The 71739-nt window shown below is 49.7% G+C and overlaps 1 protein-coding gene across 1 annotated transcript; it reads left to right on the top strand.

The window, feature by feature from the left end:
• Positions 1-23125: 23125 nt before the first annotated feature.
• LOC134433359 (zinc finger protein 239-like) lies at positions 23126-60239 on the top strand (the record flags this gene model as incomplete). Its single annotated transcript, XM_063182216.1, has 3 exons — positions 23126-23233; positions 32992-33550; positions 60007-60239. Coding segments are annotated over exons 1-3 (900 nt in total), but the record flags the coding sequence as incomplete, so codon positions are not given.
• Between the last annotated feature and the right edge of the window lie 11500 nt (positions 60240-71739).

The following is a 71739-nucleotide window of genomic DNA, read 5'->3' as shown; positions in this document are numbered from 1 at the left end:
GAAAACAATTCTGAGAGAATTAACTTGTCCTGGTTACTTTTCCTGTTCATAGATTGATATCAGCAATGTCCAATTGATATTGATCCCCAGACCCTTCTAATGCAGCCAGAACAGATATGAAAGTCAAGACCCTTAATGGCTGACAATAACACTTTGTCCCCACACTCTCCCCACCATTTCTCTCATCCAAGCTGTGGCACTCCTATGGATCAGGAATGGTGTGGCCAGCAGGAGCAGGACAAAGATTCTTCCCATTTGCTCAGCACTGGTTGGGCAGCAGCTCAAGTGGTGTGTCAAGGTCTTGGAGCCCTGGAGTGGCCAATAGGAAGAAATTTGTACAAGGAAAGAGTAAAGAAAGCAGAGGTGAAGCAAAGGAAATGCTCAGGGCAGTTTGGGGGTGGCTGCCAGGCAGCCCTAGCTCTGAGCAACAGCGTCTGCAGTGGGACAGGAAACTCCCAGCTGATGGGAACAAACTTTCTGGCTGACTGCAGAGGCCAGGACAAAGCTGAGTGCTTTCCCTGCTGTCCCCCAGCCCTTGCTGGCCCCAGGGCCTGATGGCATTTGTGCTCCCTCAGGTTCCTGTCCCCACAGCATGAGAAGGGGGTGCTCCCCCAGCTCTGTGCAATGCAAACAGGGGCTGCTGAGCCAGTACTGCCGTGGCTGTGCCTGCAAGGATGGGGCACCTGTGAGAGCCAGGGGAGAGGCCAGGGCTGTAGAGGGGGGATGTTGTTGGCAGCTCGATGAGGATGCTCTGGGACGCTGCCCTGGGCTGTCCAGTGCACTGGGGATGGATCAGCCCCTGCTCTGCTGCTCCTTCCCATCTGCCCCAGGGCCCTTGCAGAGCCCCAGCCATGCTGTTTGCTGTCAGCCTGCCCACAGCCAGCCTGGGGCTGCTCATGGGCGTTGGCCTAGGTGTGTTCTTGAGAGAGCCTGGGCAAGGAGCCTGGAGCCCCCAGGGCCTGGGCTGAGGCATCAGCGCTGCCCCAGCAGTGCCCATGGGCTGTCCCTGCTGCAGCCCCGGCACTGCCACTCCCAGGGCTGTGCCCGGCCCCGAGAGCACTCAGGCCCTACAGCAACACCATGGCCACCAGGGCAGCGTGACAGGGCCACGGCAGCAGCACTGGCAACACCAAGTGCTGCTGCTGCTGGGCACAGCTGCTGGGCCAGCACTGATCTGCCCCCAGCTCTGCACACAGACATTGCTGCTGCAGGTCCAAAGAAGGCAACAAAAGGGCATCTCTGCAGAAAACTCTGCTGGGAGATCCTTGAGTTCATTTAAAGCCACCAAGATTACAGCCACTCTTTGAAACAATCTGTGGCCAAAGGGAAGATGGAGAGAAACAAAATGAGAACTGGCACAAACAATGACATTTCTTTTTGGACAACATGAAAAAACTAAAGCAAAGAAAAAGAATTTCCCAAATGAAACAAACCAGGAGTGTCAAAGGTTTCTTTTATTACAAATGTTTAATTTTAACTGGCCAGCAATTTAATGTTTCTGATACCAACCAAACATCATTCTCCTCACTACAGCCTTGAGCTCCTGGTTCCTCAGGCTGTAGAAGACGGGGTGCAGGGCTGGAGGCACCACCGAGCACAGAACTGACAGGGCCAGATCCAGGGATGGGGACAAGATTGAGATGGGCTTCAAGTAGGCGACCAATGCAGTGCTTACAAACAGGGAGACGACTGCCATGTGAGGGAGGCAGGTGGAAAAGGCTTTGTGCCGTCCCTGCTCTGAGGTGATCCTCAGCACAGCCCTGAAGATCTGCACATAGGAGAAAACCATGAACACAAAAGAACCAAACACCAAAAAGGCACTAACACCAAGAAGCCCAAGTTCCCTGAGGTGGGATGTGGAGCAAGAGAGCTTGAGGATCTGTGGGATTTCACAGAAGAACTGGCCCAGGACATTGCCATGGCACAGGGGCAAGGAAAATGTATTGGCTGTGTGCAGCACTGAATAGAGAAGGCCACTGACCCAGGTAGCTGCTGCTATCTGGGCACAAGCTCTGCTGACCAAGAGGGTTTCGTAGTGCAGGGGTTTGCAGATGGACATGTAGCGGTCGTAGCACATGATAGTCAGGAGGGAAAATTCTGCTCCCATAAAGAAGATAAGCAGAAATACTTAGGTAGCGCATCCAGTGTAGGAGATGATCCTGGTGTCCCAGAGGGAATTGTACATGGCTTTGGGGACAGTGGTGCAGATGGAGGCCAGGTCGCTGAGGGCCAGGTTGAGCAGGAATAAGAACATGGGCTATGCAGGTGGTGGCTGCAGGCTACGGTGCTGATGATGAGGCCGTTGCACAGGAGGGCAGCCAGGGAGATGCCCAGCAAGAGGCAGAAGTGCAGGAGCTGCAGCTGCCATGTGTCTGCCTGTGCCAGCAGGAGGAAGTGGCTGATGGAGCTGCTGTTGGACATTTGTGCTGCCTTGGCATGGGGATCTGTAAAAAAAGTAATCATGGAATAGTTGGGTTTTGAGAGGACTTGAAATATCCCAACACAGCTTGGGGCAATTTCCCCCCACTGCCTGCCCAGAGCTCTGCTGCCAGCAGATTCCCTCTGCCCAGAAATGGGCCCTGCCAGTGCTGCCAGAGTCCAGCCCAGCCCTGGGGGCTCAGCTCTGCCGTGCAGACCCCTCCCAGCTCAGGCACTGCCCAGGGGCAGCTCTGGCTCTGCAGGCTCTGATGGCAACATAAGAGCACCCCTGAAGAGGCTGGAAAAGAGACATTGATGCTGCCTCTAAGGGGCCTTGTGCTGATTTCCGTCTCTGCTGGGTTTATTCATATCTGAGAGAAATTTGGGTTTTTTCCACCTGAACTGAGAGATGAATATCTATGTGCAGTTTTCCATCCAGGCAACCCAGAGCAGGAGATTAAAAAAGCAGGGTTTTCCCTTTTATGCAGCCCCTGCCTTGCTGTGCTCCCTGTATAATCTACTTGGAAATTATCTACAGTTAAATGTCATGCTGGCAGCAGTCCTGAACAATGCAGCATTCTCCCCACAAAAGGATAACACTTCCAAGCCTTACCAGCTGTCTCCTCACACCCAGATCTTGTCCCCCAGTGCTGGGAGCAGCTGCCAGGGCTGGCTGAGAGCTGTCCCTGGCAGGCAGCAGAGTCCCTGCCCCAGCACAGTGCCCTGGGCTGCAGGACCCTGCTCTGCAGGACAGCCATGGGCACCCCGGCTGCTCTGCACAAGAGACAAGCAGAGAATGTCAGACTGACAGGATCTGTAGGCAATGGGGTGTTCCAGCTTTAGGAGATCACTGCAGGAGCTGCAGCTGCATTGTCCTGCAGCCAGAGGTTCCTGTGCCCAGGGCTGGCAGTGATTCTGCCCCAGACACTTCTCAGCACCGTCCCAGCCCTGACTGATTGAACCTCTCTGTGCCTGTGTGCTGTGCCCGGGGCAGCTCCAGGCAGTGCCCCAGCCCTGCTGGCCTGGCAGAAGAGCTGCTCATCAAGAGAAATGTGCTTTTGAAGCTCTTCTTGGTTACCAGGAGCTGCCTCTGGGCCAGGAGCACAGCCCAGCTCAGCAGCACAGACACAGCACAAGGACTTCAATGAGCCTCTGGGGCTTTCTGCTCAGGTCCTGAACATCGGTCCCTGACAGGGAGCTGAAGAAACCTCTCCAGAACTCCAAGTCAGAATTCAACTCCAAAGTTTCTTGGACTTTTAATGGGTCCCACTGAGGGACACCACTGAGAAAGTGTCTCCAGGCCCCAGGCAGAGCAGAAAACTGGAGGCAGTGATGACAGGAGAGGACAAAGAGAAGCCAAGTCTTGGTGCCCTGGGGCACAGCAGGGTCTGTGCCGCCAAGGGCTATGAGGAGACACCTTGTCCTGAGGAACTGGGGCCTCCTGGCACAGCCCCAGCCAGGCTGGGCACTGTCAGCCCCTTGTCCTGCCCCCTAGCCCACATCCCAGTGGCCTCAAGGATCTGCTGGAAGGAGTCCCTGGGAAGCCTTGGTCAGAAATGGCCCTGGGGCCTTCTTAATGCTCCCAGGGACTGCAGGTTTTTCAAAGGACTTTGGGTTTGGCTTTTGCCTTGGAGTCTCTGAGACATTTGTGCAATCATGGCCTCCAATTGTCTGCTGTAATTAGTCCCTGGAGAGGCTTTGTCAGTAACAACACTCAGTGGGGCTCAATAATGCTTCAAGGTACTTCAGTTATTTTAAGGTACTTGGTATTTTCCTTTTGATACAGATTCTGTGAGAGATTTGTGCAATCATGGCCCCAATTATCTGCTTTAATGAGTCCCTGGAGAGGTTTGTACTGACACTCAGTGGGGCTCATTAACACTTTGAGATACTAAAGGGTTTTAAGGTGCTTTATGGATTTAAGAATACTTTTAGGTACTTTTAAGGATTTTCCTTCTCACACTGAGTCTCTGAAAGGATTTTGTGCCATCCTGGCCTCCAAGTCTCTCCTCCAAGGAGTCCATGAGGAGCCTGTGTTCGATATCTTCCCCCTTTTTGTTTTACAGCGAAGATGGAACTGAAAGAATTTTTTAAGTCTTCCAAAAAGCATCCAAACAAACATGGAAAAATTAACATTACAACAACAACAACTAAGAGAGTTAAATATCCTGTTTTAGCTAGACATCGTCCAACCCTTTAGTCCCTTGCATTGGAAGAGCTTATTGAACCAGGCTTTGTTTTCCACTTGAAGCTTCTTGAACCCTTCCTTCAGTACCTGAATGCTCTTGTGGATTGACTCGCTGTGGCTGGAGAGGTTCATGTAACACATGCCTTCAGAGTCTAAACAACCTTGCCCATGTGCCCAGAGTAAAAACTCTATCGCTGTTCTGCAGGGTGGCATGCCTGATGGTCTCTATGTCTGAGAGCAGGCCACTCAATGTGAGGGAGGTAGCATTGGTTTGCTTACTTAACAGGCACCCAAGATGGTCTGCTTTATCTGCAGCCACACATGGTAGTCCAAATTGGGCGTGCTACCATCCGATACCTGGATTAAAGCTTTCAAAGCCATCTCTTTGATACTATCCAATACTTCTCTGGGGATACCTGCTACTCGATCATCTGGTAGGCTGTGTTGTCCTTCTCCAGCTAGATGGTTGATTGTCAATTCCACCCTTGCCTCATTATTAGCATAGTTTGCTATTAATTGATTTAGTAAACACTTCCATCCTCCTTCCCACAGGGTATATTCTGCAGGTGACAACAACATGGTCATAATACATTTTAAATCATAGGGGGTTAAGACGTGCTGTAAACATGGCCCTCATTAGGCCATTAAAACAAGGTAAGTCCCTCCTATGGTCTTTAGCTGTCCTACACAGATCCTTGATTTCCTCATAAACCAATGGATGATACCTGGGATTCTGCCCCCTTCTTTCAAAACCTACCAGGACAAGGAGGGGTTTTGAGGCTATTTGCCATTTTCCTTCCTTAACTGCTTCCTTCCAGATCCTTTCCTAGGGGTCTACTGGTGTTGAGGGGCGAGGTGGCTCTGGGGAATCCAAACTGTCTTCTGGGGAGGAAGAATAACTTGTAGCAGAAACATTCAGATTAGAAATAGTATGACAGTTGGGGTTAGTATCTTTGACCATGGGGGTTATATTGTTGCCAGATGGTGAGGCAAAGGGCACTGCATTTTGTCAGGTTTTGAGGAGAAAGGGTCTTGATTTAGGATGGTGGAGTTCCAGGGTGGAGTTCTGGAGGCAAGGCCCAGGGTGAAGGTGGAATGATTGATAGTGGGGCATGACCCGCACTTGTGGGGGTGGAGTCTGGAGGTTCATTCAGGGAAGAAGAGAAGGTGGAAGTAGCAGGAGGTGGAGGAGCCAAGATAGAGGGAGGATGGTCAGGCCATATTCAGGCTCCTTCCATCTTGAGTCTCCAGGGTGGAATGCTCCAAGAGGGCATGGCAATTGCCATCTCGGAGGATTGTGGAAGGTCCAAAAAAGGCAAGTTTGAGGGGAGGTACTGAGTTAGGAGTGACCAATAGATTCAGTTTTCGACACACTGCTTGCTGATGAAGGGTCTCAAGGATGGTGTGGAAGATAGGGAGCATGAGGGGCATGATGGTGTCTCTTTTGATCCAAATGTTTTACAATTTAACTCCCACTGAGTCCCAAAATTCGGTAGTATGGATTTCATTAGCAGGGGCATCTGGAAAATTTTTAATGATCCACCTTACAATTTTAATTTATTCTTTGAAAATATTTTGTCATGATCAGTGAGAATAAACTTAAAGCATCCATATATGCTCCTTTCTACTTTGGACATTTGGTGTCCACCTTAGGGGGAACAGCCACCGAACACCCCAAATCAATTATGGAACTTGGGTGCATATTGTAAAAACACAGTGGCAAAATGGGCAATAAATATCTTCCATTTCCCCAAACCCACCTGCAATCCTACGTAGGTGAAACCGTCTTTGTTCCTGCTGATCCTGGCCAATGTCCCTCAAAGCAATGATGGATCCGCCGGGCCTGGCACAATCCAAAATCCCGGGGAGCGCTTGCCTATCCATCAGCTCACCCCAGCTAATGTAATTGACAGGGAGCCCTGAATGTCATGGTTCCTGTTTGGGCACCAAATGTCACAGTGAGGATGGCTGCGACAAACCTCTCTGGTTCCCTGACTTCAGGGCGAGGGAGGCAAAAATGAAAACAAGCGGGTTTGATGGAATTGCCCTTTAGTAATAGGGTGAGAAACAATAAACATGGAGAAGCCCAGCACAGTACAAGGGGCAGGATCCAAAGACCTGAGACAAAGGGGAAGCAACAACATAGACACTTGGGGTTAGAAAACTAGAACAATAACCATATAGGGGAAACAAGTAACCAATAGGGAAATAGAACTTGGACAACATAGCATAATGACACTAAAGGCTTATGGAGGAACTCTTAAGCTCGCCCTAAGTGAAACAAATAATTCCCAGGGCTTGAAACTCATGCCCAGTTCTTTCGGACTAAAATCAGGCTGACTCTGAGTTACAGCCAGGCTAACTCTCAAACCGCTGCTCTGCTCTGGTCCCTTGGAACCATGTGACCCAACAGAGCCACAATGATGTCCTTGGTTCCACAAGGCTCCACAGTGTCACAATGGTCCCTTGGATCCATGGTGCTCTGCAGTGTCACAATTGCCCCTTCATTTCACAAGGCTCCCAAATGTCACATTGGTCTCCATAGGAAGGAAATCATGGAGCCCCATGTTTCAGGAGCTTATGAACGGCACCCACCAGAGGTCAAGGCAAGCCTGACCTGTCTGTCCTGGCAGATTTGCTTGGAACAACCCTTGGATACTTGAAATTATGAATGCAGAGTCCTAATTTAAAACATTTGTACCAGGAGAAAAGGGATTTTTTTTTCATAGAAAGAAAAGCACAGAGGCCTTTACAGTGTTTGGAAAATAGGTGAGTGCTGCCCCTCAGGAGTCAAAGACCAGCAAAACTTGTCTGTCCTGGCAACTTTAGTCTGGGAACAATCCTTTAATACAAAAAAATTGGAGGTAGAATCCAAATTTTGTCCATGGATGCCTGGAAAAGATGGACAGTTCTTTTCCATGAAAAGAAGAGCCCAGAGCCCCAGTGTTTCAGGGGCAGATGGGAGAGGCCTTCCATATTCCAAGGTCAGCCAGACCTGTCAGGTGACCCCTGGGAGGCCAAGGCAGCCACACCTATTTCATGTTCCCTTGCTTCCACAGGGAACATGAAGTTTGTGTGCAGTGTCACAATGGCTCCTTGCTTTCATGAGGCCTTCCAGTGCCACAATGGTTCTCTTGCTTCCATGATGCCCTCAGGTGTCATAATGGCCCCTTGATGACACAAATCCTTAAGGATCTTATTGGTTTCCATGGTTCCACAAGGGCCCACAGTGTCCTAATGGTCTGTTGGTTCTACAAAGCCTCGCTGTGTCCAGTGGCCCCTTGGTTCCATTGGGGCCCAGTAGTGCAACAATGATCCTCTTGCTTCCACAAATTCCCATATTGTCACAATGGCCCCTTCCTTCCATGAGGCCCTGCAGGGTCACAATGGTCTCCATGATTCCATGGGGCCTTGCAATGCCATAATACTCTCCATGGATCCATGGTGCCTCGCAGGATTACAATGGCTCTTTGGCTCCACAAGGATCTTAAATGCAGCAATAGCCTGTTGGCTCCACAAAGCCCCGCTGCTTCACACTGGGCCCTTGGGACCATGCGGCCCAACAGAGCCACAAAGATGTCCTTGGTTCCATGAGGCCCCACAGTGTCACACTGGTCCCTTGGATCCATGGTACCCTGCAGTTTCACTATGATGACCTGCATTTCACAAGGCTCCAAAGTGTCCAAATGGTCTCCATGGTTCTTCAAGACTCCACAGTGTCACGATGATCCTCTTGGTTCCACAAGTTCTTACAGCGTAACCATGCCCTTTGGTTCCACATTGCCCCGCAGTGTTGCAGTGGTCTCCATAGGAAGGAAACAAGTGAGGTCCAGTAGTTCAGGATCAGATGAGAGGCAGTCACCAGAGGCCAAGTCTAGCCAGGTTTGACTGTACGGGCAGATTTGTTCTGGGAGTAACCCTTAGATATAGAGAATTTTAGACACGGAATCCCAATTTTGGCCATGGGTGCCTAGACAAGAAAGACAGTTCTTTCCCACAGGAATAAAAGCACAGAGCCCCAGTGCTTCACAGTCAGATGGGAAGTGGCCCTTGACATGTCAAATTCAGTGGGACCTGTCAGACAGACTCCAGGAGGCTAAACCAGGCAGACCTGTTCCATGTTCCTTTGATTTCATGAAGCCCATATACTGTCACAATGGTCTCATTATTCCATGAGGTCTCGCAATGTCACAATGGCTTCTTGGTTTCATGAGCCCCAACAGAGTCACACAGGTCCATTGTCTCCATGTGGCCTCGCTGGCTTCTTTTATACATGGGTCCCACAGTTTCATCATTGACCCTTACTTCCATGGGACCCCTGAGTTGCACAACAGTACCCTTGATTCTTTGAGGTTCTGTAGTGTCACCGTGGTGTCCTTAGACTTGCATTGTCACAACTGACCCACGGCTTCATGAGGTTCCGTAGTGTCACTATGGTCACTGTCAGAGGCTGGATGAGATCGATGTCCCGAGACATCTTGGGATGCTCAGAATGCCTGAGTGGGGCCAGGGCTGGGTCAGGCCTTGGTTTGTGGTGGAACAAAGCCCTGCCCCCCTGGCCTGGCAGAGCTGTCAATCACACAGCTTCACTGTGTGGGACAGTGCTAATCTAGCTCTGATTGGCTAAGCAGTGAATCAATCACACACTAGCAGCTGCTGCTACCCTGACTCTGATTGGACAAGCAACTGGCAGTCCCAACCCAGGAGCGAGGCCATGAAGGCCCAGGGGGGTAAAAGCTGGAGCACGAGGCCAGCCCATGGCCTGGATGCTGCCTTCTCCTGGGGTTCCTCTGTTAGCAATGCTGGAACTTGAGTAGTTGGTACCTATGTGCGTGTCTTTCTATAGATCTTCTGTATTTCTGTTGTTCTCTATTTCTTCTTCTTCTAATACTACTTACCTGGAAAATTTTTGGGTAACTTAGCATCTTAAGGGATAAAGGCTTTTAGATTAAATTTGCTAAGTAATTGAAGTTCATGCTATGATAACGGTTTCATATTGAAGGCGATGTTCTATTAAACCCTTTGCCAAAGTTCCTTGACTTTGTCCATATTTTGCTAGTAAAATTTTGTGTCATTTTGACCTTTTAGCTCAGTTGTTTAGAGCATGGTGCTGGTATCACTGAGGCTGCGGGTTCACTCCCTATGTGGGCCATTCACTTAAGAGCTGGACTTGAATATCCTTGTGGGTCCCCTCCTACCAAGAATATTTTTCGCATCTGGCCATGTTGAGAATATCTGGTTGGTGTTTCTCCTGTGCACCAAACTCAAGTCAAGGAACCTTTGGTTACCCCCAGCATTTCAGTGTTCTGGGGTGTTCCAGCCCTGCAGGCTCACAATGGTCTCTTGTTCCCATGAGGCCCCACAGTGTCACCATGGCCACTTGGTTCCATGGGCCCCAACAGTGCCACAATGATCCCCTTGGTTCCACAACTTCCCACAGTGTCCCACTGGCCCCTTGGTTTCCATGAGGATATGCAGTGTTACATAGGTTTATGACAATGGTCCATGATGACACTGCCCATCCACGGAGGCCATTGTGACATTGTGGAAGCTCATGGAGCGAGGGAGGCCATTGTGACACTGAAGAACTTCATGACACCAAATATCCATGGTGACACAGCAGGGCATCATGGGAACCAAGGAACCGCTGTTGGCAGTAGGGAAACTCATGGAACCAGGGGCCCTTGTGGCACTGCAGAACCAACAGAGCTGCTGGACCTTGTCCCCTGGCCCTGCACAGTTCCTTGGGAGGCATGGCAGGAGCAGCACCCTGGGAGCCTTGGGAATGCCCCTCTGGGATCCATGGCACACACTCCCAGGGGCTGGAATTCCAGTTCCCAGCCAGGAAAAGATGTTCCTGCCCTGGGAGGCAAAGACCTTAAGAAGGAGCCAAAAGCCAAGTGGAGCAAGATCTTACAGTGACATTTCACTGCCAGCCTTCATAACTTCACCCATGGTTGTTGTAGCTCGTGGATTGGGAATTTAATCAGGGCAGGGTCTCCAGTGGGAGCTGCCCTGGGTCAAGAGAGACACTGAGAGAGAAACAGAGCAGGCAAAGAGAGGCAGGAGAGAAAGGAGACGCAAACACAATCAGCTGAGAAGGTGACACTGAAAAACAGAACTGGAACTGATGGAAAATGAATGGGACAGAAACCAATAGTTCTGAAAGTTTTATTTGCTATCAAAATACATCCCACACACCCAGCCCCCCACAATCCCGATCCCATACCCTCAAATTTGGGCCCCACTACTCCCTGTCTGTATCCAATCCTATCTCACCCTGGAGGCTGTGGAATTGAGTAGTTTTAGCATGGGACTATGTTTTTTTGAGGTGGGAACAAGGCAATTTGTAATGGGATTGAGTCCCTTGAGTGTAAGATTGGAATTTTTTCAGTGGGACTGTGTCATTTTGAGATGACAGATCAATCCATCTTGACTTTTGCAGTGCAAAGATAGGGAGAACACTTCCTGAAATCCCCCAAGAACCTACAAATCTTCCAGAATATGTCCCAAAACCAGAAATTCCTGCTCAAGTAAATGTTAACCGATGGAACTTTCAACATCTTTGATAAATTTCTACCTTTTTATTCTTATTTCATATGTTTTTAAATGATAAAGAAAAATCAAGAGGAAATTGGGGCCAAACCAAAAGGATAACCAGTCAGGTGTCCTCCCAGCATGGATCACTGAATGTGGGACACCAGGGCTCTGCCCAACGTGGATCCTCCAATGGGGGATGGAGCTGGAGTGGTGCATGAAGCTCTTCCAGCAGTTGGAGTGTTTGCAGGGCTTCCCTTACCAGTGCCTCCATTGGTGTTTGGTCAAGTGAGAGCTGTGGGTGAAGCTCTTCCCACATTGGGGACACTCGTAGGGCCTCTCCCAGGTGTGGATGTGCTGGTGGGTCACGTTTAGGTGGGTGAGTTGTGCTTGAAGCCCTTCCCACAGTCAGGGCAGTGGAAGGGACTCTCCTCTGTGTGAATCCGCTGGTGGCGGAGCAAATAGGACTTGGTCTGAAACCTCTTCTGACACTCGGGACACTCGTAGGGCCTCTCCCCAGTGTGGATGCATTGGTGCCTGAAAAGGTAGGAGCTGTAGCTGAAGCTCTTCCCACACTCCTCACACTCACAATGTTGCCCGATTGATAGATGACACAAAACTCGGATAAGTTTTGTGGGTGCTTATTAAGGGCCCGGGGAACTGGGGGACTCACGTCCCAAAATCCCAGCCCCCAAATTCACGTATGGGTGCTTCCCTCTTATACATGCGATTCACAACAAAGTCTCCAAGAAACAGTTTCCCGTTCCCCTTGCCTAGTCTCTAAGAAACAGTTCCCCGTTCCCCTTGCCTGGTTACAGACCCCTTATGATACATTCCTTGGTTCACAAACAAGATCATTAATCCTCTGCTTATCTTATTCTAAGAGCATTGTATGCTGCCTCCAGACAGGTTAGCATTCTTACTTTCCTGCACTAGTTTAATTATTTATTAAATCCCTAAGACTACCTGCTAGGTAATACACAAAACCCAACACACACTTTCAACGGCTACAAAACTACTTTTTAACAAACCAGTTCACACACGACTCACTATAATTAAATATTTTGCTAAATTTCATTTCTTTTCCAACATTTCCCCCCTTTTGAGCATCCTTCAGTCCTGCTGCAAGGATGCTCAATCAACAGTATTGACAGTGACATCTTCATAACGAGGTGGGGAGTGTTTTTCATTCTGCCGCCCGCGGGTCATCGCCTTCAGCAACCGGAGAGATCGCTTCTTTTCCTTTTCGATCACACCTAAGAGGCATCTATATACAATCCATATAGTCACTAGAAATACTAAAAACATTAGTACATATTGTATAGCAGACGTAAGCCAGCCAGACAGGTGAAGCCCCAAAGAACCAAATACTGCTCCTATCCAATTATGCTGTGCTTCCTTTTCAATTTCCTTGGTTTTTGTTTCCACTTCTGCCAGTTGAGAAATATCTTTCTCAACTTCAAGTGTAACATTTGGAATGTGTACACAGCAATGATCTATTCTCCTACTCAGGTAACCACAAACTCCATGTTCCTTTAACAGTAGCAAATCCAATGCCATTCTGTTTTGTAGGGTCATTCTTGATGTAGCTTGCAATTGCAAATTTAGATCTTTAAATCCCTTCTTAGTAGCTGCTGCCAACATTTCTGTCTATCCTAACAAATTGTTGAGCATTTCCCTGTTTCGATATGTCGCTACCGGAGGGAATAATGACTCCAATATCCATCCAAATTGCACTCCTGAGCCAGGTTCATGCCACTGCTCCTCTAGGGATTCTTCCCTCTTTCTGAGTCCTTTCCTTTGGATCAATCTATTCTGTTTCCAGTATGGACACAATGTGGGAACCCCTAGGGTGATTTGTGTTACTGATCCATCTAGAGGTAAATGTGTGGTCCACTGTCCGTGTCCCAACACCCAGACTAGATTTCCAGGGCTATGCACAGTAGTATATCTGCAATCTATAGGCCCATCCATGGACTCTGCTAACCGTGTGATCATACCCCCTACACTCGCATCCCCACTTTAATGCCATTTTCACCGGTACCAATCCAATTCGGTCTTCTGGTGTATCACATGTAAAAACCTCCAAGTACAATTCCAATCCTCTTTCTGCGGTCTGAACTCTCAGGAAGATGTAGACGTGATAAGGGCCCTATAATGTGACTGATTCTTTACTCCTGACCATTGGATGCACCATTGTACTTCCCCAAAGTAATTATAGTGTTCCAAAACACTAGGTCCCCATAATGTCTTCCAACTATTCCAGGTGTCAAAGTTCTGTGTGACATTCTGACAACTCATCTCATTTCGTTGGGATTTCGTTCTTATTCGTACTGTATTGCATGGCTCATCTATTGGGCTTGCAATTAAACACCTCCTGGTATTTTGAATCCAACCATAATGATTGGATTTCTTTTCACATTCCTCTCTAGTCATAGCCCGAATGGTCATAAACAAATCCCTCCATACATCTACTGGTTTGGGAACTGACTGGCAGGACCATGAAACATTCTTGAATGTTTCAGGCATTTTGGTTACCGGTATTATTCCCCAGGGAATTGGTTCACCTGCAGCCTGTGGCAATGGCAGGCAAGCTGTTATTTTAGTCACATTCTGCATGATCCCAAAATCTCTGATTAATCCTGCCACTAAATTTTCCTGCTCAGTATTTCGTTCTATTGTATCATTAACCTCCCGTCTACTCCTACCGTGTCTCTGTAAGGATAACATCATTCTGTCATGCCTCCACCATGCATTTCCTATTCTAGGATTAGTGACACTCGAAAACCCACAACCTTTGTCTTCCTTTCCCCCACCAATTGGTCCCGTCCTCTATTCTGTCCCAGGTCAGTTCCCTATTTTGCTTCCACCATTTGATCCAAAGGTTCCTTTGATATCTTGATCTTACTAGGAAGGAACAATTTATTCTGAGAGGTGGCCCGTCCCACATGTCCACTGCCATTGATACTGGATTAACCTTTATGTTTTCAGCACGATCCCCTGTCCATGGCAAAACCCTCATACTCACTCTTTTGTAATCAAAACTATCCCGTATTTTGACCAAACATGTATATTCTCCCGTATCGTTTGTGGTTACCTTGGTAAGATTCAGTACCGTGTTTCCTTGTTGTTTATCCTGATCCCAACCGACTCCTATCTTGCCTCGGCTTCTTTCAGCCCCCCGTTGCCATATTGCAATAACTTCACCGGCCTCAACTTTCTGGCTGTCAAAGATAACACAAGTTAATTGAACATCCATCCCTTCCATGACTGTAACCTTTGTTTCTTCAACCTGTACAAGAGTAGACCCTTGAACGGGTAATAGTCTCATGATCACTAGCAGTAATATAATTAAGAAGGCGGCTTTGCGCGGAAGATCATCCGGGTTGGAGACACTATCTGGGTTTCCCACTGGAACGGTGCCTTCTTTACCCTGGTGTAATGGATCCAAGCATCCATCCCCTGGACCTTCACCACCGTGTAGGTCGTCATCATCACCTGGTGGGGTCCGCTCCATGATTCCTGTAGCGGATCCGTGATCCACTTCTTGACGTACACCTGGTCCCCAGGCTGGATGTCGTGGACAGAATTCTCCAGCGTGAGCGGTCTATTCCACTGTAACGTATTTCTTAAAGAACTCAAGATCTTATTAAGTGACATAACATACTCTGCAATCGCCTGGTCCCCACTCACATGTACCTCCCCTTTTAATACAGTTGCATGATATGGTTTGCCATATAATATCTCATATGGACTTATGCCTACTTTTTCCCTTGGTTTAATTTGAATCCTGAGTAGGGCCAAAGGCAAAGCTTGAGGCCAGTGCAGTTTAGCTTCCTGGCAAATCTTTTTGATTTGTCCTTTCAGGATTTGATTCATCCTTTCCACCTGCCCACTAGACTGAGGTCTCCAGGGGGTATGCAAATTCCAGGTTATATCTAACATTCGTGCTAATTCCTGCACTATCCCGGCTATAAAATGTGGACCCCTATCTGATGACAATCCTAAAGGTACTCTAAATCTTGGTATTATTTCTTTTAGCAAGGTTTTTACCATCTCCTTAGCCTGATTAGTTCTACATGGAAAAGCTTCCGGCCACCCTTAGAATGTACATACGTACACTAACAAGTATCTGTATCCCTGTGCCCTAGGCAGTTCAGAAAAATCAACTTGCCAGTAATCTCCTGGTTGTGGCCCAACTTGCAACTTTCCCATTTGTATTTGTCTCCTAACTACTGGATTATTTTTCAAACATACCGGGCACATTGCATTAACTCTTTTTGCCATTGTTAACATCTGATTAGAGATTATCTCATTCTTCAAAAATTTTACCAATACTTCTGCCCCCCAATGACATTTATTATGTTCAGATTCCAAAATAAATTTCATTATGTGGGTAGGTACCACTATTTGTCCCATTGGTGTAACGTACCACCCAAGTTGATTCTTCTGTGCCCCTAGGAAGTTTATTAGTTTTCCATCTTCTATTGAATATTTGGGCTCCTGATTCAAGTATGGGGTAGCCGGATTTGTTCTTACCGGTACCAATGCCCTTTGAGTCCATACTTCCCGTGCCACTTGCCGTGCTGTAACATCAGCAAATCGATTTCCTCTGTAAACGTCTCCTTCCGCAGTCTGATGTCCTCTAACATGCATTACTGCAACTGCTTTGGGACTGTGTACCGCATCCAGTAGCTGTAGCACTTCTTCCCGGTGCTTGATGTTGGTTCCCTGTGAATTCAAAAGCCCCCTTTCCTTCCATAACGCCCCATGTACATGAACCACACCAAAGGCATATTTAGAATCTGTCCAGATATTAACCCTTTTGTCCTTGCTCAAATACAGGGCTCTGGTGAGTCCAATCACCTCTGCCTTCTGGGCCCAAGTTCCAGGTAACAAAGCCATTGCCTCTATTACCTGATCCAATGTTACCACTGCATACCCGGCATAGCGAGTCCCATTCTCGACAAAATTGGATCCATCAGTGTATAGTTCCCATTCAGGTTCTTCCAATGGTTCATCCTTTTGGTCGGGTCTGCTGGCATATACTTGTTCAATTACCTCTACACAATCATGCACCAGTCCCCCAGCTTCCTGGTCACTGCGTAAAAACTCTGCTGGATTAACATGATTAGTAGTCCTTATTTCAATATCATCCTGTTCTCTCAGGATAGCCTGGTATTGCAACATTCGACTGGATGATAGCCAGTGACCCCCCTTTTGCTCCAAAACGGCCATGACCATATGGGGAACAAACACTTTCATTTTTGCCCCCAAAGTCAATTTCCGGGCCTCTTGAATAAGAATTATTGTTGCCGCCACGGCTCGTAAACACGAGGCCCACCCGGAACTTACCAAATCCAGTTGTTTAGAGAAGTATCCCACTGGCCTCTTCCAGGATCCCACCTTCTGGGTGAGGACCCCCAATGCCAGTTTTTGCCTCTCATTCATGTATAACTGGAATTCCTTGGTCACGTCAGGGAGTCCTAGGACTGGGGCCTCCTTTAGTGCCTGCTTCAATTCCTGGAAGGCCTTCTTTTGCTGTGTCGTCCACTCCAACCGATGCTGCTTCAAGGCCTCATATAATGGCTTGGCTAGGAGACCGAAATTCATGATCCACAGTTGACACCATCCCACCATTCCTAGAAAAGATCTCAATTCCTGATGGTTACGAGGCAAAGGAATAGTACATATTGCCTCTATTCGGTTTACTCCCAAACGTCTCTGCCCTTGTGTGATCTCACAACCGAGGTAAATAACGCTATTTTTGACCAATTGAGCTTTTTCCTTCGAAATCCGATACCCTGCTTGGCCAAGCATGTTGAGTAATTTAATTGTTAATTCCACGCACATTTCCCTTTCCTTAGTAGCCAGAAAAATGTCGTCCACGTACTGCAGGACTACATACAAGGATGGGGATATTGTTACCTGGGTTATCTTCCATTCCTCCAGCTCCTTGGCCAGTTGGTTTCCAAAAATAGTAGGGGAGCATTTAAATCCCTGTGGGAGTCTCGTCCACATAAGCTGCTTCTTTCTCCCAAAATCAGGACTCTCCCACTCAAAGGCAAAATATTTCCTACTCTCTACTGCCAGTGGGATGCAAAAGAAGGCATCTTTAAGGTCAATCACTGAGAACCATTTAAACTCCTCCGATACAGATGTTAACAAGGTATAAGGATTAGCAACAACTGGATGTATGTCTTTCACTATTTCATTAATAGCCCAAACGGTACTTACCATTAGGTTTCTTTACTGGAAAAATTGGAGTATTATACTCCAATTCACATTCCTGTAATATTCCTTGAACCAAAAATTGTTTAATTAACGGGGCTACTCCCCTCCTTGCCTCAAGCTTCAAGGGGTATTGCTTTATCCTCACTGGTCGGGCCCCTTCCTTTAGTTCCACCTTTACTGGCTGCACAGCTTTAGATTTTCCGGGGACCCCTGACTCCCATATCCAGGGTACTACAGCCTGCTCAATTTCTTCTGGAATAGGAGAGGCATCCACTTCCTTGATCACAAAAATGCCTGCTATTTGTTCCTCAGGTATTTCCAATTTCACCCTTCCCCCTTCAAATATTATTTTCACATTAAGTCGGGACAACAGGTCTCTGCCAAGAAGGGGTGTGGGGCAGTTTGGCATATACAAAAATTGGTGATCTAATTCCTTCCCCCCAAACCTAAGATTTAAAGGTTGTAAAAATGGTTGTTCCTCTAGCTTCCCTGTTACCCCCACCACCTGTACCGTTGTGTCACTCAAAGGTCCCAATCGTCTATTGAGTACAGAATAAGTAGCTCCAGTGTCTACCATAAATTCTTGATCCTTTCCATCTATTTCTAAAACTACCCTTAAATCTTTTTCTAGTCAGCTTTGATTCTGATAGTTTCCCAACAAAACTAGTGCTTGAGCGACTTCTTCTGGTCCTCCCGTGAATCCTCCCACAGGAGCATTCCCCATTGGAACTGTCCTTAATCCCATGTTTCCCATGCCCATACCTCCTCTAACCAGGCATTCATTTTTCCAGTGTCCCAATTGTCGGCAAAACGCACACTGGTTTGGATCCAACCTCCCCATGTTAGGTGCAAACCCAAATCCTCCCCGACCTCTTGCCAACCCCCTTTGTCCGCGATTAGCTCCTCCCCGACCTCGACCCCTAATGGGTCTTCCTCCTGCCCCTGTCTGTTGCATTACAGCCAGAATACTAGCTTGTTGTCTTTTTGCAGTTTCTTTCTCCCTGTTCTTGTATACCTTCCACGCTACCTCCAGCCTTTTCTCTAGTGGCTCTAATAACCATTTCCTTTTTCGTGGAATCCATTATAGTATCTAATAATATCTGTAAATCATTCCAGTCCGGATCCTGAGTCTTTACTACCATTTTAACCACCCTTGCCACCCTTTCAGGATCCTCCCGATAACTCCCCGCTGATTGCTTCCATATTACCAAATCTCCGGGGGAGAAAGGCACCTTTATAAGTATCCTTTCTCCCTGTGGTCCCACAGCTTCCCTCAACGGCGCACTTAACTGTGGCCCCTTCTGCCCCTTCCTTCCCTTGCGAGTCCGCCCTGCTAACGGAGTTCTTTTAACACTCTCATTCTTTTCACCATCACCACCATCACTATCACTCTCACTAGATCCTGTTTTTATGGCTATATCCGCAGGGGGAGCAGGGGGCACATTAGGAGCAACCGGAACCCTCAGAGGTGCTATACAATAAGACAAATCTTCCGCGACTGAAGGATACAAATTACGCTCCTTTCTTTCTTTACATCCCACACACTCCCTTTCATCATTCACTTCTAAAACCAAGATACCACATTCCTTTTGCCATTCCTCTTTCCGATATAAAATGAAAAACAAATCCAAATATGGTATTTCATCCCATTTCTCATTTCTCCTTAAAAATTGCATCAAAGATTCCATTATCCCCAATTCCAGTGTACCATTCACCGGCCATCCCGCTTCCACAATCTCATATTCAGGCCACCAATGATTACAATAATCTATCATTTTGCTTTTATCCAATTCTTGATAATACCCCTCACTTTTCCACCGTTTCAATATACAACCTAATGGTGTATTTCCAGGTATTTTACCATTGGCTTGCACTAAGGTTTTAAAAGTTTTAAAAGACATCATATTACAACCTTTAATTCCACCCTTAATCCCAATAAACCAATATACCTTAAACCAATATACCTTCTCGCCGTCCTTCCCTAAAACAAATACGAGGCGAGTTCCGGTCCTGCGTCCTTAGACGTCTTATGGCCGGAGCCTAGGCTTTTTTTACCAACCACCCAATCCAAATCCAATTATCACCTTTTTCCAATATAAAGCACCTTCGGGCTTACCTTGGCAGTTTTCCAACAGGCGCGGGGGGTCGGGCATGACCGATTACTCCCCGAGAAGTGCTCGGTGCCGGCTTGGAGTGGATCGGGACGCGAACCGCCCCAGCAGCCCTTGGAGTCCTGCCGCGGTCGCCAGAAAACTGTTGCCCGATTGATAGATGACACAAAACTCGGATAAGTTTTGTGGGTGCTTTATTAAGGGCCCGGGGAACTGGGGGACTCACGTCCCAAAATCCCAGCCCCCAAATTCACGTATGGATGCTTCCCTCTTATACATGCGATTCACAACAAAGTCTCCAAGAAACAGTTTCCCATTCCCCTTGCCTAGTCTCTAAGAAACAGTTCCCCGTTCCCCTTGCCTGGTTACAGACCCCTTATGATACATTCCTTGGTTCACAAACAAGATCATTAATCCTCTGCTTATCTTATTCTAAGAGCATTGTATGCTGCCTCCAGACAGGTTAGCATTCTTACTTTCCTGCACTAGTTTAATTATTTATTAAATCCCTAAGACTACCTGCTAGGTAACACACAAAACCCAACACACACTTTCAACGGCTACAAAACTACTTTTTAACAAACCAGTTCACACACGACTCACTATAATTAAATATTTTGCTAAATTTCATTTCTTTTCCAACAACAAGCCCATTCCCCAGTGTGGATCATCTGGTGCTGGATCAGGGTGCTGCTCTGCCTGAAGCTCTTCCCACACTCCAAGCACTTGTGGGCCTTCTCCCCATCAAGAAGCTGCTCATGAGCCACCAGCTCTGACCTCTGGCTGAAGCTTTGTCCATCTTCCTGGCTCAGAGTGGGTCTTTCCTTCTCAGAGCATCCTGGGCTGGTTTTGGAGCCCCTGCTTCTCTGGGATCTCCAGGGATTTACCTCCATGTGTGATTCCTGCACTGTGGAGCCGCTCAAAACAGCCTCTTCCATGAGGTTCTGCTGTGGGGATTTTTCCTCCTTGGTCTCCATCCTCAGCTCCATCCCTGGGGGAGGAAGGACAAGGAGTGGATGGGATTTGTCTCCATGCCAGAGGGAAGGGGAAGGAGATCCCCCCAGTGCATCTCCGGCAGGATGGCGTTGGCAGCAGGGTTGTCCTGCAGCCAGGGGCCATGCTGAGCTGGGAGATGGAGCAGGAGAGAGGGGGAAAGCTGCACTGAGTTTCTCCTCACCTGCCTAAGTTTCCCAGGGCATTGTGTCAGTTTGAAAAGACAGGCGTCCACTAAGGAAGGCAGGAGCCTCCCTTGAAATGGAAAATAGAAAAACCTCCTCCAAATTATTATAGTTTTGAAATTTAGGTGCTCTCATGCAAAGATATGAGAATTGGAATAACAGTTCTTAACTAGGAAAATTAAAAATAGAAGTGCAATAGTACAAAAAATCCTGCTGACAGGGTTCAAAATATGACCTGACACCCTGTTGGTCAGGGTGTTGGTACCACTTCCATTAAATTGTGGCTGCAGTGCTCCTGGAGTGACAGATGTGCTTTTGTTTGAGCAGTGATCTTGTAGAAGGGTGTAGTCTTCCTCTGCAGGTCCAGTGGTGGTGTAGATGGGCTTGATCTTCCTCTTGGAATCCAGTGGAGAAGAAAGCTGGTCCTCTGGGAATCCAGTAGGAAAAGAGTTACTGTGGTGTTTGAAATCTCAGATTATATCCAGTCAGGAATGCTTGGCTCCTCACTCTGGGTGGTTCTTCTCACAGTGGGATAATGTAATTTTATCAGTCATGCAATGAGACTCAATGGCCCATTAACAGAAGATATTGCCCTGGTGGGAGGATTAGTTGTGGAAGAGATAATGTAAACTGCCCAATTAAGAGATGATAACTGCTCCACAGATAGGAATAGAATACATACACCCAATTCCAACCTAACACAGTGGCTCAAGTGTTGGTGTCATGGACAGAATTTTGCATTCTTTGATCACGGGGCAACTTTTATAGTGCCTGGCCTGCTGGAACCTGATGGGCTCCATCTCTCAGTTAAGGACAGAAGGTTTTTAGCTCGTGAACTGGCAGAATTTGAAAGAACTTTAAACTAGGTTTGAAGGGGAAAGGGGATGCGGCTGGGCTGTCTGGAAGCAGGCCCAAGAGTGGTAAGCCTGAGTTAGGGGTGAAATCAGCAGCCCAGCTGGGGTGGATGTATACCAGTGCAGGCAGCATGAGTAACAAACAAGAAGAGCTGGGAAGCCATGGTCCAACATCAGAGCTGTGATGTAATTGCCATCAGGGAAATCTGGTGGGATGACTCACAGGTCTGGAGTGCTGCACTGGATGGCTACAAGCTCTTCAGGAGAGACAAGAAAGGGAGAAGAGGTAGAAGAGTGGCCCTTTATATTAGGGGGGCTTTGGACGCCATAGGCAGTGAAACTAATGATGATGAAGTTGAATACCTATGGGTGACAATTAGAGGGAGGGCTGACATCCTACTGGGAGTCTGTTATTGTCCACCCAACCAGGAAGAAGAGCTGGACAACTCATTCTATAAACAGCTATAGAATGTTTCTGTATCATCAGCCCTTGTTCTTGAAGGCAACTTCAACTTGCTGGACATCTGCTGGGAACTCAATACAGCTGAAAAAAGGCAGTCCAGGAAATTTTTAGAGGGTTTGGAGGACAAATTTTTGTCGCAGCTGATGGGTAAGCCCAGCAGGGGAGGGACTATGTTAGATCTGTTGTTTGCAAGCAGAGATGGTCTAGGGGGAGATGTGGTGGTTGGATGTCTCTTGGGGAACAGTGATAGTGAAATTATAGAGTTCTCAATATTTCTTGAAATCAGGATGAACATCAATAACACTGGACTTCCATAGGGCAGACTTTGGTCTATTCAGGAGACTTATTCAGAGAGTTCCTTGGGGAGCAGCTCTTAAAAACAAAGGAGTTCAGGAAGGGTGGGCATGCTTCAAAACAGAGATTTGAGGGTACAGGAACAGACTGTCCCTGTGTGCCAAAAGACGACTCGATGAGGTAAATGCCCAGCATGGATGGGCAAGAAGGTTTTGGAGGAACTTAAGAATAAAAAGAGGAGGTATCATCTTTGGAAGGAGGGTCAGGTCTCTCAGGTAGTATTTAAGGGGGCCACTAGAGCATGCAGAAAAAAACAAAACTAAAGAGCAAAAACTCAGTACTTAAAATGGCAACCTTTGTAAATGTCTTAAGTTGAAAGATGTAGCTGGTGTAGCATTGTGTGTTTCATTTGGGTTTATTGTAAAGTTGGTTATTTTTATAAGTTAAAAATTTCGTTTGACCCTCGGTTCCCTCCATGTTCTCCCTCCTAATGGTTTGTTCCTTCCACCAGTTATCTGTCAATCATTATACCAACCCCCTTTCCTTTCTAGAAATTTCTATGTCAATCTTCCCGTACATAACATATGATTTGTCCCCTGAGCCTTTTCCCTCCCTTGGGCCCTTCCTATTGGTTCTGAGTTTCCCTCGCTCCATCCCTGGGCTTCATTCATTGGTCCGTCGTGTCCCCATACACCTTTCCCCTTTATCAGTGCCTCCCTAACGGCTTTTCCCTGACACCGTTACTGGCCCTGCCTGGGTCAAATAAAGCACCTTGGCATCCACACGCGTGTCCACTCCTTCCTTCCTTCGCCTCAGCCCTTTGCAGTCCTGCTCTTGCCTGCATCACCATGGCGCAGATGGAGCCACTACTCAGGGTTCTCTTAGAGAGATTCACAGTCTCCACCAGTGACTCCAGGAGCGGCCGGCTGGACCCGTCAGCTCCAGTGGCCATGGAAGTGAGACTGCACTGGCAGACTGTATCTGGAAACAATCTTTGCATACAAGGAAATCTGGAGGAATCCTGATTTTGGCCATGGGTCCCTGGAGAAGGACAGTTCTCTCTCATAGGAAGGAAAGCCCAGAGCCCCAATCCAGGGGCATATGGGAAGCAGCCCTCAACATGCCAAGGTCAACTGAACCTGTCAGGTGATCCCCAGGAGACCCAGCCACCCACACCTGTGCCATGTTCCCTTGGTTTTGAGGGACCCCATAGTGTCCCAATGGTCTCCTTGGTTCCATGAGGCCCTGGAATGTCACAATGTTCCCCTTGATTCTGCAGTATCACAATGGCCCTGTGCTCCCATGAGGTCTTGCAATGTCACAATGGCTTCATGGTTCCACAACCCCCTGATGTGTCTCAATGGCACCTCAGCTCCATGTGCCTTTGCTGTGTTACAGTGGCTCCTCCGTGACACTCTGGGCTGCACAAGGTCACCATGGACCTTTGGTTCCTTGGGGCCCCTGAGTTTCACATTGGTCTCCTTGATTCCATGAGGCACCAGTGTCACCATGGCCCCTTGGTTCCATGAGGTTCCGTAGTGTCACCATGGTGTCCTTGCACCCACGTTGTCACAACCGACCCATAGCTCCATGAGGTTCCGTAGTGTCACCGTGGTTGCTGTCAGAGGCTGGATGAGATCGATGTCCCAAGACACCTTGGGATGCTGGGAATGCCTGTGCGGGTCCAGGGCCAGGTCAGGCCTTGGTTTGTGGTGGGACAGAGCCCCGCCCCCAGCCCTGGCCTGGTAGAGCTGTACATCACACAGCTGGGGGGGGGGGTGATGTTAACCATGCTCTGATTGGCCAAGCTGTTAATCAATCACACACTAGCAGCTGGTGTTACCCTGGCTCTGATTGGGCAAACAACTGGCAGTCCTACCCCCGGGGCGGGCCATGAAGGCCCAGGGCGTTAAAGCTGGAGCGCAAGGGCAGCCCAGGGTGTGGATCCTGCCTTCTCCTGGGGTTCCTCTGTTTTTGATGCTGCAACATCAGCAGTTGGTACCTATGTGTGTGTCTTTCTCTGGATCTTCTGTCTTTCTGTTGTTCTCTCTTTCTTCTTCTAATCCTATATACCTGAAATATTTTTGGGTAACTTCACATGTTAAAAGTTAAAGGATTTTAGGTTAAATGTGTGGGAATCCAGGGCCCAGGGAATATTTCTCTGTCTGCTCTGAGGGGTCCTGACCCCCAGAGAAACACTGCCTTTAACCTTCACGCATGGAGAGGACTTCCAGGACTTTGAGACAGGTTAGAATTTACCAAAGTGTGAAATAGATAATAGAGCATAGTATACTATGTCACTAGGGTGAGAAATTTAGGTTTTGGGATTTTTAGTATGGTGCAGATAACAAGCAAAATGGAGGAATTTGGGTGTAGTCCCTGTCTTCTTCTTCATCTACTCTATTTTCTGCAGTGATGGTGGCAGAGGGTGGTTGGTCAAGGAAAGCACAGCGCAGCGGTTATGTCGACAATCAAGGGATGACTTATTGGTCGATAAGTAGAAATAATGTACATTTTAAGAGTTAATTGGGTGAGACAACTTTAAAAGACCTTGCAACCGTACATTTTAGAGCCACTTTGAGGTGTTTGTCCAGCATGCTGAGCCTGGTAGGCACAGCATGCAAAACTTTAGAGAAGATAACAATAAACAGGAAGCTGAAGACCAAAAAAGTCCTGTGCATCTCCTTTTACCTGGCACAGAACTGCTACAGGAGGTTTTCCCATATCCATACAGCGCCCAGAAAGGCCCAACATAAAACAAACATCAATAACTGGCACCTTGAAAATATTTATAATAGGATGTTTTTTCCTTAAAGTTGTTTAATGAAGAGTGTTGCCTTAATTAGCCAATCATGTGAAATGTGTTGATTAAATGACCAGTGAGGTCCACCTGTAGCAAACTAAGGTATAAAAGAAGAGGATTGAAAAAGGGTGGCTTTTAGACCTTAGACTTGTGATCTGAGGTTGTGTTATCTCTGATTGAATGGTGACATTTGGGGATCTGTGGGGGCTATTTGGGATCCTTTCTGATCCTTGAGACCCAGCAGGAGCTTCTCTAATAAACCTTGCCTGAAGCTCCCCCTGTGCCCATGACATGAACCCCTGTGAGTGTCTGGGACATCCCAGCTCTTTGGCAGCCTGGGGACTCCTGGAATTTCACCATGGAGCGCCCATGAGTACCTGTGACAGATCGGTGCCTTTGCAGCCCACAGTCCCCCTGGGATGTCACCATGGAATGGCTGTGACTGCCTCTGACCACAGGGCTCTTTACCATCCCCAGAAAGCCCTGGGAGGTCTCCATGGAGCCCCTGTCTCTGCCTGTGATATTCCAGCTCTTGAACAGCCTGGAGGGTCTTGGAAAGTGCCCATGGAACCCCTCTGAGGGCCTGTGACAAATCTGATCCTTAGCAGACAACCATCACCAGACCCCTGCTGTTATGGTCTGTTTCCATGGCAACCATCACCAGCTCCCTGTTGCTATTTTCAATATCGCTGGTAACCATCATCTGCCCCCTGTTGCTATGGTCAGTTTCCATGGCAACCATCACCAGGACCCTGTTGCTATGGTCAGTTTCCATGGCAACCATCACCAGCCCCCTGTTGCTATGGTCAGTCCCTCGGCAGCTCCATGGAGACCCCATGCCAGGGGTGGTTGCCATGGACACCAGCTCAGGCCTGCAGCCAGAGCCCATTGCCATGGCAACCACTGGCAGCCCCATCCCCAGGCTCATGGGATCCCAGAACCACAGAATTGGCTGAGCTGGGAGGGACCCATCAGGATTCTCCAGTTCCAACTGCTGGCCCTGCACAGGACACCCCAACAATGCCAGCCTGGGCCTGGCAGCGCTGTCCAAATGCTGCTGGAGCTCCAAGAGCCCTGGAGCTGGGACCTTTCTCTGGGGAGCCTGGGCAGGGGCCCAACAGCCTCTGGACAAAAATCTTTTCCTGACATTCAGCCTGAGCCTGCCCCAACTCAGCTGCAGCTGTTCCCTCCACTCCTGTCCCTGGGCACCAGAGGGAAGAGGTTCCCACAGCCCCAGCCAGGGACCCGCTCCCAAGGCTGTTGCCATGGCCACTAGGGCTGGGACCAGCTGGAATGCTCAGTTTCCAACTGCTGGGGTTCAGGAATGGGATTCCTCAATTTCCTGCTCCCGCTGAAACTGCGCTGCCCTCGCTGCCCTCCCGCCTCCCATGGAAAGCACAAAAGGCAAAGATCCTGGGCTGGGATAAGAACAATTTATTCGGAACAGCAACAAAATAAGGAACAAATGGAACAGAAACAATATTGATAACAGAAGGGATAAATAAAACTGTTTACAGGGAAAACTGAAACAAAACTCACTGGGTCTGCCTGGCCACAATTTGCCCTGCCTGGAAAGGACACCCTTCTCCTCAGGAAGAAGGAGAGAGAGAAAGAGAGAGAGAGAGACCCTTTCCTGCCCCTGGCAGTGTTCTGAGGTGGGAATTGATGTAATGATAGGGCCATGGGCAGACCCTCATGTTTTCACTGCCCCATCAGTTCATTAGGAGGGGCAGGATAAGGGACAGCTGTCTTCCCAGTATGGATCACAGGGAACATGGATCACCAGGGCTCTTCCCAACGTGTGACTTCCAATGGGGAAAGAAGCCGGAGCTGGGCATGAAGCTCTTCCTGCAGTTGGAGCACTCACAGAACTTCCCTTACTGGTGACTCCATTGGTGTCTGGTCAAGTCCGAGCTCATGGAGAAGCTCTTCTCATGATGTGGGGCACTCGTAGGGCCTCTCCCCAGTATGGATGTGCCGATGGGTGATAAGGGTGGATTTTTTCTTGGAGCCCTTCCCGCACTCATGGCAGCAGAAGGGCCTCTCCTCTGTGTGATTTCGCTGGTGGCGGAGGAGATGGGAGCTGGTCTGAAACCACTTCTGATACTCTGGAAACTCGTAGGGCCTCTGCCCAGTGTGGATGCACTGATGGCTGATCAGGGTGCTGCTCTGCCTGAAGCTCTTCCCAGACTCCAAGCACTTGTAGGCCTTCTCCCCATCATGAAGCTGCTCATGGAACACCAGCTTTGAGGTCTGGCTGAAGCTCTGTCCACCTTACTGGCTCAAGGTGGGTCTTTCCTCCTCAGGGCCCCCTCGGCTGGGTTTAGAGCCCCTCCTCCTGTGAGATCTCTGAGGCTTTTCCTCCACATCACATTCCTGTGCTATGGAGCCGCTCAAAACAGCCTCTTTTACGAGGTTCTGCCATGCGGATTTATCCTCCCTTGTGTCCATCCTCAGCTGCTTTTCTGGGGGAGGAAGGACAAGGAGAGGATGGAATTTGCCTCCGTGCCAGAGGGAAGGGGAAGGAGATCCCCCCAGTGCATCCCCGGCAGGATGGCGATGGCAGCAGGGTTGTCCTGCAGCCAGGGGCCATGCTGGGCTGGGAGATGGAGCAGGAGAGAGGGGAAAAGGGGGACTGACTTCCTCCTCACCTGCCTGGGTGTCGTGGGGCATCCTCATCTTCCTCGCAGCTTCCTCTTCCATCTTGTGAAGGTTTGGGGATGGGTAATCCTGTTTTGGGAGGAAAACAAGGGATGAGTACACTAAATTTTGTACTGGTTTGAAGGCAAACTGGGGGAGGGTCCAAACCAGAATTACAATCTAGCAGGCAAGGTGCTCCTGGTGTTCAAAGCCTCAGAATATATCCAGGTAGGAATGCTTGGATCCTCCCTCGGGGCAGAGCATATCACAATGGGATGATGGAATTTGATCAGTCCTGCAGTGACACTCAATGGCCCATTCACAGAAGATATCTCTCCTGGAGGGTGTTATCAGAGGTGAGTCATGGAAGAGATAAAGAACACTGCCCCACCTGTTTATAGCAGTTGATGGAGATGGTGATTGAAAACATGCATTTGGTTACATCTTGCATTGCAACCTGAAAGAGTGGGGTAATCCCTGCTCAGGGGGTGAACACCACCCCCCCTTACCCAAACAGGCTCAGGTGTAAAACCCCCACCCAGGGAAGGCCACACACACAAGGGACAATGTCACACTTGGCCCCCTCCAGGGGAGGTCTCTGTCCCTGTCACTCTCTTACACAGACGGGGGGCTTTGCCAAATCTAAGAATAATTTTTCTCTTTGTCCCTGTCACTTTTGTGACAGCTACACAGAGCCTTCCCTTTTCATAATCTGTATTGGGCCAAATTTCCACTTTTCTTTTATCAGAATGTGCCAGCAGCTGAGCTGGAGCTGTGCAGAACCAATGGAACTAGGAATTACCATAAAATTGTTTTGATTGTCAGTTTATTAAAGTCAGGGATTTGTTTGCATTTTCATCACAAATAACTTGTGGGAAAATCAAACATTCATCAAAGTATTTTGCAGAGTCAAGTTTGATATCTACCAAGTTTATTTTGTCCAGTGCCCAGGGGATGCTCTGTGCCTCTTGCCCTGGGGGATGCTTGGGAGGGGTTTGGGGGGGGTTGCCCTGTCCCTATTCACCCCAGGCCATTCCCCAGAGGGTCTCCATCATTCTCACCCCAGCGAATGCCTGGGGGGTCTCTCCCTCCCTCTCACCCCTTTGCCAGGGGGTGCTTGGGGCAGTCTCTGTCCCTCTCAGCCCAGGGGATGCCCAGGGGTCTCTGTCCCCTCACCCTGGGGGATGCTCGGGGATCTCCATCCCTCTGGCCTCAGGCAATGCCTGTGCAGGGCTGGGGACCAGAGGCTCTGTGTCCCTCTCACAGCTGAGGGTGCTCGGGGCTGGGGGGGCTCTCCCACCTTCTCACACCTGGGGAGGCCTAGGGGGTCTCTGTCCCTCTCAGCCCTGCTGTGACCCCACCCAAACATCGTCAGGGTCAGAGGGACAGGGACACCCCCAAACCCCCAGAAGGGCTGAACTTGTGGATGGAAAAAGCCCAGCTGCCCTTTTCTTCTTGTGCCTCCTCCTCTCCTCAGCTGAGGATGTCAAACCCCCCAGGAGCAGGAAAATCCCCATTCCCTGTTTCCTTGTAGCTGCAGCCTGGGACATCCACTCAGAGTGAAGAATTTTCTGATAGCTCTGCTGAATGACAATGGCAAGAGGTTTGTGAGAATGGGAAGAAATTGTGTTTTGATAGGAAATGAATTGTGCAAAATTATTTCGTTCTGACATATTCCTTTTCAGTCAGTTCTGGTTTGTTTTCAGAGTGCCACCTTCTCAGCTGATTGTGTTTGTGCTTTCCTTTCTCTCCTACCTTTCTTTGCCTGCTCTGTTTCTCTCTCAGCATCTCCCTTGACCCAGGGCAGCTCCGACCAAAGACCCTGCCCTGATTTAATTCCCAATCCAGGACCTACAACAACCATGGGTGAAGATATGAAGGCTGGCAGTGAAACATCACTGTAGGATCTTGCTCCACTTGGCTTTTGGCTCCTTCTTGAGAGCTTTTCCTTCCAGAGCAGGAACATCTTTTGCTGGCAGGGAACTGGAATTCCAGCCCCTGGGAGTGTGTGCCGTGGATCCCAGAGGGGCATTCCCAAGCCTTCCAGGACACAGGGAATGGGGATTTTCCTGCTTCTGGTGAGTTTGAAATCCTTGCCAAAAGGAGAGGAGGAGGAACCAGAAGAAAAGGGCAGCTGGGCTTCATCTTTCCACTTGAATTAGTTGGGGGGGAAATCTCTCCTCCTGTCTGTAGCTGCTCCCACAGGGATGTGACAGCTGATATCAGAGCCCCAAGGGTCAAAGTCAGGGCTGCCCTCAGGGAATGCTCACCTTGTATTGAGGTGGGAGAGTGGGAGCACCTGGATCTTGGAGCACCCAGCTGCGCCCCATGTGTGGAGGTGCCTGAGGAGGGCTGGGACAATGCCAGGGACATCCCGCAGTGACATCCCCCCTGTCCCACTCTGGGTGAGCTTAGTCGCAAACCTGACCCTGATCCTGGTCTCAATCTCACTCTATGTTTAGACACACTCACAGTTCTGTATTTATTCTCATCCCAGGGCCAAACTTGTTTAGCCCCAGACCCAATCAGAACCCCAGCCCTAAAGACAATCCCATGTCTCGCCTTAACCCCAATCCCAGCTCTAATCCAAATCTCAGCCTCAACTCCAAGCCAAGCCCCAATTCCAGCCCCTTCCTAAATCCTCAGCCCCAAACCAAATCCCAGGTTCTGCCGTTTTGGGGGTTTGGGGGTGTCTCAGTCCCTCTGACCCCGATGATGTTTGGGTGGGGTCACAGCAGGGCTGAGAGGGACAGAGACCCCCTAGGCCTCCCCAGGTGTGAGAGCCCCACCAGCCCCAAGCACCCTCAGCGGTGAGAGGGACACAGAGCCCCTGGTCCCCAGCCCTGCACAGGCATTGCCTGAGGCCAGAGGGATGGAGACCCCCCGAGCATCCCCCAGGGTGAGGGGACAGAGACCCCTGAGCATCCCCTGGGCTGAGAGGGACAGAGACTGCCCCGAGCATCCCCTGGCACAGGGGTGAGAGGGAGGGAGACCCCTCCAGGCATTTCCTGGGGTGAGAATGATGGAGACCCCCTGGGGAATGGCCTGGGGTGACAGGGACAAGGACACTCCCAGGGCATGGGCTAGGGTGACAGGGACAGGGACAATCGCAAAAAATTCCTCCTGAGCGTCCCCCAGGGCAAGAAGCACAGAGACCCCTTGAGCATCCCCAGGGCACTGGACAAAATAAACTAGGCATAAATCAAACTTAATCCTACATAAAATACTTTGATGAATATTTGATTTTCCTGAGAGTCACATGTGATGGAAATGCAAACAAATCCCAAACAGGAATAAGCTGACAATAGAAGAAATTCTCTGGCAATTCCAAGTTTCATTGGTTCCTGCACAGCTCCAGCTCAGCTGCTGGCAGGTTCCAATAAAAGAAAAGTGGAAATTAGGCCCAATACAGATTATTTAAAGGAAGGGGAAACTCTGTGTAGCTGTCACAAAGGTGACAGGGATGAAGAGAATAATGATTCTCACATTTGGCAAAGAACCCAAGCCTGTGAATTCCAGAGTTATTTGGGAATTAGCTACTTGAATTGCGCTTTTTGTTGGACTTTTGGGAGCCTTGTGTTCCTCACCATGGGGTGAATGAACCTTGTCAGTCTCGCTGGTAACATTTGCTCCCTTTTCTCCAGTGATTTTAACAAACTTTTCAAGGAAGGACAACAAAATATTTTCTTTTTCACTGGCCACCTCTAACAGCCATTTTCCTCATCAGTTCTCCCATAAGTCACTCAGAGGAAGCTGTGTCCAAGTTTCCAGGAGTTCCTCCAGAGAGAACCATAACCTCCTCAGAGGAGGGAACCATGCTGTTGTCAAAGGCACTTGTGGTCAGACAACAGTGCCCTGAACCCATTATGGCAAAATAATGTCGCAATCTGCTTAAGAAAATTGTTGGAGTGATTCCTCTGCCCCAATTAAGATACTAACAAGACCAAATCCAAGGTGGATTTTATTGAACAGTAAATGTGAGGTAGAGAGAGAGTTAGAAGAAAGAGAAAAGGGGGGAGAGTAAGGGAGCGACAAGGGACAGAGGCCTCACCTGGAGCAGGGCCAACTGTGACATTGTCCCCTGTGTGTGTGGCCTTCCCGGGGTGGGGGTTTTACACCCGAGCCAGTTTGGGTAAGGGGGATGGTGTTCACCCCCTGAGCAGGATTACCCCACTGTTTCAGGTTGCCATGCAAGATGTAACCAAATGCATGTTTTCAATCCCCATGTTCATCAACTGCTATAAACAGGTGGGGCAGTGTTCTTTATCTCTTCCAGGACTCAGCACTGATAACGCCCTCCAGGGGAGATATCTTCTGTGAGTGGGCCATTGAGTGTCACTGCAGGACTGATAAAATTCCATCATCCCATTGTGGGATGCTCCGCCCAGGGGGAGGATCCAAGAATTTCTACCTGGATATAAGCTGAGGCTGGCAACACCAGCAGCACCTTGCCTACTGGGTTCCCAGAGGACAAGAGCTCCATAACCACCAGTGGACCTTCAGAGGAAGACCAGACCCTTCTACAGCATCACTTCTTGGACAGAATCACGTTCATGACTCCAACAGGACTGCAGCCACCATTAAATGGGACTGCAGCCACCACCCTGACCAACATGGTGTCAGGTTATATCCTGACTCTGTCAGTTTAAGGCAGTGTTTCTGTATCATTGCCTTGATCCTAATTTTGTTTTTGAACTGGAATTCTGACTTAGACTCTCCCCCTGGTTTGCCTTCAATCTGGTACAAAATTTAGTGTGCTCATGTCTTGTTTTCCTCCCAAAACAGAATTTCCCATTCCTAAAATTTAGCCAGATGGAGGGAGAGACTGCAAGGAAGAGGAAGATGCCCCAGGACACCCAGGCAGGTGAGGAGGAAGTCAGTGCCCCTTTCCCCCTCTCTCCTGCTCCATCTCCCAGCCCAGCACGGCCCGTGGCTGCAGGACAACCCTGCTGCCAATGCCGTCCTTCCAGGGATGCACTGGGGGGATCTCCTTCCCCTTCCCTCTGGCATGGAGGCAAATCCCATCCTCTCCTTGTCCTTCCTCCCCCAGAGAAGGAGCTGAGGATGGAGACCAGGGAGGACAAATCCCTATGGCAGAACCTGGAGGAGGAGGCCGTTTTGAGCAGCTCCATGACCCAGGAATTCAATGAGGAGGATAATCCCCGGAGATTCCACAGGAAGAGGGGCTCAAAACCCAGCCCAGGGTGCGCTGAGGAGGAAAGACCCACCCTGAGCCAGGAAGGTGGACAGAGCTTCAGCCAGAGCACAGAGCTGGTGGTTCGTGAGCAGCTTCATGATCAGGAGAATCCCCACAAGTGCTCAGAGTGTGGGAAGAGCTTCCGGCAGAGCAGCACCCTGATCAGCCACCAGATGATCCACACCAGGGAATGGGCCTATGAGTGTGGGGAATGTGGGAAGGGCTTCAGTTACAGGTCCACCCTTGTGACCCACCAACGCATCCACACCGGGGAGAGGCCCTACGAGTGTCCCGAGTGCCAGAAGAGCTTTCGGACCAGCTCCGATCTCCTCAGGCACCAGCTCATTCACACTGGGGAGAGGCCTTTCTGCTGCCCTGAGTGTGGGAAGGGCTTCAAGCGCAAGTCCCACCTCATCATCCACCAGCGCATCCACACTGGGGAGAGGCCCTACGAGTGCCCCACGTGTGGGAAGAGGTTTCAGACCAGCTCAAATCTCCGTCTCCATGAGCGGATTCACACAGAGGGGAGGCCCTTCTGCTGCCCTGACTGTGGGAAGGGATTCAAGCATAAGTTCACCCTCATCAGGCACCAGCGCATCCACACAGGGAAGAGGCCCTTCGAGTGTCCCCAGTGTGGGAAGAGTTTCACCCAGAGCTCTGACTTGACCAGTCACCAATGGAAGCACCGGTAAGGGACGTTCTGTCAGTGCCCCAACAGCAGAAGAGCTTCATGACCAGCTCCAGCTTCATTCCTCATTGGAGGACCCATATTGGAAAGAGCCCTGGTGATCCATGTTCCCTGTGATCCATGCTAGGAAGACACCTGTCCCTTTTCCTGCCCCTGCCAATGACATGATGTGGGATGGAAGAACATGAGGGTCTGGTTATGGCACTGTCATTACATTCACTCCTACCTCAGGTCATTGCCAGGGGCAGAAAAGAGACGCTTTCTCACCCCAGGGAGAAGGGTGTCCTTTGCAGACAGGAGGAAATACATTGCCGTGAAGAGCCCATTGTTGATGTTTTAGTTTTCTCTGCAAATAGTTTTACTTATCCCTTCTGTTATCAATCTTGTTGCTGTTCCTGTTTGCTCCTTATCTTGTTGTGTTTCCAGTAAATTGTTCTTATCCCAGCCCGGAATCTTTGCCTTTTGTGCTTTCCGTGGGAGGCGGGAGGGCAGCGAGGGCAGCGTGGTTTTAGTGGGGGCAGGAAATTGCGGAATCCCATTCCTGAACCCCGGCCCATGGACACCGAGCATCCCAGCTGGTCCCAGCCCTGGTGGCCATGGCAACAGCCTTGGGAGCGGGTCCCTGGCTGGCGCTGTGGGAACCTCTTCCCTCTGGTGCCCAGGGAAAGGAGTGGAGGGAACGGCTGCAGCTGAGTCGGGGCAGGCTCAGGTTGGATGTCAGGAAAAGGTTTTTGCCCAGAGGCTGCTGGGGCCCAGCCCAGGCTCCCCAGGGAAGGGTCCCAGCTCCAGGGCTCTCTGAGCTCCAGCAGTGTTTGGACAGCGCTGCCAGGCCCAGGCTGGCATTGTTGGGGTGTCCTGTGCAGGGCCAGCAGTTGGACTGGAGGATCCTCATGGGTCCCTCCCAGCTCAGCCAATTCTGTGGTTCTGGGATCCCATGAGCCTGGGGATGGGGCTGCCAGTGGTTGCCATGGCAATGGGCTCTGGCTGCAGGCCTGAGCTGGTGTCCATGGCAACCACCCCTGGCATGGGGTCTCCATGGAGCTTCCAAGGGACTGAGCATAGCAACAGGGGTCTGGTGATGGGTCCCTGGAAACTGACCATAGCAACAGGAGGCTGGTGATGGTTACCATGGAAACTGACCATAGCAGCTTGGTCCTGCTGATGTTTGCCTGCTAAGGATCAGATTTGTCACAGGCCTTCCGAGGTTTTCCATGGGGACTTTCCAAGAGTCTCCAGGCTGTTCCAGAGCTGGAATGTCACAGGCACAGACAGGGGCTCCATGGAGATCTCCCAGGGCTTTCTGGGGATGGTAAAGAGCCCTGTGGTCAGAGGAAGTCACAGCCATTCCATGGTGACATCCCAGGGGACCTTGGGCTGCAAAAGCACCGATCTGTCACAGGCACTCATGGGGGGCTCCACAGTGAAATCCCAGGAATCCCCAGGCTGGCAAAGAGCCAGGATGTCCCAGACACTCACAGGGGTTCCTGTCATGATCACAGTGGGAGCTTCAGGCAAAAGCTTTATTTCTTTGCCACAGAATCTCCTGCTGAGACATGAGATGGGGAAATGAAACCCAACAGCCACCATGGATCCTTAAACCCCTGCAGGATCCCTCAACTTCTACAATTCCTTCTAAGAGAGGAGAATGGGAGTGGCTGGATCCAATCCCAGCCCCAGACTATGTCAAAGGTGTAAAAGATTGGACAGGTAGAATTGAACTTTAACTCAATTTGTCCCACAGGATTAATGATAGAATACCAGATACATTTATACAAATACCACTCTGATTGATTGTGATCATGATTTTACAGAAAGATCTTAACCAGAGTTTTTTTACTCCACAGTACAGGTGCTATAACAATTATTAGAATATAATGTTCTATGAAGCAATTTTGAGGTCAACAGGGCCTTGCTGGAGTTGTTGGAGCCCATTGCAGGCAGAGCCTCCTTGTCCAGCAGGAACTGCCTTTCCTGTGCCATGAGCAGGGCAGGTCCCGCTGCAGGAAAAGCCCCAGGCCAGCCCCAGCACAGGGAAGGGCTCGGTTACAAGGGCAGAGTGCCATGCTGGGAGCTGTGCCAGGGAGAGCCTGAGGCACCAAAGGCACCTTGGCAGCAGCAGCTGCCTGCAGGCCATGGCCAGAAGCCTCCCTTGGCAGCCCGGCCTGGTGGCCACCACTGCAGAGCTGCTGCCTCAGGGCTCATTCCTGGCTGGGCTCTGAAAAGCCACTTCTGCTCCAGGAAGCCATTGGCCCTAGCACCTTGGGGACAAGATATTAATGACAAAATTCTTCATGGCAGCAGAGCCAAGGCAGCGGGCAGAGGAAAGGGGAGAGCCAGGCCCAGGGGACAGGGCTGCCATGGTGATGGCTGTGAGGTCACTGCCCCTGCAGCAGCCTGGCTGCCCTCAGCAGACATTCTGGCCAGAAGTGCTGTGAGGGCACCCAGCACATCAGAGAACACAGAGAATGGGAATTCTGTCCCTGGGGATGAGAAGGTTTCACTGGGTCAGGTTGCACAAAAGTCCTGATCTTGGAGTATTCCTGGGATTGGGCATCTACTTCTCTGGAAATGCACTTGCACTTTTGTGCCTTTCTCATAACTGTAAAATATTTCCTCCTTCTTACAAATGTAAATCCACCCTCATTCAGTTTAAAGATATTGACCCTTTTTCTGTCTTGGCAAGATGTGGGAGAAAATAACTTTGACCACTATTTTTCCATTTTCACAGACCTTGGAGAGGACACAAAAATCTCCCTAGATGGGGTTTAGAGGCCTCATCACATAAGCATCAGAGAGAGGCTGAGGGGTGGAGACTGAGGACAGAATAGGAATAGCCTGGGAGGGGTTGAAGGGTGGTTCCACAGATGCTGGAGCTTTTTTCATTGAGGATATAAGCATGAGAAGGAAACAATGGCACCAAGGGCAGCTGGGGAGGCCCAGAGTGCACACCAGGAGAAAGGAATTTCCCTGCCAGGGCAGGGCTGTGGTGCAGCATGTCCTCCAGATGGAGCCTGGAGCAGCCCAGGCTCTGTGTGGGCAGGCAGGGGCAGGCAGGAGGCAGAGCTGTCAGCAAAGGAAGGGCCCAGCCAGGTGGGGCAGCCGGGGGATGCCAACAGCCTGCAGGGACAGAGGCGCAGGGCAGGGACACCGTGGGACAGCCTGGGCTGCACAGGGCACAGGGATGGGCAGCGGCTGCAAGACAGCCCTGACAGAGCCAACATGGGCAGCACTTTGGCCATGGCTGCTGTCCCTGGGCCTGAGGCAGGAGCAGGAGACAAGTGACCCTTGCAGGGCTGGGGCCTCATTGCCTCCTTGTCCCTGCTCAGCAGCCTGGCAGGGGCCACCCCATGCTCCTGCCCTTGGCATTGCACATCCCCACATGCCAGTGCCCATCCTGGCAAGAGCCCTGAGCAAGGAGGGAGGGACAGGATCTGCCTGGCCAGGGGCTGGGGCTCAGGCCTTGGCCCTTTGCATTCCTCAAACACATCCAGGTTTTGCTCTACATCAGAGACACCTTTGCCTTGCTTGTCCCCAGCTGCCATCACTTCCTCCAATGTTCTGTTCTGTATGGAAGCTGGCGACACTTTCTCAGTTGTGTCCCTGACAGAAATTTCTTCAAATACAAGAAACTTCAGGGTTTCAATAGAACTGAGTTCTTGAGGATTTTGTGACATCAACGAGGGGGTGGTGACATCACAGAGCTGGCTGTGCCATCACAGATTAGGGTGTAAGGCCATAGAGCAGATCCTGTCAACATAGAGGGTGGCTCTGTGGCATCAGAGAGTGGGTTGTGACATCACCTGGTGGCTGTGGAACATCTTAGACCTGGCTGTGATATCACAGAACAGATTGTGACATCACATGGGCAGTGTGACATCACAAAGATAGCTGTGTGCCATCACAGGTGTAGTGTGACATCACAGATATGATTATGTGATATCACAGGGCCTATGTGACATCACAGAGGGCTGTGTGGCATCACAGGGGCAGTGTGACATCACAGGGGCAGTGTGATATCACAGGGGCTGTGTGAAGTCACTGGGGAGGTCACTATGCTCTGGGCCCCCTCACAGTCCCCTCCAGACCAGTCCAACCCTGCTCGTGTACAGTGGGGTCCCCTGTCCCCATGGGTCCCCCTGCCTCCGGCCCCGCAGCCTCCCCCAGAGGATGTTCCACGAGATTGACCCCAGAGCCTGACACGGGGACGGGGGACCGGGGCTCTGGGGGTGGCACAGGGGAACAGGGACCCTCCGGCAGCGTCCCCGTGTCCCCCAGGGCCAGAGCCTTGGTCTGGGCTCCTTCACCCTGTTACGAACGAGGCCTTGAGAGCGCTGAAAAAATGCCCAGCAAGGGATCAGTAAAAACCAGATTTAATATTAAGGGACAACAGCACAAAGTTCCTTGGCAAGAGTCACTCTCCTGACTGGACACTTCAGGCACACCAAGGAAACAAAGGAACAACAGAACCAAACCAAATCCAGGCAATCTAACCAGAAATTACCCGAGAACTGTCCCTGTGTGTCTGTGTGTGACACAAGGACAGCGAGGGCAAGGATGAAAGGAATACTGCCTGAAAGCCTAACAGAGCTCAAACTTAACAGGACTTATACATTAACCTTAACTGATACTTTCAAATTCACAATTTAGCAAAAGAGCAGAGTGTAACAGCATTTAATCTAACTCAAACCTATGACTTTGCAATTTAACAGCGGAATAACACTTTACAATATTTTGCTTAACAGATAACTTATATTAAAGGTAACAGCTTAGCAAAAGAACAACTCTTAGCAGCATTTATCTTCACTTAGGCCTTGTGACTCAACCTGACCTACAGGCCTGACTGACTCAGCTATCTAAGGCACTCAAACCCCTCAGAGAGCAGCATTTCTGCCACATTTCCTCAGCACAGGCAGTCCTGTGTGCACACAAAGTGTCGGTGCAAGGCACCTGTGAGTAATTCCCCTGAGGACAGGAAATGCTCACTGTGGGATCCTTTGGCATCTCCCCAGCAGGTGAAGGGCTGAGCCTGGAGGAGTGCGGGGATCGGCCCAGGCTCTGTGGTTGTTGGGGATCCCTGAGTGCAGCAAACAGGAGAGTTCCCAGCTGGGAGAGGCCCCACTCAGAGGGAGTCGCTGGCCCAGGAGAGCTCCAAGGGCTCCTTTTGGAGCGCTGTTTGCAGGGCCCCAAGAGAGGGGCTTCAGTCCCTGCAATGGCTCATCCTGGCCGCACTTGGCACCAACAGCTTTCTTTGGCAGTGTGAGAACAGGGATGTTGTGCCCCTGAGGGAACAGAAACAGTTCCCAGAGCTGCTCCTACAGGAACCAGGAGCTGGTTGGGCAGCAGCAGTGCCTGGAGCAGACAGTGTTTGTGATGAGCTGCAGAGGAGCTGAGCCCAGGGGCTGTTGGCCAAGGCCGAGCCCCAGGGAGCATTTCTCAGCTGGCAGGGCAGCCTGAGAAGGGGAGGGGGGATTGCAGCAGCACAGGGCCCATGGAACCAAGGGACCATTGTGACACTGTGGGGCCCTGTGAGACCAAGGGAACATTGTGACACTGTGGGGCCTCATGGAACCATGGAGACCATGGTGACATTGCTCGGCCCCATAGAACCAAGTACTGACACTGTGGGGCCTCATGGAACCATGGAGACCACGGTGACATTGCTGGGCCCCATAGAACCAAGGGAACAGTACTGACACTGTGTGACTCCATTGAATGTAGTGGTCATTGTGACACTGAGATACCCCATCAAACCAAGGATCCATTGGCACACCGTGAGGCCTCATGGAACCAAGGGGCCATTGTGACACTGTGGGGCACCATGGCACTGAGGGCTCCATTGTGATACTGAGGGGACTCATGGGATCATTGAGACTCTTGTGATGCTATGAGGTACCATGGAATAAGCAAAGCATTGTGAGAACTAGAGAGACCATTGTGACCATGGGGGTACCTACAGAACCAAGAGGAACATCGTGATACTGTGGGGCCTCATGAAACCAAGAGGCCTTTGTGACACTGCAGGGCTGCATGGAACCAAAGGTCCATTGTGACATTTCAGGGCTCATGGAACAGAGGAGTCACATGACATTATGGGGTCTGGGGAGCCACGGAGACCATTGTGACACTTCAGGGCCTTATCAAATGTAGGGGCCACTGTGCCACTGCTTGACCCCATACACCCAAGGGTCCATTGTGACACTGCAGGTCTTCTCAAGGGACCATTGTGGGACCATTGTTCCACTGCTGGACCCCATGGAATCAAGGCACTGTTGTGACACTGTTAGGCCCCAAAAGTCTGGCTGGTTTGGCCTCCTTTTGACTTCCTGACTGATCCAACTGACCTTGGCATGTTGGGGGTCTCTTCTTATTAGCTGCTGAAACACTGGGGCTCCATGCTTTCCTTCCTATGGAAAAGAACTGTCCTTCTTAGCCAGGTGCCCATGGCCAAAATTGGGATTTCCACCTCCAACATTGCCTGTTGTGAAAGACTGGAGGAGATTTTTGGCTGGGAAAATTTTGTGTGTTGGGAAGGAAGGGGCAGGTCCAGCCTTGCACTGCTCTGTAACCCCAGCCCTGCCCTGCCCTGGAATCCCAATCCCCCCAGAGCCTCTATCCCAGCCCAGCAGTGGCTGCCAGTCCCTGGCACAGCACAGGCAATGCTCCACAGTCACCTCTGCAGCCCCAGCCCAGCTCCTGAGGGACCAAATGAGCCCAAGTCCAACCTGGGGGAAGGGCCCAGGAAGACCACGAGGTATTGAAGGCTGACCACAAGGAAAGCACACATCTTGACCCTCCCTCCTCTTGGAATTTCCATCTGAGCACTGCTGGAATCCAGGAGTTGGTAGTTCTGTGTGTTTGTTTGTGTGTATGCTTCTCTGTATCTTTTTTGTCTGTCTCTCTTTGTGTGTCTACTTCTCGTATATATGTCCTCTTCCAAATTTTGAGTGACTTAAAATTGAACAGGCTTAGAGCTTATGAAGTTGAATAGCACAAGGTAATGCTTTGAGTTGTGTTTTTTGTCGATTTAATGTCATATTAAACATTTGCAAAAGTTTCTCTGATTTTCTAAATTTGACAATAAAGGTTGTTTTGCTCTTTTGAACTTTTTAGAGTCTCTTGTTGCTATTTCTTCAACACATAAAACTCAGAGGACACAAACAATTGAATTTCCTTTTAAATGTCTCCTTGAGAGAGTTGTTTGGGGATGGCAGTCAGGGCTTGTCTGTCCTGCTTGGCACAGCCCAGGCAGGGCTTTCCCAGCCACATTCCACACTCCATTTCCCAGCTGCAGCCGCTGGTGCCTCTGAGTTGTGCTGCCCCAGCCCCAGGGACGCTCTCCTTATCTGCCCATTCCCCCACGGTCTCTGGGCAGGGATGGCCTCAGTGGGGGCTGCTGACATCCTCAGCACCTTGGAGGCTGCTGCTGAATTTTCCTGCTCCAGACGCTTGTTCAGCCTTCAGCTCTTCAGTGCAGGAATTCAGTGTCCCAGGACTCATTAACATTGAGAACACCTCAACAAGCCAAACCTTTGGGAACAATTTGATTTCAGTTTCCAAATAATTTGTATTTAGGTAAATCTCAGTAGTGTATTCAAAGTAAACACATGATATTTAAAAAGACAGTGAGAAAATACTTTTTAGGTCCTGGTAATTTTGTTTTGCTGTTAATTCATTGATGTGTGCAATCTCCAATTGACACTGAATCCAAGTACCTTCTCATGCAGTTGGAATAGATATGAAAATCAAGACCCTTCATGGCTGACAATCAATCAGACTCTGTCCCTACCCCCACCCCACCATTTCCCCCATCCAAGCCCCGGCACTCAGAGCAGCCTTGTGCAAATCTGAGCTCCCTCCAGCCCAGGCTGCACCTGCAGCTTTCAGCTCCTTGGCTCCAACTCCCACCTGCTTTCCTTGGAGAAGGAGCTGCCCAAGACACAGAGGGATGTTCATTTCTTGTCAGCCAACAAAGCCAAGGGAAGGCACAGCTCCATCAAATGCAAAAGTCATTCCTCTGCTTGATATTAAATCCACTTCCCACAGCAGACAGTCTCAGAGCAATGGAAAACACCTTCTGTGCCCAGCACAGATCCCAAGGTCCCCCCAAACCCTCCCTGCCCTGATTCTGCCCAGATTTGCTCTTTGCACACACGAGTCACAGGCTGAAGTCAGGAGCTCCCTCCATGCCCAGTGGGAGGAAAAGAGAGAAAGGGGATGAAGAGCTCTCCTGTGCAGAGCCAAGGCCCAAGCACCCCTACAGTGGGAACAACTACTCATCAGGTTTGTGTCCTTTGGGTTCAGGGACTGGTGACACTCAGAGGCACAGAAACATTTCTTGCCTACAAACACAACAGGAATATTTGAAGAGTTTAATAACCATCACAGGTCTTCCCTCAGTTTCCTGTCGTGTCCCAGCGGCATTTCACATGTCCACCATCCCGAAGGGATTTCTATACAGAAACAGTTCAAGAAAAAGACATAAAAAAAGGTAATTCTGAGATAGATATAACCAGAACGACATATTTAATTCATATCGATTTGAACTTCTTAAAGATTTGGCCACTCCTTGAGATTCAAAGCATGAAACCAGTCAGCTGAGAGGCACTTGAATGGCCAGAGAGCATATGGAAGAAGAAATGGGAGAGCAGCAGGAAGGACATGGATCCAGCTGGTCTAGTGAAGAGATGTAGTCAGACATGACTATTTCAACAGGAGAGGTAGAAACACCGGATGGAAAAGGGAGATTAAAAAATAGAATGAGTATTGGTTATACAAGTAGAGTGGGAGCCACCGTTTCTGGTGGGAAAATATTGCTATTTCTTAAAAGTACTCAAATGACCCACATAATAAAGATTCGCTTGTATATTGTCAGATAAACATGTATTAAAACCTGTGCCCCTATCCAGGGTGACATCAGTTGTGTGCCCATGAACAGGCAGTTCCACTTGTGCCCTGATGTACCCAGCTGGGATTGGATCTCTCTGAGTGCACCTGAGGGAGAGCAGAGCACCTTGCAAGCTGCAGGTCCCTGACAGACCCGCAGGGCTCCTGTCCCATTAACATCTGCTCTGCTCCAGTCTGAAACAGGGCCCAGCATGGTGCCGGGATCATCAGAGAGCTGAGGTGTGTGCTGGAATTCAGTGCCCTCCCCATTCCACGGCAGCCCTGCATTTCCCTGCTGCAGCCTTGGTTTCCAGCACAGCCATGGAGGCTCTCTGGGCTCTGGACTGTTCCTGCAGCCCCCAAGGGCAGCTGAGCTCTGCCTTTGGCACAGTCAGGCCTGGCCAGCGCAGGCCATGCTCAGCAATTGCTTGTGTGTGCCTGGCCTTGCTGTCAGCCCCGGCAGTTGCTGCGTGGCGCCTTTGTGGCCCTGTGCTGGCCCAGCCACGGTGGCCCAGCCCCTGTGCAGGCCCAGCCCAGGCCAGGAGCATTGTGGCTGGGAAGGACCCCTGTGCCATGGTGTCCACAGGAGCCTTGGGGCTCTGTGCCCCATGGCCTCCCTGCTGGGCAGTCTCTGCCAGCTCCTGCAGAGCCCGTGGCACCTGTAGGGCTGCACAGACAGCCCTGCCCCGGGCTCTGCTGGCCTCTGGGACAGCAGAGAGGCAGCCAAGGCTGGCCATGGCCACGAACAGGCCCTAAGCCCTGCAGGAGGATGGAGCTGGGCCACAGCCAAACTCAGCCCAGGCCAAAGCTGGGCTCAGCAGCCAGGGCTGCCAAGGGCTGGGCACAGAGGCTGGCGCTGACAAATGTCCTGGGCCCCCTCCCTGCTCTGTCCATGCCACCAAGGGCACAGAGCAGCCTCCTCTGTGGGCCACTTGCCTGTTTGCAATGCCTTGCACAGGCTCTGGCCCTGCCCCACAAGGCCTGGCCTGAGTCCTGCCCCTGCACACTCAGCCAGGCTGAGATGGACACTGATGGTTTCTGGGCCAGGCTCTCTGAGCCCAGCCCAGCTCCCTGCAAGCTCTGCCAGCTGCCCTGAGCTCTGGGCAGCACCAAGGGCCTCTCCCCAGCACAGCCCAGCTGGCTCTGGCCCAACGGCTCAGGCCAGGCTGCTCTGGGCACTGGCCCCATGGCCTCAGCCCCTGGCAAGGGCACAGCAGCAGCTGCAGCTGCCACAGCACTCAGCCCCACCATGGGGGAAGGTGCTTGGCCAAGGCCACAGGAGGGTCCCTGGCTGCCCTGCTCCCCTTGGGCTGAGGTGCTGAGAGCTCTTTAGCCCCTGCTGCCATCCCATCTGCCCAGGGCAGCACAAGAGCCCCGGCCTTGGGGCCCTCAAGAGCTGCTCCTGCTCCAGGCCCAGGGCCCAGGCCAAAGGTGGGGCAGCCACAAAGCTGTGCCAATTTCTGTTCATTGCTGCTCTGATGGAGATTGGTTCTCAGCCACTTGGAGTTTTATGATGATTTTTCCTACTGCAGAGGCCTCTTCTTTCTTGAGCTCTTCAGTTCAGGAGTTCATGGGAAAAGGCTCATAAAATTTTGTTCAAAACACCTGAACAAGAAAAGCCACAGGGAATACTCTAGGTTTTCAATTCTTTTGTGGTTAATTAGACACATTTCTGAAGTGTATTCCAACTGAATATACTGTATTGAAAACAATGAAGAGAGAACGGATTTATCCTGTTAAGTTTTCTTTTCCTGTTTATAGAGTGATTTCAGCAATGTACAATTGATATTGACCCCAGCACCTTCCAATGCAGTCTGAATAAATATTAAAATCAAGAGTTTAAAGCTGACAATCAGTAATGCTTTGTCCCCATAGCTTACCCACAATTTCCCTCATCCAAACCCTGAGAATCCTATGGATCAGGAACAGGTAAGATGCCATTCCTGGAAGTGTTTAAGGAAAGACTGGATGTGGCACTCAGTGCCATCGTCTGGGTGACAATGTGGTGTTGGGTTCCAGGTTGGACTTGATGCTCTCCAAGGTCTTTTGCAGCCTGGTTGATTCTCTGAAGATTGTGACACTAAGCAAGGGGGCTGGGGAAGCAAGGGGCCATTGTGACACTAATCAAGGGGACTGGTAGCACTAAGAGGACAATCGTGACACTGTGTGTGACATGGCAGCACAGAGCCAAGGGGCCATTGTGACACTGTGGGGCTGAATGGAAGCAAGGAGTCCATTGTGACAATCTGGGTCCTCCTGGAACCACAGAGACCACAGGGCCTTGTGGAACCAAGGGGCCATTGTGCCACTGTGGAACCAAGGAGACCCTTGGGAGCGCGTGGCTACAATGGAATCAAGTGGGCATTGCAGCATTGCAAGGACTCTGGGAACTGAGGGAACAATTGTGACGCTGTAGTGCCCCGTAGAACCAACGGTCCCTGGTGACACTGCAGGGTCTTGTGTCAACAGGGCTCCATTGTGACACTGCAGTACCAAGGAAATCATTATGGAACTCTGAGGCCTCATGGAACCAAGAGGCCACTGTGACCCTGCAGGGCCTTGTGGAACCATGCAGAGCTTTGTGACAGAGCAGGACCTGGTGTCACGATGGGGCCATTGTGACACTGCAGGGCCCCATGGAACCAAGGGGCTAGTGCTGCTCCTCAGGAATTCCTATGATGAAAGAAACATGTTTGACACCGTGGTGGCCCTTGGGACCAAGAGGCCATTGTGAAAATATGGAACCAAGGAGAGCATTGCTGCACTGCCAGACCTCAGGGAACCAAGGATCCACTGTAACACTGCAGGGCCTTGGGGGACCAAGGGCCATTGTGACACTGTTGGGCCCAAGGATCCAAGGGACTTTGTGACACCAAGGGGTCCTATGGAACCAAAGAGACATTGTGACACTGGGACACCTCATGGAATAATGGAGACCATTGGGAAACTCTGGGGCCCAATGGAACTGTGGCGACACCAAGTGGAGTGTGGATCTGCTGGAGGGTAGGAGGGCTCTGTAAATGGCCCTGGACAGGCTGGATCCAGGGCCCAAATCTAACAAGGTGACGTTTAACAAGTCCAAGTGCTGGGTCCTGCACTTAGGCGACAACAACCCCTGCAGCACTACAGGCTGTGGACAGAGAGACTCGACAGCAGCCAGGCAGAAAGGGACCTGAAGGGACTGATGGACAGTGGGCTGGACATGAGCCAGCAGAGTGCCCAGGTGGCCAAGAAGGCCAATGGCTCCTGGCCTGGATCAGGAATGGTGTGGCCAGCAGGAGCAGGGCAGGGATTCTTCCCCTGTGCTCAGAACTGGTGAGGCCACACCTCGAGTGCTGTTTCCAGTTCTGGGTCCCCCAATTTAGGAAGGCCATGGAGGGGCTGGAGCGTGTCCAGAGAAGGACAACAAGGCTGGGGAGGAGTCTGGAGCACAAGTCCTGTGAGGAGAGGCTGAGGGAGCCGCTGGGGTTGTTTATCCTGGAGAAGAGGAGGCTCAGGGCAGACAAGGTGGAGTCAGAGCACAGGCTGGACTTGATGATCTCCAAAGACTTTTCCAACCTTGCTGATTCTGGGATTCTCTGAAACCACTCTTGGAGCAGTTGCAGGATGAGTCCTGGCCCTCCTCTTCAGAAGCTCCAGCAGCCCAGGTCCCTCAGCATCTCCTGCCAGCCCCAAAGCCCATCCTGTCAGTCCTGCAGAGCCTCTGCAGCTCCTCCTCACTGCCCAGAACAGGGAGCCCCAGAGCCAGACACAGCAGCCCAGCTGTACCCCCCTGGCCTGGGGTGCCTCTGGCAAGGGAGCAGCAGGAGGCACTGCAGGAGCCTGCAGACAATTCCTGCAGCACTTGTAGCATGATGTTGCTGCCCAAGGGACGTTCCCATGGAGCCAAGTCAGGAACTGCAATGGGGAGTGGGGCCAGAGAGGAAAGGGCAAACAGGGATGGGCTGTTTGCAGGGGAGGGAACAGGGGTGGGCAATGGGAAGACATTTGTAGTAGGAAGAGTAAAGAAATCAGAGGTGAAGCACAGGAAATGCTCAGGGCAGTTTGGGGGGGACTACCAGGCAGCCCTGGCTCTGAGCAACAGTGTCTGCAGTGGCGCAGGAAACTCCCAGCTGATGGGAACAAACTTTCAGGCTGACTGCAGAGGCCAGGACAAAGATGAGTGGTTTCCCTGGTGTGCCCCAGCCCTTGCTGGCTCCAGGGGCTGATGGCATTTGTGCTCCCTCAGGTTCATGTCCACACACCAACAGCATGGGGGTGCTGCCCCTGCTCTGTGCAATGCAAACAGGGGCTGCTGAGCCAGTGCTGCCGTGTCTGTGCCTGCAAGGATGGGGCACCTGTGTGAGCTGGGGGAGAGGCCAGGGCTGCAGAGGGGGGATGTTGTTGGCAGCTCCATGAGGATGCTCTGGGACAATGCCCTGGGCTGTGCAGCACACTGGGGATGGATCAGCCCCTGCTCTGCTGCTCCTTCCCTTCTGCCCCAGGGCCCTTGCAGAGCCCAGCCATGCTGTTTGCCACCAGCCTGCTCACGGCTGTTGGAAAAGAAATGAAATTTAGCAAAATATTTTATTATAGTGAGTTGTGTGAACTGGTTTGTTAAAAAGTAGTTTTGTAGCCGTTGAAAGTGTGTTGGGTTTTGTGTGTAACCTAGCAGGTAGTCTTAGGGATTTAATAAATAATTAAACTAGTGCAGGAAAGTAAGAATGCTAACCTGTCTGGAGGCAGCATACAATGCTCTTAGAATAAGATAAGCAGAAGATTAATGATCTTGTTTGTGAACCAAGGAATGTATCACAAGGGGCCTGTGACTAGGCAAGGGGAACAGGGAACTGTTTCTTGGAGGCTAGGCAAGGGGAACAGGATACTGTTTCTTGGAGACTTTGTTGTGAATCGCATGTATAAGAGGGAAGCACCCATACGTGAATTTGGGGGCTCGGGTTTTTGCGACGTGAGTCCCCCAAGCTCCCCAGGCCCTTAATAAAGCACCCACAAAACTTATCCGAGTTTTGTGACATTTATCAATCGGGCAACAGTTTTCTGGCGACCGCGGCAGGACTCCGAAGGTTGCTGGGGCGGTTCGCGTCCCGATCCACTCCAAGCCGGCACCGAGCACTTCTCGGGGAGACATCAGTCGTGCCCGACCCCGCGCCTGTCGGACAACTGCAGTAAGGTAAGCCCGAAGGTGCTTTATATTGGAAAAAGGTGATAAATGGACTTGGATTTGGTGATCGGTAAAAAAAAAAAAGCCTAGGCTCCGGCCATAAGACGTCTAAGGACGCAGGACCGGAACTCGCCTCCTGGTTTTTTTTAGGGAAGGATAGCGAGAAGGTATATTGGTTTAAGGTATATTGGTTTATTGGGATTAAAGGTGGAATTAAAGGTTGTAATATGATGTCTTTTAAAACTTTTAAAACCTTAGTGCAAGCCACTGGTAAAATACCTGGAAATATGCCATTAGGTTGTATATTGAAACGGTGGAAAAGTGAAGGATATTATCAAGAATTGGATAAAAGTAAAATGATAGATTATTGTAATCATTGGTGGCCTGAATATGAGATTGGGGAAGCGGGATGGCAGGTGAATGGTACACTGGAATTGGGGATAATGGAATCTTTGATGCAATTTTTAAGGAGAAATGAGAAATGGGATGAAATACCATATTTGGATTTTTTTTTCGTTTTATATCGGAAAGAGGAATGGCAAAAGGAATATGGTATCTTGGTTTTAGAAGTGAATGATGAAAGGGAGTGTGTGGGATGTAAAGAAAGAAAGGAGCGTAATTTGTATCCTTCAGTCGCGGAAGATTTGTCTTATTGTATAGCACCTCCGAGGGTTCCGGTTGCTCCTAATGTGCCCCCTGCTCCCTCTGCGGATATAGCTATAAAAACGGGATCTAGTGAGAGTGATAGTGATGGTGGTGATGGTGAAAAGAATGAGAATGTTAAAAGAACTCCGTTAGCAGGGTGGACTCGCAAGGGAAGGAAGGGGCAGAAGGGCCCACAGTTAATTGCACCGTTAAGGGAAGCTGTGGGACCACAGGGAGAAAGGATATTTATAAAGGTGCCTTTCTCCCCCGGGGATTTGGTAATATGGTAGCAATCAGTGGGGAGTTCTCGGGAGGATCCTGAAAGGGTGGCAAGTGTGGTTAAAATGGTAATAAAGACTCAGAATCCGGACTGGAATGATTTACAGGTATTATTAGATACTATAATGGATTCCACGGAAAAGGAAATGGTTATTAGAGCCACTAGAGAAAAGACTCGTGAAGAAATTCGGTTGAGACAACTAAATGAGACAGTTGATGAATTGGTACCAAGTGAGGAACCTAAGTGGGACCCAAACTCTATGGGAGGAATAAGGGCTGTAAAACGATATCAGGAGTTGTAGGTGGAAGGAATTAGGACAGGAATACCTAAGACTATGAACTGGTCTAAGTTGTATTTGGTCAAGCAGGACAAGAATGAGTCTCCGTCTGCCTTTTTAGTACGATTAAAAGACACGGCTCGCAAGTTTACTTTTACTAATTTAGATGTAGAGGATCAATCAGGAAAACTTCAATTGGCATTGTTGTTTATGGGGCAATCACAAGAGGATATTAGGAAAGAGTTACAAAAGCTGGAAGGAGAGGATACTAGGAGTTTGGATAAAATGCTGGAGGTAGCGTGGAAGGTATACAACAACAGGGAAAAAGAAACTGCAAAAAGACAACAAGCTAATATTCTGGCTGTAATGCAACAGACAGGGGCAGGAGGAAGACCCATTAGGGGTCGAGGTCGGGGAGGAGCTAATGGCGGACAAAGGGGGTTGGCAAGAGGTCGGGGAGGATTTGGGTTTGCACCTAACATGGGGAGGTTGGATCCAAATCAGTGTGTGTTTTGCCGACAATTGGGACACTGGAAAAATGAATGCTCGGTTAGAGGAGGTATGGGCATGGGAAACATGGGATTAAGGACAGGTCCAATGGGGAATGCTCCTGTGGTAGGATTCACGGGAGGACCAGCAGAAGTCGCTCGAGCACTAGTTTTGGGAAACCATCAGAATCAAAGCTGACTAGAAAAGGATTTAAGGGTTAGTTTTAGAGATAGATGGAAAGGATCAAGAATTTATGGTAGACACTGGAGCTACTTATTCTGTACTCAATAGACGATTTGGACCTTTGAGTGACACAACGGTACAGGTGGTGGGGGTAACAGGGAAGCTAGAGGAACAACCATTTTTACAACCTTTAAATCTTAGGTTTGGGGGGAAGGAATTAGATCACCAATTTTTGTATATGCCAAACTGCCCCACACCCCTTCTTGGCAGAGACCTGTTGTCCCGACTTAATGTGAAAATAATATTTGAAGGGGGAAGGGTGAAATTGGAAATACCTGAGGAACAAATAGCAGGCATTTTTGTGATCAAGGAAGTGGATGCCTCTCCTATTCCAGAAGAAATTGAGCAGGCTGTAGTACCCTGGGTATGGGAGTCAGGGGTCCCCGGAAAATCTAAAGCTGCGCAGCCAGTAAAGGTGGAACTAAAGGAAGGGGCCCGACCAGTGAGGATAAAGCAATACCCCTTGAAGCTTGAGGCAAGGAGGGGAGTAGCCCCGTTAATTAAACAATTTTTGGTTCAAGGAATATTACAGGGATGTGAATCGGAGTATAATACTCCAATTTTTCCAGTAAAGAAACCTAATGGTAAGTACCGTTTGGTACAGGACTTAAGGGCTATTAATGAAATAGTGAAAGACATACATCCAGTTGTTGCTAATCCTTATACCTTGTTAACATCTGTATCAGAGGAGTTTAAATGGTTCTCAGTGATAGACCTTAAAGATGCCTTCTTCTGCATCCCACTGGCAGTAAAGAGTAGGAAATATTTTGCCTTCGAGTGGGAGAGTCCTGATTTTGGGAGAAAGAAGCAGCTTACGTGGACCAGAATCCCACAGGGATTTAAAAACAGCCTTACTATTTTTGGAAACCAACTGGCCAAGGAGCTGGAGGAATGGAAGATAACCCAGGTAACAATATCCCCATCCTTGTATGTAGTCCTGCAGTACGTGGACGACATTTTTCTGGCTACTAAGGAAAGGGAAATGTGTGTGGAATTAACAATTAAATTACTCAACATGCTTGGCCAAGCAGGGTATCGGGTTTCTAAGCAAAAAGCTCAACTGGTCAAAAATAGCGTTATTTACCTCGGTTGTGAGATTACACAAGGGCAGAGACGTTTGGGAGTAAACCGAATAGAGGCAATATGTGCTATTCCTTTGCCTCGTAACCATCAGGAATTGAGATCTTTTCTAGGAATGGTGGGATGGTGTCGACTGTGGATCATGAATTTCGGTCTCCTAGCCAAGCCATTGTATGAGGCCTTGAAGCAGCATCGGTTGGAGTGGACGACACAGCAAAAGAAGGCCTTCCAGGAACTGAAGCAGGCACTAAAGGAGGCCCCAGCCCTAGGACTCCCTGACCTGACCAAGGAGTTCCAGTTGTACGTGAATGAGAGGCAAAAACTAGCATTGGGGGTCCTCACCCAGAAGGTGGGATCCTGGAAGAGGCCAGTGGGATACTTCTCTAAACAACTGGATTCGGTAAGTTCCGGGTGGCCCTCGTGTTTACGAGCCATGGTGGCAACAATAATTCTTATTCAATAGGCCCGGAAATTGACTTTGGGGGCAAAAATGAAAGTGTTTGTTCCCCATATGGTCATGGCCGTTTTGGAGCAAAAGGGGGGTCACTGGCTATCATCCAGTCGAATGTTGCAATACCAGGCTATCCTGAGAGAACAGGATGATATTGAAATAAGGACTACTAATCATGTTAATCCAGCAGAGTTTTTACGCAGTGACCAGGAGGCTGGGGGACTGGTGCATGATTGCGTAGAGGTAATTGAACAAGTATATGCCAGCAGACCTGACCTAAAGGATGAACCATTGGAAAAACCTGAATGGGAACTATACACTGATGGATCCAGTTTTGTTGAGAATGGGACTCGCTATGCCGGGTATGCAGTGGTAACATTGGATCAGGTAATAGAGGCAATGGCTTTGTTACCTGGAACTTCGGCCCAGAAGGCAGAGGTGATTGGACTCACCAGAGCCCTGTATTTGAGCAAGGACAAAAGGGTTAATATCTGGACAGATTCTAAATATGCCTTTGGTGTGGTTCATGTACATGGGGCGTTATGGAAGGAAAGGGGGCTTTTGAGTTCACAGGCAACCAACATCAAGCACCGGGAAGAAGTGCTACAGCTACTGGATGCAGTACACAGTCCCAAAGCAGTTGCAGTAATGCATGTTAGACATCAGACTGCGGAAGGAGACGTTTACAGAGGAAATTGATTTGATGATGTTACAGCACAGCAAGTGGCACGGGAAGTATGGACTCAAATGGCATTGGTACCGGTAAGAACAAATCCGGCTACCCCATACCTGAATCAGGAGCCCAAATATTCAATAGAAGATGGAAAACTAATAAACTTCCTAGGGGCACAGAGGAATCAACTTGGGTGGTACGTTACACCAATGGGACAAATAGTGATACCTACCCGCATAATGAAATTTTTTTTGGAATCAGAATATAATAAATGTCATTGGGGGGCAGAAGTATTGGTAAAATTTTTGAAGAATGAGATAATCTCTAATCAGATGTTAACAATGGCAAAAAGAGTTAATGCAATGTGCCCGGTATGTTTGAAAAATAATCCAGTAGTTAGGAGACAAATACAAATGGGAAAGTTGCAAGTTGGGCCACAACCAGGAGATTACTGGCAAGTTGATTTTTCTGAATTGCCTAGGGCACAGGATACAGATACTTGTTAGTGTACGTATGTACATTCTCAGGGTGGCCGGAAGCTTTTCCATGTAGAACTAATCAGGCTAAGGAGGTGGTAAAAACCTTGTTAAAAGAAATAATACCAAGATTTGGAGTACCTTTAGGATTGTCATCAGATAGCGGTCCGCATTTTATAGCCGGGGTAGTGCAGCAATTAGCACGACTGTTAGATATAACCTGGAATTTGCATACCCCCTGGAGACCTCAGTCTAGTGGGCAGGTGGAAAGGATGAATCAAACCCTGAAAGGACAAATCAAAAAGATTTGCCAGGAAGCTAAACTGCACTGGCCTCAAGCTTTGCCTTTGGCCCTACTCAGGATTCGAATTAAACCAAGGGAAAAGGTAGGCGTAAGTCCATATGAGATATTATATGGCAAACCATATCATGCAACTGTATTAAAAGGGGAGGTACATGTGAGTGGGGACCAGGCGATTGCAGAGTATGTTATGTCACTTAATAAGATCTTGAATTCTTTAAGAAATACGTTACAGTGGAATAGACCGCTCACGCTGGAGAATTCTGTCCACGACATTCAGCCTGGGGACCAGGTGTACGTCAAGAAGTGGATCACGGATCTGCTACGGGAATCACGGAGCGGACCCCACCAGGTGATGATGACGACCTACATGGTGGTGAAGGTCCAGGGGATGGATACTTGGATCCATTACACCAGGGTAAAGAAGGCACCGTTCCAATGGGAAACTCAGATAGTGTCTCCAACCCGGATGATCTTCCGCGCAAAGCCGCCTTCTTAATTATAGTACTGCTAGTAATCATGAGACTAGTACTGTACCCGTTCAAGGGTCTACTCTAGTACAGGTTGAAGAAACAAAGGTTACAGTCATGGAAGGGATGGATGTTCAATTAACTTGTGTTATATTTGACAGCCAGAAAGTTCAGGCCGGTGAAGTTATTGCAATATGGCAATGGGGGGCTGAAAGAAGCCGAGGCAAGATAGGAGTCGGTTGGGATCAGGATAAACAATAAGGAAACACGGTACTGAATCTTACCAAGGTAACCACAAACGATACGGGAGAATATACATGTTTGGTCAAAATACGGGATAGTTTTGATTACAAAAGAGTGAGTATGAGGGTTTTGCCATGGACAGGGGATCGTGCTGAAAACATAAAGGTTAATCCAGTATCAATGGCAGTGGACATGTGGGATGGGCCACCTCTCAGAATAAATTGTTCCTTCCTAGTAAGATCAAGATATCAAAGGAACCTTTGGGTCAAATGGTGGAAGCAAAATAGGGAACTGACTTGGGATAGAATAGAGGACGGGACCAGTTGGTGGGGGAAGGAAGGCAAAGGTTGTGGGAGGTCGAGTGTCACTAATCCTAGAATAGGAAGTGCATGGTGGAGGCATGACAGAATGATGTTATCCTTACAGAGACACGGTAGAAGGAGTAGACGGGAGGCTAATGGTACAATAGAACGAAATACTGAGCAGGAAAATTTAGTAGTAGGATTAATCAGAGATTTTGGGATCATGCAGAATGTGACTAAAATAACAGCTTGCCTGCCATTACCACAGGCTGCAGGTGAACCAATTCCCTGGGGAATAATACCGGTAACCAAAATGCCTGGAACATTCAAGAATGTTTCATGGTCCTGCCAGTCAGTTCCCAAACCAGTAGATGTATGGAGGGATTTGTGTATGACCATTCGGGCTATGACTAGAGAGGAATGTGAAAAGAAATCCAATCATTATGGTTGGATTCAAAATACCAGGAGGTGTTTAATTGCAACCCCAATAGATGAGCCATGCAATACAGTACGAATAAGAACGAAATCCCAACGAAATGAGATGAGTTGTCAGAATGTCACACAGAATTTTGACACCTGGAATAGTTGGAAGACATTATGGGGACCTAGTGTTTTGGAACACTATAATTACCTTGGGGAAGTACAATGGTGCATCCAATGGTCAGGAGTAAAGAATCAGTCACATTATAGGGCCCTTATCACGTCTACATCTTCCCGAGAGTTCAGACCACAGAAAGAGGATTGTAATTGTACTGAGGTTTTTACATGTGATACACCGGAATACCGAATTGGATTGGTACCGGTGAAAATGGCATTAAAGTGGGGATGCGAGTGTAGGGGGTATGCTCACACGGTTAGCAGAGAGTCCATGGATGGACCTATAGATTGCAGATATACTACTGTGCATAGCCCTGGAAATTTAGTCTGGGTGTTGGGACATGGACAGTGGACCACGCATTTATCTCTAGATGGATCAGTAACACAAATCACCCTAGGGGTTCCCACATTGTGTCCATACTGGAAACAGAATAGATTGATCCAAAGGAAAGTACTCAGAAAGAGGGAAGAATCCCTAGAGGAGCAGTGGCATGAACCTGGCTCAGGAGTACAATTTGGATGGATATTGGAGTCATTATTCCCTCCGGTAGCGACATATCGAAATAGGGAAATGCTCAACAATTTGTTAGGACAGACAGAAATGTTGGCAGCAGCTACTAAGAAGGGATTTAAAGATCTAAATTTGCAATTGCAAGCTACATCAAGAATGACCCTACAAAATAGAATGGCATTGGATTTGCTACTGTTAAAAGAGCATGGAGTTTGTGGTTACCTGAGTAGGAGAATAGATCATTGCTGTGTACACATTCCAAATGTTACACTTGAAGTTGAGAAAGATATTTCTCAACTGGCAGAAGTGGAAACAAAACCCAAGGAAATTGAAAAGGAAGCACAGCATAATTGGATAGGAGCAGTATTTGATTCTTTGGGGCTTCACCTGTCTGGCTGGATTACGTCTGCTATACAGTATGTACTAATGTTTTTAGTATTTTTAGTGACTATATGGATTATATATAGATGCCTCTTAGGTGTGATCGAAAAGGAAAAGAGGTGATCTCTCCGGTTGCTGAAGGCGATGACCCGCGGGCAGCAGAATGAAGAACACTCCCCACCTCGTTATGAAGATGTTACTGCCAATATTGTTGGTTGAGCATCCTTGCAGCAGGACTGAAGGATGCTCAAAAGGGGGGAAATGTTGGAAAAGAAATGAAATTTAGCAAAATATTTAATTATAGTGAGTTGTGTGTGAACTGGTTTGTTAAAAAGTAGTTTTGTAGCCGTTGAAAGTGTGTTGGGTTTTCTGTGTAACCTAGCAGGTAGTCTTAGGGATTTAATAAATAATTAAACTAGTGCAGGAAAGTAAGAATGCTAACCTGTCTGGAGGCAGCATACAATCCTCTTAGAATAAGATAAGCAGAGGATTAATGATCTTGTTTGTGAACCAAGGAATGTATCACAAGGGGTCTGTGACCAGGCAAGGGGAACGGGAAACTGTTTCTTGGCGACTTTGTTGTGAATCGCATGTATAAGAGGGAAGCACCCATACGTGAAATCAGGGGCTCGGGCTTTGGGACGTGAGTCCCCCAGTTCCCCGGGCCCTTAATAAAGCACCCACAAAACTTATCCGAGTTTTGTGTCATTTATCAATCGGGCAACAAAACCTCTTCTGACACTGGGGACACCCACAAGGCCTCTCCCCAGTGTGGATGCCTTGGTGGGTCACAAGGGTGGATCTGTAGCTGAAGCCCTTCCCACATTCCCCACACTCGTAGGCCCATTCCCCAGTGTGGATCATCTGGTGGCTGACCAGGTGCTTGCTCTGTTTGAAGCTCTTCCCACACTGCAAGCACTTGTGGGGCTTCTCCCCATCACGAAGCTGCTCATGAACCACCATCTCTGAGCTCTGCCTAAAGCTCTGTCCCCCTTCCTGGCTCTGGGTGGTTCTTTCTTCCTCAGAGAATCCTGGGCTGGTTTTGGAGCCCCTCCTCCTGTGGGATCTCTGTGGCATTTCCTCCATGTGTGATTTCTCTGCCCTAGAGTAGCTCAAAACGGCCTCTTTCACAAGGTTCTGATGTGGAGATTTATCCTCCCTGGCCTCCATCCTCAGCTCCTTACCTGGGGAAGGAAGGAGAAAGAGAGGATGGGAATTGCCTCCGTGCCAGAGGGAAGGGGAAGGAGATCCCCCCAGTGCATCACTGGCAGGATGGCATTGGCACCAGCGTTGTCCTGCAGCCGGAGGCAGTGCTGGGCTGGAAGCTGGAGCAGGAGAGAGGGGGAAAGGGGCACTGACTTTCTCCTCACCTGCCTGGGTGTCCCAGGGCATCTTCCTCTTCCTCGCATCTTTCTCCTCCATCAGGTGAAAGTTTGGGAATGGTAAATTTTGTTTTGGGAGGAAAACAAGGGATGAGCACATTGAGTTTTGTACTGGTTTGACAGCAAACATGAGGGAAAGTCTAAGTCAGAATTACAATTCAATAAGAAAATTAGGACCAAGGCAATGATACAGAAACACTGCCTTAAACTGAGAGTCAGGATATAACCTGACACCCTGTTGGTCAAGGTGGTGGCAGCAGTGCCATTAAATGGTGGCTGCAGTCCTGTTGGAGTGATGAACGTGGTTCTGTCAGAGCAGTGATCCTGTAGAAGGGTCTGGTCTTCCTCTGAAGGTCCAGTGGTGGTAATGGAGCTCTTGTCCTCTGGGAATCCAGTAGGCAAGCTGCTCCTGGTCTTTCATACCTTAGCTTATATCCAGGTAGGAATGCTTGTATCCTCCTACTAGGCAGAGCATCCCACAATGGGATGATGGAATTTTATCAGTCCTGCAGTGACATTCAATGGCCCATTCACAGAAGATATCTCCCCTGGAGGGCGTTATCAGGGCTGAATCATGGAAGAGATAAAGAACACTGCCCCACCTGTTTATAACAGTTGATGAAGATGGGGATTGAAAACATGCATTTGGTTACATCTTACATTGCACCCTGAAACAGTGGAGTAATCCCTGCTCAGGGGGTGAACACCACCCCCTTACCCAAACTGGCTCAGCTGTAAAACCCCCACTGTGGGATGTCAACACACACACAGGGGACAATGTCACACTTGCCCTGCTCCAGGGGAGGTCTCTGTCCCTGTCATTCCCTCTCTCTCCCCCCCTTTTCTCTTTTTTCGATCTCTCTCTCTACCTCACATTTACTGTTTAATAAAATCTACTTTGGATTTGGTCTCGTTAGCACTTTAATTGGGGCAGAGGCATCTCTCTACCAGTTTTCTTAACCATATTGCAACAATATTTTGGCACAGTGAGTTCAGGCACTGTTCTTTGACCCCAAGTGCCTTTGACAACAGCATGGTTCCTTCCTCTGAGGAGATTGTGGTTCTTTCTGGAAGAACTCTTAGAAACTTGGACACAGTCCCTCCTTCCTCCTGGGGTGCTTATGGGAGAACTTATGAGGAAAATAGCTTTTGTGGATGGCCAGTGAAAAAGAAAATATTTTCTTGTCCTTCCTTGAAAAGTTTGTTAAAATCACTGGAGGAAAGGGAGCAAATGATACCAGCAAGACTGACAAGGTTCATTCACTCCAAGGTGAGGAACACAAGGCTGCTAAAAGTCCCAGAAGAAGCCCAGCTCAAGTAGCTAAATTCCCAAATTACTCCAGCCAGGGGTCTCCAGGAGGATTTTTTTGGTGAGTGTTCGGAGCCAGCAGAACCCGGACTCGAGCCCCAGATATCTTCGGGTTCCCTAAGAGGAGCTTTCTTGGGGCAAGAGAGCCGCAAACACCCCTCAGGGGGGTCCCGGGGGGTCCACGTGGGGATGGCCCGGTACAAACGGGGCGGGACATTGGTTTTGGGGATCCCTGTGAGAGCCGGGGTTGTGGAACGGGGGACCCCTGGGGCGGGAAGAGGGGAAGGGGCGATATCGGAGCTGGAGGACCCCCGGCAGCCCGGAGATGAGGCAGGGACGGAACCCCCTGACTCTGACAGGGGCGTGTCCTGGGGTGACTTCATGATGCTTGTACCCCATCGGTCTGTTTAGCCCAGAAATGAGTTCTGCACCTTGAAGGCTGGATCAGAGAGTAAAGGGTAGGAGGAAGAAGCTGCAGTTTGTTTTCAGATACTGCACTCACTCCTCCACATTCCGGCTCCTGGAGTGTTGTGATGCCTTAAGGAGTTGGAATAGAGGCCAGACAGAGTTAAGTGGAGTAAATTAGATATTTATTGAAGTGCCTTCAAAGGTCACACCCTGGGAGTACTGGAGCCACAGATGTGGCTCTGCCTGGATGGCTCTGAGATGGGAGCAAAAGAGGGCTTGGTCACGAGATCTCACATTTTTGTAAATTTTAGTACATTTATATATAGGAGTTAACTGCCCAATTAATAGCTTCAACAGCTTCAAATTATGAAGTTTTGTCTTCCTTGCTTGCTTGCTTGCCCTCCTCTTTTCATGTTGTTTATGCTTTGGGCCTGAAGTTTGAAGAGATTGTCCTTGAGTCTCCAGCTAGAACAGGATTGTTTTGTCTTCACAACTCTGTGAAAAGATCTCAGTAACACTTAATATAAAGCTAAAAGCTGCACACCAAAACACAATAGAAAAACTTAAAACCTAAGGTATCAGTTGTCTTCTGACAGACAGACAGCAGGAAAGAGCTCTCCTTTGCTTTTAGTTAGTTTTTAGATCACTTGAGGCAGAGAAGTTCCCTGGACTGTGGTTTTTCTTTTTCTTTGAAGTTGTTTAAACCTGCTCTGCACTGAACACCCCGACCGCATCAGCAGCTTGCACCTGCGGCCCACTAGGCTGAGCCTGGGCTGTGGCATTTCCCGTGCCAGAGGGACTGATAAGAGACTGAGCTGAACTACTGCCCACAGAGGGACTTTCTGAGTTTGTCATCTCTTTTGTAGCGGCAAGAGGTTTTATTGTTTAATATTGTTCATTTTTTGTGCTGATGAATACTTTGCCTGTTAAATAAACAGGGTTTTTTTTCCCGTTTTCTCTGAGGAAATCTTTTCCTGATCTGGTTGGGGGAGTGGCTGCTTGAATTTGCTTTTTAGAGAAAACCCTTTTGGAGGTTTTCTCCCAAATTTGCCCAAATCCAGGACAGGTTGGTGGGAAGACAGAGGACCCCCAAGTGGCTGGAGTTGGGGGAGGCTGGAGAGGGGGACCCTGAAATTCCCCCAGCATCCCTAAGCAGGACCCTGGAGAGAGGGATCCCCAGGTCCCATGGTGTCCCCAGCAGCCCTGAGACAGGGGACCACCAGAAACCCAGAGGGATGAGACTGGAAATGGGACACTCCTGGTGGTTTTTTTTTTTTTTCTTGATTTTTGGAAGTTTTTATGGGCACCAGATGACTTCTGGAGATGGATTTGGTTGGGAGGAATTCCCAATCCAAGGGATTCACACCTTGTTTTTCCCAAACCAGGATTTCCCATTCCCAAACCTTGGCTGAATGGAGGAGGAGAAGGCTACAAGGAAGAGGAAGATGCCCTGGGACACCCAGGCAGGTGAGGAGGAAGTCAGTGCCCCTTTCCCCCTCTCCTGCTCTGTCTCCCAGCCCAACATAGCCCCCGGCTGCAGGACAACCCTGCTGCCAACGCCGTCCTGCTGGGGATGCACTGGGGGGATCTCCTTCCCCTTCTCTGTGGCACGGAGGCAAATACCATACTCTCCATGTCCTTCCTCCCCCAGAGAAGGAGCTGAGGATGGAGACCAGGGAGGACAAATCCCTGCACCAGAACCTCGTGGAAGAGGCTGTTTTGAGCAGTGCCACAGTGCAGAATTCCAATGGGGAGGAAAAGTTCCGTCGCACAGGAGGATGGGCTCCAAACCCAGCCCAGGGTTCTCTGAGAAGGAAAGACCTACCCTGAGCCAGGAAGGTGGACAGAGCTTCAGCCAGAGCTTGGAGCTGGTGGCTCATGAGCAACTTCATGATGGGGAGAAGCCCTACAAGTGCTTGGAGTGTGGGAAGAGCTTAATGCAGAGCAACCACCTCATCAGCCACCACATGATCCACACCGGGGAATGGCCCTACGAGTGTGGGGAATGTGGGAAGGGCTTCAGCTGCAGCTCCGTCCTTGTCACCCACCAACACACTCACACTGGAGAGAGGCCCTATGAGTGTCCCCAGTGTCAGAAGAGGTTTCACACCAGCTCCGATCTCCTCTGCCACCAGCAGATTCACACCGAGGAGATGCCCTTCACCTGCCCTGAATGCGGGAAGGGCTTCAAGCGCAGCTCCAACCTTGTTAGGCACCAGCACATCCACACTGGGGAGAGGCCCTACGAGTGTCCCCAGTGTGGGAAGAAGTTTCACACCAGCTCTAATCTCCTCCTGCACCAGCGCATTCACACAGAGGAGAGGCCTTTCCTCTGCCCTGACTGCAGGAAGGGCTTCAAGCACAACTTTACCCTCATCAGGCACCGGCACATCTACAACAGGGAGAGGCCCTTCGAGTGTCCCCAGTGTGGGAAGAGCTTCTCACAGCGCTCGTTCTTTACCCGACACCAACAGAGTCACCAGTAAGGGCAGCCCTGTGAGTGCCCCAACTGCAGGAGAAGCTTCATGCACGGCTCCAGCTTCATCCCCCATGGGAGGACCCACAATGGTCAGAACCCTGGCGATCCACATTCCCTGTGATCCATGTTGGGAAGACACTGGGCTGGTTATTCTTTTATTTTGGCCCTAATTTTCTTTGGATTCATCTTCATCCCTTTAAACCAGAGGAAATTGGGGTAAAAATCGATAAGTTCATCAAAGACATCTAAAGCCTCACTTTTTACTTGTGTTTCAGGGGAATCTGAGATTCAGGGAAATAATTGGGAGAATTTGGGGTTTTGGGGGGTATTTGGTGTACTCGTTTCCCTTTTCTTGGCACTCAAAGAGACAAAAGAGACAAGAGGGGATGTTGGGAATTTAGCTGCTAGAAACTGGAACAGTACAAAACCGTGGTTAATTCCAAGTCCTGCACCTGTGAGATAGCGTGTCCTTGGGCTGAGCTGTAGTATAATAACAAATAGTGAAAGAGACATGAGAAAAGAGAGATGTAACCCCTAAGGAATGAGGAAGAGTTCATGGTATAGTTTAACCAATAGATTGCTTGGCTTGCAGAATATTCATAAGTTTAATATTTGCTGTATAAGTGTTTGATGCTTTCTTCAATAAACGGACCTGTGATGAACCACCTGGTGTCCGGGTCCCCTTCCTTCGACAAGGGTTCAATCTGTCACCTCAATGCCACTGAAAACTACTCAATCCCACCCCAAAATTCCTTGATTCCACAGGTCTTTGGTATGGAATGGGGTTGGAAGGGGATTGAGCAAAGATGGCTTCAAATCAGGAGGGTTGAGATGGGCATTGGGTGGGGCAGGATGGGTGGGATGGGGTTTGGGAGATGGAAAATGGGGGAAATATGGCTTGGGAAGGGGATGTTGATGTCCAGGAGTGGTGGGATGAGTTGGGGTTGGGATTAGGGAGGTGGATTGGGGTCTGAAAGTTTGGGTATGATGAAGGGATGGGGAGCCCATTACTGAGTGAGTTTTTTAATAATCCACATTCCTGAAGAGATTTTGAGGTCTCTCATATTTCTGAGGCTGTTTTGGGGCACTCCCCAGCTCTTGGGGGTTTCCTGAGAGCAGCTCCATGAGTCCCCATTGCCAGAGGTGGTTGCCTTGGGCACGAGCTCAGAGCTGTAGCCAGAGTCCGTTGCCTTGGTGCTGGAGAGCAGAGAAATGATGAATGGCCCCAGACATCTGCAGTGTGTGTTTGGGGGCAGGGAGAGGTCTGCATAGGTGGGGTGGTCACTGCCCCACCCCAGCCACTGCAGCCTCTGGCCCAGCCCCAAAGTGGCTGCCAAGCCCCTGGCACCCCAAAAACCCCACCTGAGCGAGGGACCAGAGCAGGTCAGGCTGTGACACAGGTGTGACACTGACACATCTCACGGCTCCAGAGCTCACAGCAGCTGAGATCCAAGACTGACTGTGACTCCCTCTCTCTCTTCTTCTGACTTCCTTTTATCGAAGTCTGGATAACTTGAAGTTGAACAGGTTAGAGTTTGCTCAGTCAGTGCTTTGTCAAGTGATTTACTGTAATTCAATGCTGTTTCAGATTTCCCAAATACCTCATTCTCTGAAGTTTGCAACTAAAAGTTTGTTCTCCACCCTCCTGAGCAGTTTGCTGTTTTCTCCCCCTGGCCATGTGTCCTGCAGGCTGTGCCCCCTGTGCATGCTGCTCCTCTGCCCTGGCTGGCTGCACTCGCCCATCTCGCTGTGCCCCAGCATTTCTCACCCAGCGTTTCTGTGCCCTCCCTGGGCTCCCTGCACCCAGCGCTGCCAGCTCCTGGCACACAGAGCCAGGGCAGGAGCCCACCCTGTCAAGGGGCTCTGGAGCAGGGTGGGGGCTGCGATGGCTTCTGAGCTCAGCAGCTGCTCCTGGCATGGTTCCATGGAGACCGAGCACAGCAACGCTGCTGAGCATTGTCCCTGCTGAGGGTTACACACTGCCAGGGCACATTCCCTGCCTACAGGATTGCTGAGCATTGTCCCTGCTGAGGGTCACACACTGCCGGGGCACAATCTCTGCCTGCAGGATTGCTGAGCATTGTCCCTGCTGAGGATCACACACTGCCAGGGCACATTCCCTGCCTGCAGGATTCGTGCCCGACCCAAGCGCTGCACTTATGTCTCCAGCGTTGCTTTCTAACAAAAACAGGGGAAGGCAAACTGTGCAGGTCACGGTATTTTAGTGTGTCTAAAACTCACTAAGTCATTGATCTTAGAGGTGAGATGCATTTAGAACTCATGGCATGGAGAAATAGTGTAAGATGGAAAAGGGGAGCATAGAAATAAACTGAGGAAAACATTTCAGATGATTTCTTTCCATTTTCATTTCACTTCTGGAAAGCTGGTTCAGTTTTCCAGGAATCTTCTCTGTGATCCTGTCTGCTCTTTTCAAAAACCTTTCCTGGAGAGTGAGGTCGAGATCTTGTCACAAGATGTGCCACCAACTGCGGCTTCTCTTGGCTTTCCACACTGCGTGCAGCAGGACTCTTGCAGCAAAGCAGGACAAAAGTTTTGAGGACTTGACAACTTGTCCTTTCTTTTCCTGGTGGACTGGGGAGTTGTGCTATGGGTAAGGTTTTCATTGTTACTGTTCCAGGCTAAGAAAATAGGAGGTGGTACAAAGAATTGTTAGGGAATACAAGCCTGGCTGAATGCAGAGAAAGAATCTCCAGAGCCTGCAGCCACAAGTGGAGGCTTGTGTGATGATCATTCCAACCTGTCACTGGACATCTTGAAAATTATCTGGAATGTGAAGATGCTCTGACAGAGGGAGTTTGTTTCTGAATTCAGTGTGGATGATTCCACATCTGGTGCCTTGGTGCATAAATCAAGAGCACAATCAGTTAATGATAAGCACCAGAACAAGATGGACCTCTCAGAGTAGCTGACTGAAAGAATCTGAAAAAGAGAAATGCAGGGAATGACCGGGTGAACCTTTCCTGGAAGAAGGATGATTTTTTCTAATAATTACTAATCCATTCCCTCGTCTTTTGGCTTTCTTAGCAAGGCCACTTCCATCTAATATTCCCCAGGAAGTGTGAAGCGTGAGCTTGTGGAAGTGCCTGAAAGATGCCCTGTTCCTCTGCAGGGACACTCAGGCTGGAACAGGAGCCAGAGCCCTGTCTGGGGAAGCCTCCTCTGAGCTGGAATTTGTGCTGTGCTGGGAGAGGAGGAGGAGGGGGATAAGGCTGGCACTGTGTGGCAGGAGCAGGAGGTTTGGGCCACAGGACATTCCGTCTGTTTCACTGCCCCGCAATGGGCGGCTGTGCCCAGGGCTCTGGGCCTGGCCTTGCGTGCGCTGAGTGCCCTGGGCTGGGCTCAAGTTCCTGCTGGGACTGGGCAGAGCCTGGGCTCAAACTGGGGGCAGCAGCAGTGCAAAACACCTCTGGGCATCTGCATTTCCTGCTGCTGGGAAGGAGCAATGAAACAAGTCGAGAAGTTCTGGTTTCTGTTTCTTCTGGTGGATTTTTTAATTTAATTCCACATTGCGGAGGCAATTTCTATGCTGGCCTCTGTCAGTTTATTCTATTTCAACAATGCCAGCAACAGGGCTACGTTTGAGCACCGCAAATGTGGCCTGTGAAGCTTTAATTCCCCTCATCTTAGTGTTCAGAGGCTGGTGGGCATTCCAGTATCTGCTGATTTTTATGCCTGTGTGATAAATAGGTATGATTCATGCTGATAAAAATTGAAACAGTAATTGATACAGTAATTAATATTTTAGAATAATAAATTAGTTAAAAAGTTATAATGCCAAAGAAGAGAGGGAGAGGAGGGGCTCCACCCCCACCCCTTCCCAGCAGATGTTTTCAAGGACTACAGGAAAGAAGCTGAAGATACAGTTGCTAAAAATGAACAACAACCCGGTTGGGTCCCAGGAAATGCTAATTATAAGGGATTTATTGCCTTGATATGTAGATGTAGTGATACGTTAGTCTTGGCTTACATTGTACTGGCTCGGTGCGCATGTGTAACCCTAAGGTGAATTAAGGAACAAAGAAGAAGAGGAGAGGTCTTCATCCAAAACGACCCCCAAAGACTTGTGCGACCACCAAACTGAGTGGTGGCGCATGCGTGGTAAAGGTGGTAATAAGGGCGGAGATAGAGATATGATGAACCGAAAATGGGAGGAGATGATATTGACACACGGCAAATAAGGGGTGACTTTCACTTGGCAAGCTTGTACGTGAAGTGGCAAGGGTCATTGAAGTCTGCCCTCCGTACCCTGCAGTATCTTTTGCTTATGTGCTATTATTGGAACCAAATTATCCCTTATTTTAATTAAATTATATTGTATCCAATTTTATATTTTTTAAAATTTTAACTATTTAATTAAAATTGTTACTACTTTTATTATTGTTTGGGGTTTTTTTTATGATGGGATAATTGGGCAAACATAACACCTGTGACAAAAATACTGACTTCATTGTCATGAGAGCACCATGGGTAGCACCAACTGAAAGAGGCATTTGCAGTTTTATGGATAAAATTCAGGTTGCAAGCAGAAGAGGGCCAAGAGCAGCCATGATCTGCAATTCCCAAGGCAAAGGCACCAGCAGCCTCCTCCTGTCACCTCAGGGTGAGTAAAAGAGTGTTGAAAACAGCGCTGGAACCCGATCCTTTCTTCCTCTGAGGGCTGGCTCAGGGCAGCACAGGCGGGCCCTGAGCAGTCAGGGCTGTGTGTGGGAGCTGGTTGCTCTGCTCCAGAATTGAGCTGGAAAAAGCCCTTAAGAGCCAAGGCAGGAGCAGGCGGGAAGGGGCCGGCGCTGCTGCTGCTCCTGGTCCTGGCTGGGCCGGGCCGGCGCCCCCTGCGCTGTGGCTGCTGCTGCTGCCAGAGCCGGGCAGGACTTGGGGACAGGGAATGGACACGGGGGGACAGCAAAGGCCTGGCGGCTGCAGGGATGGTGGCGCTCGGGCCAGCACCAGCACAGAGCTTCAGCCCACAGTTAACCCCGAGGGAAACGCTGGGGAAAGGTTCCATTTCAGCCCTTCTGCACTCATGGCTGTGAAGGGACTGAAATGAAAGGAGAACAAGAAGGGTCCAACCTCTCCTCCTGCCTTGGGTGGAGCTCCGGGCCTGAGTCTGTGAGGGGCTGTGAGGGGCTGTGAGGGGCAATGAGGGACCATGAGGGTCTTTGAGGGGCCATCAGTCATGAGGGGCCTTGAAGGGCCTTGAGAGGCCATGAGGGGCAATGGGGAACTCAGAGAGGCCTTAAGGGTCTGTGAGGGACTGTAGGAGCCCAGGCACCTCATGGAACCAAGGGTCCATCATGTCCCAGCAGGGCCTTGTGGAACCAAAAGGACCATAGTGACACTATGGAACCTCGTGGTATCACAGGTCCATTGTTAGACAGAAGCCACAGCAGGGCTGCAGAACCAAGGGGATCATTGTGGCACTGCACAACTGTGCAAACCTGTGAGCCTACCAGGGAAAAGGCAGTAGAAATGCCCTGGAAAGACACACCACAGGCTCCGGGCACTCCTCACAGCTCAGGGTGAGAAAAAAGGCTTCCCCCATAGTGCTCTGCAGCACTATGTTAATTTGTCCCAGTTTTGTCCTTCCCATTGGCCTTCTCTACCCCTTTTACACTTAGATGTTCATGTTCTGGCGAGTTCTCCCTTCCTATTGGTGTGTAATCCTGTCCATCTACCCTGGCATTTCCTACTGGTCCCTTCCCAGTGTACCACCCCTGAGCCCTCAGACCATTGGATCCCTGGTGCTCTCCTCTGCACCCTCTTTCCCTCCATTTATACCCTGGACAATCCTTTGTCTTTGGCCTCTGGACACTTTCAGCATTTCTCTCTCTCTCTCTCTCTCTGTGTGTGTGTATCTGTGTGTCTGTGTGTGTGTCTGTGTTTGTGTTTGTGTGCTGGTGCTCTTGTGGTTCCTACCCATTGGCACAAGACACTCTCGGGGAAGGTTGTGTCCAGACCACCTAAGACTGCAGCAATAACTCATTTTTTTCATTTACTCTGTGGTGTAAATGAACCATTCTGTCTAATCATGATCAGAAAAAATCAGAGTTGTATTTATATAAATTTATCTGGTATTCTATGATTAATCCTGTGGGACAAATAGCGTTAAAGTTCAATTCCAATGCCCAATCTTTTACACCTTTGACAAAGACTGGGGCTAGGATTGGATCCAGCCGTTCCCAGTCTCCTCTCTTAGAAGGAATTTTAGAAGTCTAGGGGCCCTGCACGAGTTTGAGGATCCTTCATGGCTGTTTGGTGTAATATCTGCACTTCATGTCTAAGCAGGAGTTTCTCCAATAAAGAAATAAAGCTCTTGCCTCAAGCTCCCACTGTGCCCATGACAGGAACCCCTGTGAGTGTCTGGGACATCCCAGCTCTTTGGCAGCCTGGGGACTCCTGGGATGTCACCGTGGAGCCCCCATGAGTGCCTGTGACAGATCGGTGCCTTTGCAGCCCAAGGTCCTCTGGGATGACACCATGGAATGGCTGAGACTGCCTCTGACCACAGGGCTCTTTACCATCCCCAGAAAGCCCTGGGAAGTCTCCATGGAGCTCCTGTCTGTGCCTGTGACATTCCAGCTCTGGAACAGCCTGGAGACTCCGGGAAAGTCCCCATGGAACCCCTCAGAGGGCCTGTGACAAATCTGATCCTTAGCAGGCAACCATCACCAGGACTCTGTTGCTATGGTCAGTTTCCATGGCAGCTCCATGGAGACCCCATGCCAGGGGTGGTTACCATGGACACCAGCTCAGGCCTGCAGCCAGAGCCCGTTGCCATGGCAACCATTGGCAGCCCCCATCCCCAGGCTCATGGGATCCCAGAACCACAGAATTGGCTGAGCTGGGAGGGACCCGGTCCAACTGCTGGCCCTGCACAGGACACCCCAACAATGCCAGCCTGGGCCTGGCAGCACTGTCCAAATGCTGCTGGAGCTCAGAGAGCTCTGGAGCTGGGACCCTTTCCTGGGGAGCCTGGGCAGGGCCCCAGCAGCCTCTGGGCAAAAACCTTTTCCTGAGATCCAACCTGAGCCTGCCCCGACTCAGCTGCAGCCGTTCCCTCCACTCCTGTCCCTGGGCACCAGAGGGAAGAGGTTCCCACAGGCCCAGCCAGGGACCCGCTCCCAAGGCTGTTGCCATGGCCACCAGGGCTGGGACCAGCTGGGATGCTCGGTTTCCATGGGCCGGGGTTCAGGAATGGGATTCCCCAATTTCCTGCTCCCGCTAAAACTGTGCTGCCCTGGCTGCCCTCCCGCCTCCCATGGAAAGCACAAAAGGTAAAGATCCTGGGTCTGAAAAAGAACAATTTATTGGGAACAGCAACGAGATAAGGAACAAACAGAAGAGAAAAAATATTGATAACAGAAGGGATAAATAAAACTGTTTATGGGGAAAACTACAACACAGCTGCCTGGCTCTTCCCAGCAACATATTTCCCCCACCTGGAAAGAACACCATTCTTCTCAGGGAGAGAGAGAGTCCCTTTCCTGCCCCTGGCAATGACTTGAGGTGGGAGTGAGTATAATGATGCAGCCATGGCCAGACCCTCATGTTCCTCAGTTCCACACCATGTCATTGACAGGGGAAGGAATAGGGACAGGTGTCTTCCCAGCATGGTTCATAGGGAACATGGATCACCCAGGGTCTTCCCAACGTTAGACCTCCATGGGGGATGAAGTTGGAGCAGTGCACGAAGCTCCTCCTGCAGTTGGGGCATTCGCAGGACTTCCCTTACTGGTGACTCTTGTGGGTGTTTTGTCAAGTTGAGGCTATGAGTGAAGTTCTTCCCACACTGGGGACACTCGTAGGGCCTCTCCTCTGTGTGGATGCATTTGTGGGTGATGAGGTTGGAGTTGTGCTTGAAGCCCTTCCCACAGTCAGGGCAGCGGAAGGGCCTCTCCTGTTTGTGAATGTGCTGGTGGCAGCGGAGATGGGAGCTGGTCCGAAACTTCTTCTGAAACTGGTGACACTCGTAGGGCCTCTCTCCAATGTGGATGCGATGGTGCTTGATGAGGTTGGAGTTGCAGTTAAAGCCCTTCCCACGCTAAGGGCAGCAGAAGGGCCTCTCCTCTGTGTGAATCTGCTCATGCTGAAGTAGACTGGAGCTACTTTGAAACCTCTTCTGACATTGGGGACAGACGTAGGGCCTCTCCCCAATGTGGATGCGTTAGTATCTGCTGAGTTCTGACCTGTAGCTGAAGCCCTTCCCACATATCCCACACTCGTAGAGCCATTCCCCAGTGTGGATCTTCTGGTGGCTGAGCAGGGTGCTGCTCTGCCTGAAGCTCTTCCCACACTCCAAGCACTTGTGGGCCTTCTCCCCATCATGGACCTGCCCATCAGCCACCAGCTCCGAGCTCTGGATGAAGCTCTGTCCACCATCCTGGCTCAGGGTGGGTCTTTCCTCCTCAGAGCACCCTGGGCTGGGTTTGCAGCCCCTCCTCCTGTGGGATCTCAGGGGATTTTCTTCCCCAGTGGAATTCTGCACTGTGGAGTCACTCAAAACAGCCACTTCAACGAGGTTCTGCTGTGGGGATTTGTCCTCTCTCATCTCCATCCTCAGCTTCTTGTCTGGGGGAGGAAGGACAAGAAGAGGATGGGATTTGCCCCCACGCCAGAGGGAAGGGGAAGGAGATCCACTCAGTGTATCCTCATCAGGACGGGATTGTCCTGCAGCTGGGGGCCATGCTGGGCTGGGAGATGGAGCTGGAGAGAGGGGGAAAGGGGCACTGATTTCCTCCTCACCTGCCTGGGTTTCCTGGGGCATGTTCATTTCCTTGCAGCCACCTCCTCCATCTGGAAAAAGTTTTGGGATGGGAAATCCTGTTTTGGGAGGAAAACAACAGATGAGCACATTGTTTTTTCTACTGGTTTGAAGGCAAACCTGGGGAGGGTCTAAGCCAGAATTACAATTTAATAAGAAAATGAAGATCAAGGCAATGATACTGCTGCCACCACCCTGAACAGCAGGTTATATCCTGACCCTATCAGTTCAAGGCAGTGTTTCTGTCCCATTAAATTGTGGCTGTAGTCCTGTTGGAGTGATGAACATGTTTCTGTCAAAGCAGTGATCCTGTATAAGTGTCTGGTCTTCCTCTGAAGGTCCAGTGGTGGTTATGGAGCTCTTGTCCTCTGGGAATCCAGTAGCCAAGCTGCTCCTAGTGTTGAAAGCATCAGCTTATATCCAGGTAGGAATGCTTGGATCCTCCCCCTAGGTGGAACATCCCACAATGGGATGATAGAATTTTATCAGTCCTGCAGTGACACTCAATGGTCCATCCAAAGATATCTCCCCTGGAGGGTGTTATCAGGGGTGAGTCATGGAAGAGATAAAGAACACTGCCTTCCCTGTTTATAGCAGTTGATGAAGATGGGGATGGAAAATATGCATTTGGTTACATCTTACATTGCAACCTGAAACAGTGGGGTACTCCCTGCTCAGGGGGTGAACACCACCCCCCTTACCCAAACTGGCTCAGGTGTAAAACCCCCACCCTGGGAAGGGCACACACACATAGGGGACAATGTCGCACTTGGCCTGCTCCAGGGGAGGTCTCTGTCCCTTGTCACTACCTTGCTGTTCCCCCTTTTCCCTTTCTTTCCATCTCTCTCTCTACCTCACATTTACTGTTCAATAAAATCCACTTTGGATTTGGTCTCATTAGCACTTTAATTGGGGCAGAGGTATCTCTCTAACAATTTTATTGACCATATTGCAATATTATTTTGGCACAGTGAGTTCAGGGCACTTCTGTCTGACTCCAAGTGCCTTTGACAACATCATAGTTCCCTCCTTTGAGGATGCTGTGGTTCTTTCTGGAAGAACTCTTGGTAACTTTGAAACAGTCCCGCCTTCCTCCTGGGGAACTTATGGGAGAAATGATGAGGAAAATGGCTGGTGTGGGTGGCCTTTGGAAAAAAAAATATTTTGTTGTCCTTCCTTGGAAAGTTTGTTAAAATCACTGGAGGAGAGGCAGCAAATTATATCTGATTGACTGATAAAGTTCACTTACTCCAAGGGGAGGAACACAAGGCTGCTGAAAGTCCCAGAAGAAGCCCAGCTCAAGTAGCTAAATTCCCAAATAACTTCAGCCAGGGGTCTCCAGCAGGATTTTTTGGAGAGTGTTTGGAGCCAGCAGATCCCGGACTCGAGCCGCAGATATCTCCAGGCTCCCGGAGAGGAGCTTTTTCGGGGGGAGAGGAGCCACAATCGCCCCTTTGCAAGGTCACAGGGGGTCCACGTGGGGATGGCCCAGTACCGACGGGGGAGGACATTGGTTTTGGGGATCCCCGTTAGAGCCGGAGTAGTGGAACAGGGGACCCCTGGGGCGGGGAGAAGGGAAGGGGCGATACCGGAGCTGGGGGACCCCCGACAGCCCAGAGATGAGGCGGTGACGGAACCCCCTGACCCTGTCAGGGGCATATCCTGGGGTGACTTCATGATGCCCGTACCCCCAGTGGTCTGTTTAGCCCAGAAATGAATTCTGCACTTTTAAGGCCATTTTTGTGCGTGAAGTGTGGGAGGAAGAAGCGGCAGCTCTTTTTCAGAAACTGCTTTCACTTTGCTTCATTTCCTCCACATTATGGCTCCTGGATGGACAGGATGGACAGACAGACAGCGGGACAGAGCTCTCCTTTGCTTTTAGTTAGTTTTTAGCTGGCTGAGGAAGAGAAGTACCCTGGACTGCTCTTTTTCTTTTTCTTTTTCTTTTTCTTTTTCTTTTTCTTTTTCTTTTTCTTTTGAGCTGTTTAAACCTGGTCTGGACTGAACACCCTGAACACCACCAGCAGCTCCCACCTGTGGCCCACTGGGTCGAGCCTGGGCCACGGAATTTCCGGCACTGGGGGTACTGATGAGAGACTGATAAGAGTCTGAATGAGCTGAGCTACTGCCCACAGGGGGACTTTCTGAGTTTGTCATCTCTTTATGTTTTATTGTTTATTATTGTTCATTTGTTGTGTTGGTGAATGCTTTGCCTGTTAAATAAACAGTTTTTTCCACTTTTCTCCAAGGAAATATTTTCCTGAACTACCTGGGGGAGGAGCTGCTTGAATCTGCTTTCTAGAGGAAACCTCTT

This window comes from Melospiza melodia, unplaced genomic scaffold (assembly GCF_035770615.1).
Source record: "Melospiza melodia melodia isolate bMelMel2 unplaced genomic scaffold, bMelMel2.pri scaffold_18, whole genome shotgun sequence".
NCBI lineage: Eukaryota > Metazoa > Chordata > Aves > Passeriformes > Passerellidae > Melospiza > Melospiza melodia.
This window is presented reverse-complemented; position numbering and strand designations above follow the sequence as displayed.